The 72,089-nt window shown below is 46.3% G+C and overlaps 1 long non-coding RNA gene across 1 annotated transcript; it reads left to right on the top strand.

Annotated features, from left to right (window-relative positions):
• The first annotated feature begins 25,523 nt into the window (after window positions 1-25,523).
• Window positions 25,524-61,409, top strand: LOC134970076 (uncharacterized). Its single transcript, XR_010189644.1, has 3 exons — window positions 25,524-25,639; window positions 57,662-57,720; window positions 61,330-61,409. It is a non-coding gene; the product is annotated as an uncharacterized LOC134970076 (long non-coding RNA).
• Window positions 61,410-72,089: the final 10,680 nt, after the last annotated feature.

Here is a 72,089-nt window from a genome sequence, read left to right as displayed (position 1 = left end):
TTAGCAGCACAAGGCCAACCTGTATCTTTGGTCTGAGGACAGACGACTGTGACGGCTCCCCTCAGAGTTACCTGTATCGTTCATAGTATCATGAATGAATGACTACACACCATGTGAAAGTCTTTATTATTAACATATGTGAATTTACTGTAAACTGCAAAATTGTGACTTCTCTTCATTGCAAAACTTTGCATTTTCTTGAAATGTGAAATCCATGATGTCTCAATAAAAATTGTTTTGAAAAAAAAAAGACAGTGTGGGCTGGCTCCTCCCTCTATACCCCTCCTACCAAACTCCGTTTAGAAACTGTATCAAGGAGGAGCCGGTCACAGTTAGGCTAGTTCTCCAGAGTTTCTCTAGTAAAAGTTATTTTTACAGTTTATTATTTTACAGGGAGGCTGCTGGCAACAGCCTCCCTGCTTCGAGGGACTAAAGGGGGAGTAGTGTCCACCCTCCGGGGTCTGAGCCACTATCTCCACTGACAGGACACTGAGCTTCTGAGGGTGCAGATCGTTAGCCGCCCCAGGCAACCACTCGCTCCAGCAGCATGCCAACACCCCCTTACAGAGCCAGAAGAATTTGGTGGCGAGTGAATCACCTCCCCCCCCACCCCCCCCGGCAAGCGGGGAGCCGATGTAAAGATGGCTTCAACAGGGTAGGGGGCGCAGTACTAACTGCGCTTCGGGGCTCAGTGGTACATTGTGCGGCACTGTGAGGGGCGCCCTGAGCCAGCGCCTACACCCTAAACTGGTCAGCAAGCCTGTCAGGATCCTCGGATTGCTGCCAGCACAAATCTTCAGGCCAGTATAATATAATGAAGAGCGGGAAGCAGCACCATGTTCGGGGGCAGAGCTTCTCCTCAGAGCGGACCCAGCAGCGCTCAGCGCCATTTTCCTGCCTGCAGTTCCTGTACAGCAGACGCAGACAGGGAGAGCTGTCCCTCCAAGCAACTCCAGCTATCCTGTGCGGTACCAGGGGGTTGTAGAAGGGGGGAGGGTGCTGTGTAAAGTCTGCGTAGTCTATTAAGGTACACAGACAGTTTATTTAGTTCTACCTCAAAAAGTAAAAAGTGCTTTGTGTGGGTTGGCTCCAAACTCTGTGTCTCTCTGTGGCATACTTGGGGGGAAACTGTGTCTGACATTTCCCTGTGTGGGTGTGTGCGTGTGGGTGGGGTGTTTAATAACTCCCATAGCCATGTCTAGAGATTCTGTGTCATATGCTGCAGACAATGTTTCCTCTCAGGAGGAATCCATTCCATGTACACAAGATTGTAATGCTTTGTCTCAGATCCCTATTGTTGAACCTGAGTAGTTAACCTTTATCAAAGGAATGATCTCTCAGATCTCTACTAGGGTAGCTGATACTGAGACTGAAACTCAGGTGTTGAAGAAGTCTATGGCAGTTTGGTCAGGTTCTGTCCCTATTCCTGCAAAATCCCCTAGCATGTTCCCACAGAAACGTGCACTTGCCCAAATTATGTAAGATGACACAGATATCGATTCTGATACTGCAGACGGTGATGGGAAGGTGCTGAGGGGGGCGGCATCCCTTGCTAAGGTGGGTGCAGCTCATGATTGAGGCCATTAGAGATGTGTTAAACATTAATGACTCCACACCTAGGCAGGTTGAGGAGGCTTACTTCACTAACAATAAGAAAGCCTCGCTAACCTACCCTGCATCTAAAGAATTAAACGCTATATTTGAAAAATTCTGGGAAAACCCGGAGAAAAAATTCCAGATCCCAAAAAGGGTTCTGGTTGCTTTTCCCTTCCCTGAGGAAGATAGGAGAAAAAGGGGCAAGCTCATCCATTGTGGACACATCTGTCACCAGACTGTTTAAAAAGGTGGTTTTACCAGTCCCCGGATCTACTGCATTAAAAGAACCGGCTGATCGTAAAATTGACGCTACACTCAAATCCATTTACATTTCTTTAGGAGTGGCGTTAAGGCCCACTATTCCCTGTGCATGGATTTCTAAAGCCATAGTAAAGTGGTCAGGCACATTACTAGAGGATTTTGATACAATGGATAGAAGTGACATTGAATTGAATTGTTTTTACATAACATACAGGATTCTGTGGGGTTCATGGTGGAATCCATGAAGGACCTGGGTACGCTGACTGCACGGATATCTTCCATGTCGATCTCAGCCCACAGGGGACTCTGGCTACGCCAATGGTCTGCAGACGCGGAATCCAGGAGAAGTGTGGAGAACCTACAATACACAGGTCAGGCTCTCTTTGGGGAAGTGTTGGATGCATGGATTTCCACGGCAACCGCAGGTGAGTCACTTTTCCTTCCCTCTGCTACACCTTCTATGAAGAAACCATTTTCTTCAGCTGTGCCGCAGTCCTTTCGGACCGCTAAGACAAAAAAGTCCAAGCCTCCTACCACTTTATTTAGAGGTGGTCGGGCAAAATCCAAAAAGCCTGCATCCGCAGTCTCCCATGACCAGAGACCTGCTTCTGGTTCCTCAAAATCCTCAGCATGATGGTGGACATCAATGCCTGGAGGACGGACTGGTGGGTACAAGACTCAGACGTTTCAGACACGTCGGGGTGTCGTCCAGCCTGGATCCCTGGGTACAGGTTATTTTGTCCCAGGGGTACAGACTGGAGTTTCAAGAACTCCCGCCTCACCGATTCTTCAAATCAGGCTTGCCAGCTTTGCTGACAGACAGGGCTATCCTACAGGAAGCCATCCTAAAATTGGAAAAGTCACAGGTCATTGTCCCAGTTCCACCTCACATGCAAAACAAGGGTTATTATTCAAACTTTTTTGTGGTCCAGAAACCGGATGGCTCGGTCAGACCAATTTTGAACTTGAAATCGTTGAACCCTTACCTGAGGTTGTTCAAATTCGAAATGGAGTCTCTCAGAGCAGTGAGTTCAGGCCTGGAGGAGGGAGAGTTTCTGATATCGCTGGATATCAAGGATGCGTACCTCCACATTCCGATTTGACCACCTCACCAGGATTATCTCAGATTTGTATAGCAAATTGTTCAAGAATATCAATGAGTGCGCTAGCAGCTGGAAATTAGGTGACCCTGCAAGAGGTACTTCCCACCTCCACCACACAATATGCAAAAAGAAAAATACAGGATACCACTTCACCAGCGCTCTGGATTAGCTAAGAGCCCCAATTTTTCATAGGGCTAATGTGTCCATCCTTCTGTTGTTATTCAGATGGGTATTCTATGTAACAGAGATACCTCAATCCAGAACCGGAGGACAAAGAAAGAAAGAAAGTGCAATAGTGTAATACTTTTTTAAAAGGGTTACACATTTAATACACATTTTCCTGGAACACTGGGCGGACTTCTCAGTCAGGCGCCATCTCTTTTGTCGTGACGGATTGCACCTGACTGAGGAGGGGGCAGCGGTGCTGGGGGGAAGGATGGTTAGAAGGTTGGAGGAGATTTTAAACTAGGAACCTGGGGGGAGGGTTTAGCTAGAAACTACGGGTCATGCAGTGAGAATAGTGGGGATAGCGGTAGTAAACGAAATGGGGGAGAAGTTGGGGGGAGGGTAAGAGCAGGCAGTAAGGTTACTAACATGGGTACTAAAAGGGATTTTACCAAAGCACTAACCAATGACGATTACAGGTCATCCTTGCCACATAAGGTGAAAGATGTCCCTAACGCAAGGGAAAATACTTATCTTAGTTGTATGTATGTAAACGCCAGAAGCATTACTGGTAAAAAGGGTGAACTAGAAATACTTGCAGCAAGCAAACAGAATGATATTATAGGCATTACTGAAACTTGGTGGGATGAATCTCATGATTGGACAGTCAATCTAGAGGGCTATACACTGTTTAGGAGAGACAGACTAAATAAAAACGGTGGAGGGGTGTGTCTGTACGTAAAGCCGTTTTTAAAACCTAATATATGGGAAGATATTAAGGAGGGGACTGTAGACACCGTTGGGACATTATGAGTAGAAATTGCATGCGGGGAAAAAGGAACAAAAAAGTTAGTATTGGGTGTATGCTATAGGCCGCCTGGTATCAACGCATCTGATGATGAATTGTTACTAAAGCAAATTGAAAAAGCAGCAGGAGTAGGAGACATAGTAGTGATGGGAGATTTTAACTATCCAGAGATAAACTGGAAAAACGATTCATGTGATACTGCTAGGGGCAGTATGTTTTTAAACACACTAAATGATAACTACCTAGTCCAACTAATTGAGGAACCAACTAGGTACAATGCAATCTTAGACCTGGTATTAACAAACAATCAGGATTTGGTATCGGGTATTATAGTAGGGGAACCCATAGGAAACAGCGTCCACAATATGGTCACATTCAATATCAGTTTCTACAAACAGCCCTATACTGGCTCAACTAGGACTTTAAACTTTAGCAAAGCAAATTTTGAAAAGGTGAGGGTATTTTTCAGGGATATTGAATGGGAAGGTTTGTTTTTAGGAAAAAATACTACGGAGAAATGGGAGGTACTAAAATTCCTGCTAGCTAAAAATACACTCAAATATATTCCTATGAGTAGCAAAAAAGGGAATAAAAATCATAAACCGATGTGGCTTAACAAAAAGATTAAAGAACTTATGGGCAAGAAAAGGCGAGCATTTAAAAAATACAAATCTGACGGGGAAGCAGAGTCATTTCAGCACTATAAGGAATGTAACAAAAATTGCAAAAAGGAAATAAGAGCGGCTAAAGTAGAGACTGAAAAACTAGTAGCAAAGGAAAGCAAAGCGAATCCCAAAAAATTCTTTAAATATATTAATAGCAAGAGATTAAAAAAGGAGAGTATAGGCCCTTTGAAAGACAAGTTGGGAGTCTTAAGCAAAAATGATAATGACATAGCGGACACACTAAATGAGTTTTTTTCAACAGTATTCACTAGAGAGGACCCAATTCAGGGACTGACACACAATCTCAATAATGACAATATCACACTGATAGGTACTTATTTAAGCGAGGAAGTAGTCTGTGACCGATTAAAACATTTAAAGATTAATAAATCACCAGGGCCCGATGGTATTCATCCAAGGGTTCTAATGGAGCTTCACTCTGAACTGGCAAAACCACTATCTTTGATCTTTGAGGATTCAGTTATATCAGGTATGGTTCCCAAAGACTGGCGTATAGCGGAAGTAGTGCCTATATTCAAAAAGGGAAGTAAAGCTGAACCAGGTAATTATAGACCAGTTAGTCTTACATCTATAGTGGGGAAAGTATTGGAAGGTATTCTAAGAGATAGTATTCAGAAGTTCCTTGAAACCAATAAGGTCATTAAAAGGAATCAACATGGGTTTATGAAGGACAGATCCTGTCAAACCAACTTACTTGGCTTTTATGAAACAGTAAGCGCAAACCTAGATCAGGGTAAAGACGTGGATGTAATCTTTTTAGACTTTGCCAAAGCGTTCGATACTGTACCACACATGAGACTTATATACAAGCTACAAGAATCAGGGCTAGGAAGCACAATATGCACTTGGGTCAAAAACTGATTAGATAATAGGAAGCAGCACGTTGTGGTTAATGGATCTTTTTCAACTTGGACTGAAGTGCTAAGTGGTGTGCCGCAAGGCTCAGTATTAGGACCGCTATTGTTCAATATTTTCATTAACGACCTAACAGAAGGTCTAGAGAGCATGGTGTCAATTTTTGCAGATGATACCTGATGGTGTAAAGGTTTTTCTTTACTTTGTTATATAAGCAAATATATATTGATTCAAGCTTTTTCACATTTAACAAAGATATTTACTGCTCCTCACAAATTTAGGTTTGTGTTTCCTTAGAAGCTTCACAGATATATTATAAGCAACATTGTATTTCATAGCATGAATTGTTCATTGTTATAACGCCAGATGTATTCCAAGGCCAGTCAAGCATATCGCCAAAAGTTCCGAACATTGGGGAGGATTTTGACCTGTCCTGACCTCCAGAAGGGATGTTCCGGGAAAGCTGATAATCGCAAAGCAATAAATATATTTTAATTGCAATTTATAATATTGTTTGACAGATGACGTGTTTCAGTTTTCAAGACATACATGGTGTATGCTGATTGGCTAATTGTATTGGCACACATGAATCCTTTGTTCTTTTGCTATAAAAATAAAGCCATGATGGCCCCCTAACAGATCAACTATGAACTGCTTAGGTTACACAATGATCCGGTGTCACCTATTCATTCACTGATCTCCAACCGGTTGCTAAGGGAAACAGCATTCTGACTGATGACTGAAGAGAGTTCATAATCAGACCTGAATAGGTTAACATACGCTATCATACCAAATTGTGTAAGGCTATAAATACAGAGGAGGATGCCGAGTCTCTTCAGAACGACTTAGTTAAATTAGAAGCATGGGCAGCCAAATGGAGAATGCGCTTCAACACAGACAAGTGTAAGGTAATGCACTGTGGTAACAAGAACAAAAATTACACCTACCTACTAAATGGGGTAAAATTAGGGGATTCTGTACTGGAAAAGGACTTAGGTGTCCTCATAGATAGCAAGCTAAGCAGTAGTACCCAAAGTAGGACTGCAGCAAAGAAGGCTAATAAGATATTAGCATGCATAAAACGGGGTATTAATGCTAGGGACAAGAGTATTATACTCCCGTTATATAAATCACTAGTGAGGCCACACCTTGAATACTGTGTACAGTTCTGGGCACCGTACTACAAAAAGGATATCCTGGAGCTTGAAAAGGTACAGAGGAGGGCGACCAAACTAATTAAGGGCATGGAGACGATGGAATACAAGGAAAGGCTTGAAAGACTAGGCATGTTTACATTAGAAAAGCGGAGACTAAGAGGGGATATGATCCACATCTACAAATATATAAGGGGACAATACACAGAGCTTGCGCGGGACCTGTTTTTGATTAGATCAACACAGGGGACTCGTGAACACTTGCTCAGGTTAGAGGAGAGGAGATTCCGCACAATACGGCGTAAAGGCTTTTTCACGGTAAGGACAATACGTGTTTGGAATTCCCTGCCCGAGGGAGTTGTAATGGCGGAATCTGTCAACACCTTTAAGAATGGGTTAGATAAATTCCTATTGGATAAGGATATCCAGGGGTATGGTGCATAGTCATGCATTATAGTTACTATAAATAGGGATAAAATGCAATGGCTGACAGTCAGAAATTTTAGTCAAATCATCATGCATAGGACACCACAAATAGGTTGAACTTGATGGACAATTGTCTTTTTTCAACCTCAGATACTATGTTACTATGTTACTATGTTACTATTAAAACATTGAAAAGCATAGAGACATCCAACAAATAGCTGTTCGGTGAGTATAGTGTCGGTACACCATTACCGGCTGTGAATGAGAACCGATGTGTGTCAGTTCTTAAACGCATGTAAGTGGAAGAGTCCTCCCGGCTGCAGCTGCGGGTCCCCCGTCTCACTCCAATCTGCTCTCTTACTGCCAGGCAAGTGGGGCCTCACCGTCGGGATCCGGTCTGAAGATCGACAGTGCCTAGGTCGACAATGTTTAGGTCGACCACTATAGGTCGACAGTCACTAGGTCGACATGGATGGACGGTCGACAGGGTTTCTAGGTCGACATGTGCTAGGTCGACAGGTCTAAAGGTCGACATGAGTTTTTTTTTTTTTCATACTTAACGATCCATGTGGACTACGATTGGAACGGTAAAGTGTGCCGAGCGAAGCGGCAGCGGAGCGAAGGCACCATGCCCGAAGCATGGTGAGCGAAGCGAGCCATGCGAGGGGACGCGGTGCGCTAATTTGGGATCCCGGTCACTTTACGAAGAAAACGACACAAAAAACACCAAAAAACCTCATGTCGACCTTTAGACCTGTCGACCTAGCACATGTCGACCTAGAAACCCCGTCGACCTTCCATCCATGTCGACCTAGTGACTGTCGACCTATAGTGGTCAACCTAAACATTGTCGACCTAGGCACTGTCGATAAAACGAACCACACCCCTCACCGTCACGCACCAGACAACAGCTTTTGTCTGTGTTAAAGAACTGACTGCACATCGGTCAGAGCGCTGGTGAAGTGGTATCCTGTATTTAGCTCAGATTTGCACTGTTAGACAGTTATTATCAATTCCAGGCACTGCCATTCTGCCTCTCCACAGCACCAAGGGTGTTCACCAAGGTGATTTCAGAGATGATGGTTCTCCTTCACAGGCAGGGGGTGAACATACTCCCATATCCGGACGATCTGCTGCTAAAGGCATCATTCAGGGAGAAGTTGTTGCAGTCCATTGTTTTCACGACTCATTTGCTCAGGGAGCCGACCAGGAGGTTGTCTTCTGGGAATGATCCTCGACACGGAAGTGCAGAGGGTGTTTCTCCTGGAGGAGAAAGCATTGGTGATACAAACAATGCTCCGGAAATTTCCTTAAGCCAGCCCGGATTTTGGTTCAACAGTGCATTCACTTTCTGGGGAAGATGGTGGCCTCTTACGAGGCTCTACAGTACGGAAGGTTTCATGCTCGACCCTTCCAACTGGATCTCCTGGACAAGTGGTCGGGATCTGATCTACACATGCACCAGAGAATACGTCTGTCGCCAAAGGCCAGGATTTCACTCCTCTGGTGGCTGCAATTACCTCACCTTCTGGGCGGTCACAGGTTCGGGATTCTGGACTGGATCCTTCTAACCACGGATGCAAGTCTCTGGGGCTGGGGCGCAGTCACTCGGGGACAAACCTTCAAATGACAGTGGTCAAGCCTGGAATCCAGCCTTCCAATAAACATTTTGGAACTAAGAGCAGTCTACAACAGTCTTCTCCAAGCGGCCCATCTTTTACGAGATCGAGCCATTCAAGTGCAGTAGGACAATGTAAAGACAGTGGCTTACATAAAACGACAGGGTGGAACGAAGAGCAGCAATGTCAGAGGTAACAAGAATCATCCTCTGGGAAGAAAAACACGCGGTGGCATTGTCAGCAATCTTCATTCCGGGAGTAGACAACTGGGAAGTGGACTTCCTCAGCAGACACGATCTCCATCCAGGGGAGTGGAGACTCCATCCGGAGGTGTTAGCAGAGGTAACAGATCTTTGGGGTGTACCTGAAATAGACATGATGGCCTCTCGTCTCAACAAGATGCTTCGGCGGTATTGTTCCAGGTAGAGGGACCCTCAAGCCGTGGCAGTGGACGCCCTAGTGACTCCGTGGGTGTTCCAGTCAGTGTACGTGTTTCCTCCACTTCCACTCATTCCAAGAGTTCTAAAACCCATAAAGAGAACAAGTGTTCAGGCAATCCTCATTGCTCCAGACTGGCCAAGGATGGCTTGGTATGCAGATCTTCTGGATCTACTGCTAGAAGAGCCGAGGCCTCTTCCTCAGGAACTGCTACAGCAGGGACCGTTCGCTTATCAAGACTTACCATGGCTATGTTTGACGGCATGGAGGTTGAACGCCAAATATTAGCTCGGAAGGGCATTCTGAACAAGGTTGTTCCTACCCTGATACAGGCTAGGAAAGGAGTAACGTCTAAACATTACCATTGTATTTGGAAAAAATATGTATCTTGATGTGAGTCCAAGAAGTTTCCTACAGTGGAGTTTCAACTGGGACGGTTTCTCCTCTTCCTGCAAGCAGGTGTGGATACGGGCCTGAGGTTGGGATCTGTAAAGGTCCAGATTTCGGCCCTATCCATTATCTTCCAGAAACAGTTGGCTTCCCTCCCTGAGGCTCAGACTTTTCTGAAAGAGGTTCTGCACATCCAGGCTCCCTTTGTGCCGCCTATGGCGCCCTGGGATCTTAACGTGGTGGTACAGTTCCTTCAATCGGATTGGTTAGAGCCTCTACTGGAGGTTGAGGTCAAATTTCTCACGTGGAAGGCTCTCACTTTGTTGGCCTTAGCTTCTGCTAGACGTGTGTCAGAGTTGGGGGCTTTGTCTTGTAAGAGCTCCTACTTGATCTATCAGCAGCTCCTTCCGAAGGTTGTGTCGGTATTTCATATCAACCAACCTATTGTGGTGCCAGTTGCTACTGAGTCCTCAATTTCATCAAAGTCCTTGAATGTTGAATCAGTTCTGCAGGAGTCTCCGCGCTCTCCCTCCCATTCTGGGAGCTTTGGTACATCCCCATGGTACTAATGTGGAGCCCCAGCATCCTCTGGGATGTAAGAGAAAATAGGATTTAAATTATCTACCGGTAAATACTTTTCTCGTAGTCCGTAGAGGATGCTGGGCGCCCGCCCAGCGCTTCATGATTCTGCAGTGGTTACTTAGATCAGTACTTGTTAGTTTTTGGTTAAATACTGTTTTGTTACTTGGTTAAGTAATATGGGTGGTCATTCCGAGTTGATCACTCGTTTTATTTTCCGCAACAGAGCGATTAGTCGTTAATGCGCATGCGCAATGTCCGCAGTACGACTGCGCCAAGTAAATTTGCTATTAAGTTGGGTATTTTACTCACGGCATTACGAGGTTTTTTCTTAGTTCTGGTGATCGTAAAGTGATTGACAGGAAGTGGGTGTTTCTGGGCGGAAACTGGCCGTTTTATGGGTGTGTGCAAAAAACGCTGCCGTTTCTGGGAAAAACGCGGGAGTGGCTGCAGAAACGGGGGAGTGTCTGGGTGAACGCTGGGTGTGTTTGTGACGTCAAACCAGGAACGAAACTGACTGAACTGATCGTAGTGGCAGAGTAAGTCTCGAGCTACTCAGAAGCTGCTAAGAACTGTCTATTCGCAAATCTGCTAATCTTTCGTTCGCAAATCTACTATGCTAAGATTCACTCCCAGTAGGCGGTGGCTTAGCATGTGCAAAGCTGCTAAAAGCAGTTTGCGAGCGAACAACTCGGAATGACCACCATTGTTCAGCCATTGCTGATGTTTGGGTGTAAGCTGGTGTGAATCTTGCCACTATCTGTGTAAAATCCTTCTCTCGAAGTTGTCCGTCTCCTCGGGCACAGTTTCTAGACTGAGTCTGGTAGGAGGGGCATAGAGGGAGGAACCAGCCCACACTATTAAACTCTCAAAGTGCCAGTGGCTCCTAGTGGAGCCGTCTATACCCCATGGTACTAATGTGGACCCCAGCATCCTCTACGGACTACAAGAAAAGGATTTACCGGTAGGTAATTCAAATCCTATTTTTCTCATTCAACTGTTGGAATTCGTTCTAACTAAAAACTATTTTACTTGCAATGAATCCCACTTCCTCTAGTTTAGGGAGACATCTTGTGCCCCAATCTATGCTAACCTCTACCTGGGGTGGTGGGTAAAAGCAGGTGATCTTCTATGAGTCACTCGAGATATATGCGGGCAATATTTTATTATTTGTCCGATACATGAGAAGAACAATTGGACGATTTAACAAGATTATTTTTCATTCTCAACATGAATGATTATAATCTGAGACTCACACATGAGACCAGAGGATGATAAATTTCCTCGATCTGACAATATGCATCGATGATGCAGGGAACATTACCACATATATCTTCAGGAAACTCACAGCGACTAACAGCATACTTCATTCGATCAGCTCACATTTTCCTGCAACCATTAAAGCCGTACCAAAAGGTGAACTTCTGTGTAAGAAAGGGGGTTATGGTCATTAGGTCGACAGCACTTAGGTTGATAGTCATTAGGTCGACCACTATTGGTCGACATGCATTAGGTCGACATGGTCAATAGGTCGACATTGTCAATAGGTCGACATGGAAAAAGGTCGACATGAGTTTTTCAAATTTTTTTTTTTACTTTTGCTTACTTTACGATCCATGTGGACTACAATTTTGAACTGTAATTTGTGCCAAGCGCAGTGAAACACCTTGCCCGAAGCATAGCGAGCAAAGCAAGCCATGCAAGGGGACACGGTGCACTAATTGGGGTTCCCCGTCACTGTACGGAGAAAATGACACCAATAACTCATGTCTCCCCTACTGCATGTCGTCCAGTAGCATGTCGTGCAATAGTGGTTGACCTAATGACTGTCGACCTAAGTGTGGCCGACGCCGACCTAAAGACACATACCCACGAAAAGAAAGTGCTTGGATCCAGAAATGTTCAACATCAGTCAGTGAGAACTCAAAAAGATGTTACAGCAACAAATTAATCAGGAAAACAGTACGGGAAGTAGATACTGTAAATATCCTAGGGATTCTCTCCTTCAACCTAAATTGAAACAAAATAAAGAACCAATTTGATTTATCTGTACCTTTAATGATACTCATTGGAGGAGTATTAACAGTATTCTCCAGAAACACTGGTAAGTCTTACAAACGGACCAAGATCTGAATATGATCTTACTCCCGAATGTCCAAACAAGCTGGAGATGATCCTGGAAACATCAGGGAACAACTTGTACCTAGCCATGTCTCCAAGGTACAGAAGGCTAAATCTAGCAGAAAGGGTTTTACATGTTGTGGACAATGCAAGGCATGTAAATATATGGTCTCTAAAAAATGGTTTTGTGATAGATACAATAAGAAATGGACCATATCGACTCCCATAACTTGTACTACAGTAGGTACGGTTTACCACATGGAATGCCCATGTCATAAAGTATATATTGCCAAGACATCCGGACCCTTAAAGGTGCAGATATTAGAACATGTGGGTAGCATTCGGAATGCCAGCAAAGATCAGGCAAAATTCAAGACCTTGATGTCAGTAGTGGGGCACTTCCAACGACTTCACAGTAGTGATCCTAACGGTCTCCAAGCTTTTGGTATGAGACATCCAACTAGGAATCCAAGGAGGAGACCTGGATTGAGAACTACTGAAACTGGAAACCAAAATGATTTTCCTGTTAAATAGTCAACACCTGGGAGGTGTGAATGAGGTGAATAGCTACACCCCATTCTTCTTTTTTTATTCATATAAATAGTGTAACTATCATGTGAAAGGATCATGATCAGTGATCCAGATATACATTCTGCTAAACCACCCATCATAGGAGACATGTTTAAATATAAAGTACAGTATTTCTGAGTTTCTTGTTTTTACATATTCATTTATGGAAAATACCACAAAATCCTTTACTCTGTATTATTCATGGAAATTGCTTGAACAAATAAACACAATAAACTAGAAACATATATACAATATAACACTATATCTAATCCACAATCTATTGAGGGAATCACCAACTCAAGAAACTGTATACGATAATATAAGTACTACATCCAAACCACTATAGGCGATATTACAAGTGGAATTACAAGTGCCGGCTCTTTCTCTTCTTTTTCTCTTCTTATTTTTGACTTGAGAGATAATCACATAATTATCTTATGGATCTTTGGGTCACCATACACTTTTTCCCTCTTACATATTTACATACCTCCCAACATGACCCTCTCCAGGAGGGACAGAATGCTCTGCTCCTGGACTTGCCTCTTAATTTATAATTACCTTCACCTGTGCTGAAACACCTTTCTTATCCATGAACCTGTTCAAAACAGGTGCCGGCAATGATAAATGAAGAGAAAAGTCCAGAAGCAGATCATTTTGTCCCTCCTGGAGAGGGTCATGTTGGAAGGTATGTATTTATTCTTCTTAAAATATGGACAATATCACCTAGAGCATAGGTTCTCAAACTCGATCCTCAGGACCCCACACAGTACATGTTTTGCAGGTAACCCAGCAGATGCACAGGTGTATTAATTACTCACTGACACATTTTAAAAGGTCCACAGGTGGAGCTAATTATGTTACTTGCGATTACGTGAGGAGACCTGCAAAACATGCACTGTGTGGGGTCATGAGGACCGAGTTTGAGAACCTGTGACCTAGAGCATAGGTTCTCAAACTCGGTCCTCAGGACCCCACACAGTGCATGTTTTGCAGGTAACCCAGCAGGTGCACAGGTGAATTAATTACTCACTGACACATTTTTAAAGGTCCACAGGTGGAGGTAATTATTTCACTTGTCATTCTGTGAGGAGACCTGCAAAACTTGCACTGTGTGGGGTCCTGAGGACCGAGTGTGAGAACCTGTGACCTAGAGCATAGGTTCTCAAACTCGGTCCTCAGGACCCCACACAGGGCATGTTTTGCAGGTCTCCTCACAGAACCACAAGTGAAATAATGAGCTGCACCTGTGGGCCTTTTAAAATGTGTCTGAGCAATTAATACACATGTGCACCTGCTGGGTTACCTGCAAAATATGCACTGTGTGGGGTCCTGAGGACCGAGTTTGAGAACCTGTGACCTAGAGAATATGAGAAGATTTCAGTGGATTACTCAAAAGAGGTTACCCACTGGAGTTCACTTCATCACTATTTATAGTAATTATTTGTGGCCATTTATTCACTCTGATAATATACGTATAGAATCTCCACTATCTTTCTTTTTTCTTGTCTTATCTTTGACATCACGGTTGACACTGGTGTTTCAATTAATTATTCTTCACTTCCCCTCCTTCCGATATTTATTGTTTGGGATTACCTTTTAGGAGGCTTCATTACAGCACTATATTCTCACTTTATTTTCCTTTCACCTTCTCAACATCAATTCTACTTATTTTTCTGTTTTACTGTCCAACACAGGAGTGGTTATGATGGTCCTGTGATAATACAATCCATACCAGGTAGCTATATTTTTAACCCAATAATTTTTAGGTATAAAAAACACTTTTTCACTTCACTCTACCTTCGCCGTGAAGGGGCCCACAGCTGTCATAATACAATGAGTCACACTGACCTTATTGTATGCTGCCGCCAGCACTGCGCCCACCATTCAGAGTCTGCAGCCGGTCGGCATGCGGGTACTAGCAGGAGGGGGGAGGAAGGTCCGCTCTCTCCGCTGAGGCTGCCTGTCTCGCTCCTTCATGGTGTGCACTGAATGATGGGAGGAAGGAGGAGGAGGGACGGGAGCTGTGGACTGTCCAAGTGTGGAGTCAGGATGTTTTGGAGCAGTGAAGTAGGCTGAGAAGAGCCAGCCATGCCATCAGCCGTACAAAGTTTGTTGGGGGGTGGATGCTAGCGTTTATGTTTGCATGCACTGTGTGTATCTATGAGTGTGCATAGATCTATATATATATATGTATGTTCCCTATGTGTGTTTGTAGATTTATGTGCGAGAATGCACAGTGTATGTATATGTGTGCAAATAATATTTCTGCTGCGGGGTACACTGGGGGTGTAGAGAAGGATCTTGATCTGAGGCACCAACACTCTCAAAGCTTTGACTGTTCCCAAGATGCACAGCACCACCTCCTCTGTAACCCCGCCTTCGTGCACAGGAGCTCAGTTTGTAAGTTGGTGCCATGCAGTAAGCAGGCAATCAACAGGGGGCTGCTATTGCAGCCCATATTATAGCTTAATCAGGACAGGATTCAATGCTTCCTATCTCGTCCGCAAGTGTCGATACATTCGGCAATTGCTAGGTCTCATGGTGTCGGCTTTCGACATGGTGGAGTACGCTCAATTCCATTCTCGCCTTCTGCAGAAGTTAATTCTGACCAAGTGGGACGATCTCACATGATCTCCTTGTCTCCAGAGTTCCGCCTGTCACTGAGCTGGTGGCTTCAGGACCAACGATTGAGCAGGGGCCGTCCCTTCTGGATATCCAACTGGGTCCTGCTGACGACGAATGCCAGTCTGAGAGGTTGGGGCGCATACCTCGCAGAAAGAGATTTAACAACGGTCAGTTCTTACCATAATTCTCGTTATATATATATATATATATATATATATATATATATATAATATACAGTTTTATAGTGGAAATCTGGAAATAGTGTCTTCACAATGTTTCGGGGTCGTAAAACCCAACTCACTATATATATATATATATATATATATATGTCTACCACACTTAGGTCGACAATGTCTAGGTCAACAACTTGGTCGACAGTAAGTAGGTCGACAGGTTTTATAGGTCGACATAGACTCTAGGTCGACATGACAGAAGGTCGACATGAGGCTTGCACAATTTTTTTAATTTTTCAACTTTTTCATACTTTACGGTCCACGTGGAGTACAGTTCGGAATGATGACCTGTGCCAAGTGGTAGTAGAGCGAGGGGAAACAGTGCACTAATTGGGATTCCTGGTCACTCTACAGAGAAAACGACACAATTTCTTTTTTTTAAAACCTCATGTTGACATTCTGTCATGTCGACCTATAGACCCTGTCGACAAATAGTGGCCAACCCTATGATTCACACACACACACACACACACACACACACACACACACACACACACACACACACACACACACACACTGTTTTTTTAATTATTATTATTATTTTCATTCCTCCCCCCCCCAAGTTTAGGCACTCCAAAAGAACAATAGAAACTGCAGCCGCTGCCCTCACTATTAACAGTGTAGGGGAAGGGATGTGCGGCACTCTGGGCTTAAAGGATTATGACATCAGACTAGAGTGAGTTGACGTTTCAGTATTCGTATACTGTCATCAGGTTAATGACAGTATACAAATACTGAAACGTTAACTCACTCAAGTCTGATGTTGTGATTGTTCAAGTACTGAGTATATATATATATATATATATATATATAAAATGTATATGGGAGGTAGTTGGTAACCCTTTTGTTCAGGATGGCGGTGTACAGAACACTGGTGCCGGAATCCCCGCACCTGTCAGAATCCCGATGCTGGAGTCCCGACAGCCAACATCCCAAACATAAGTATCAGGAGGAGGTTAGGATTAGACTGTGGAAGGAGGGGATTAGGCTGTGGGGAAGGGTTAGGGTGAGGCTGCGGGAGGGGAGGGTTAGGCTGCGAGAGTGGAGGGTTAGGCTGCGAGAGTGGAGGGTTAAGGTTAGGCTGCAGGAGGGGAGGGTTAGGTTAGAGGGGAGGGGGGTTATGCTGTGGGAGGGTTAATGCTGGCTGTAGTATGTGGTGCCCTTCTCTCTTCTTCACTTCTCTTGGCACTTCCTCTCTAAAACATTCCTGGTCTTACCACCAAAACCGGGGATCTAACAGGAAGAGCCGCCCTCCACATGTTGCAGCTATGACGTGGGCACAGGTAAGTAAATACCCTTAAGAACCTCAACCCATTTACATTTTACACTTTTCCAGTGCCAACTGTCAAAGTGGTAAAATATCGTTATTCTCATTGCCTTGTACTAACCCCATGCACATGCCCGCTGCTCGTGCATTCAGTCTGCTGTACGTGCACATGTCCGCAAGTTGCGTATGCTCGCTCCAGCGAGTACGCGCGGTATATGCGTATTTACGGTAGAGTTTGTGTGCATCTGGCGGGCGACTCGATCGCTACATATTTAATCTTTATAGTGTGTTTTATAGGTAATAGTCCCCATAATAATATCTGTAAGTATGTTTAGTGTAACTGGTTCATGGACAGAGAAATTCCTCTTTGCATGATACGAAGGGTCAGACAGGGTCTGAGCGGTGGTGTTTAGTACCTAACTGAAGAGTATTTTATTAGAAACAATCCGGTGCTGGTTAGGTAGAGATTAATCGCTCCTGCGTATAGTTATGTCTATGAGTAGTTTATGGACATTTACTGTATTTGCGGTTCATTATCCATGCGGCGGGAATCCTGAGGATACCTCCCATCTGAGCAGTTTGAAATAGTCACAGCCCACCTGTTCAAACCAACCTATGACCTTTTGTTATAATGCGAAGACAGGTTCCTGTGTCCAATGAAAAATGAGATTGTAGGACCATTGTATTGTTACTGTATGTTGTGTATATAAGGCAGCCAGCCTGGGCCAGCTCACTCACTTCTCTCCACAAGGTTTTAATAATTGATTAACTGAGAGCTGGTTTCCGGGACTGCGCTAGCGATCATTCCCACGTGTGTAAGTTTCTCTGGGACCATCTTATCCTCCTTCTGTGTTTTTGCCATTTTCTCTCTCTCTCACTGTTATTGTTTATGATTATGCCGCTATTGTATATTCATGTCTAGTTATTCTGTTTAGGTATTAATGTTAGTTTTGTAGTGTATAAGCTGTTAACTGTACTTTTCCTTTTTACATACTAAGTATCGTCAGTAAAGGTGTTGGATCCTTAGCAAGGAGTGTGTGTTTCATTAGTTAGTACAGAGGGTATTCTGAGCGTCTTAATCGCTCCAACAGCTTTTATATTACTAAGGTCAATAAGCGTTACATCATTACAGTGTTACAGTACTAAGGTTTACAGTGTAAGCATATTCTGTGTTTAAAGTTTATAAGGGTTACTGTCTGTGTGTGCGCTCGCTGTGTGTATTACGTACACCCAGCGCAGCGTGTGTACGTAACTTGCGTACCACGTGCGAGGTCTTCATACGCAAATAGCGTACGAAGTGCGTAGCACGTGCACGTGGTTTAGCGGCCATTACGGCTACACGGTATTAGTAAATAGCTTATATAATAAGATAAATAATTAGCTTTATCACATCCAACTCATTCCCTATGTATATAGCACACACTCCACACAGGTATCAGTGTTATTCATGTACAATGCTAAATAGTTTTCAATCAAATCAGAATTATCCTGATTTGATTGAAGACTATGTTGAATTGTACATGAATAATACTAATACCTTGTGTGCTGCTAGGTCTTGCCCTCTTCCCTGCAAGATAACAGCCTTTTTGGGTGTATGCTTTTGATGCGCAAAAAGACCTTGGTTCGGGGTTCAAGTTTGGGGGCCCACAACTCACTAGTTTCGCCACTGAGTGAGTGCATGATTACTCTATTATGAGATATAGAATGTACCTCCTATTTTTATATATGGAGCTCCAATCACGTGATCGGACTCCTGTTTACATTCCAAACTAAAGGTGATGTGGTAGACGGGAGACTATGGGGTAAATTTACTAAGATTCGTAATTTCCGAAAAAAGGTCAAAGTTCAATCACGAATGACATCGACAGTGTAAAACTGCAACTTTTTGAATTGATTACGATGGATTTACTAAGCTGTCGTATTCGGGTTTTTCTTTTCTTCCGATGTCGATGTCATTCGTGTTTTTTTACCTAATTTTATGGCAGTGATTAGCAAAACACTGCCGTTTTTTTTTTACAATCAATCTCGGCCGGATCTGTGTGATCCGTGCTGGGGTTCTTATTTTTTATTTATTTAATTAAACAATGTAAAATTTAAAAAAAAAAATGCGTGGGGTCCCCCCTCCTAAGCATAACCAGCCTCGGGCTCTTTGAGCCGATCCTGGTTGCAAAAATATGGGGAAAAAAATGACAGGGGTTCCCCCATATTTAAGCAACCAGCATCGGGCTCTGCGCCTGGTCCTGGTCCCAAAAATACGGGGGACAAAAAGAGTAGGGGTCCCCCGTATTTTTAAAACCAGCACCGGGCTCCACTAGCTGGACAGATAATGCCACAGCCGGGGGTCACTTTTATACAGCGCCCTGCGGCCGTGGCATCAAAAATCCAACTAGTCACCCCTGGCCGGGGTACCCTGGGGGAGTGGGGACCCCTTCAATCAAGGGGTCCCCCCCCCAGCCACCCAAGGGCCAGGGGTGAAGCCCGAGGCTGTCCCCCCCCATCCAATGGGCTGCGGATGGGAGGGCTGATAGCCTTTGTTGTAAAATAAAAGATATTGTTTTTAGTAGCAGTACTACAAGTCCCAGCAAGCCTCCCCCGCATGCTGGTACTTGGAGAACCACAAGTACCAGCATGCGGCGGAAAAACGGGCCCGCTGGTACCTGTAGTACTACCACTAAAAAAATACCCAAAAAAAGACAAGACACACACACCGTGAAAGTATAATTTTATTACATACATACACACATACATACATACTTACCTATGGCCCCACGCAGGTCGGTCCTCTTGTCCAGTAGAATCCAAGGGTACCTGTTGAATAAATTATACTCACGAGATCCAGGGGTCCAGGCTCCTCGGCAAATCCAGGGTTAATCCACGTACTTGTTAAAAATAAAAAAACGGTATCCCGACCACGAACTGAAAGGGGACCCATGTTTGCACATGGGTCACCTTCCCACGAATGCCAGAAACCCACTTTGACTTCTGTCTAAGTGGGTTTCTTCAGCCAATCAGGGAGTGCCACGTTGTAGCACTCTCCTGATCAGCTGTGTGCTCTTGTCCTCACTGACAGGCAGCACACGGCAGTGTTACAATGTAGCGCCTATGCGCTACATTGTAACCAATGCTGGGAACTTTCTGCCCTGCGGTTGACCTAAAGTGACGTCACCGCTGAGCAGAAAGTTCCCAGCATTGGTTACAATGTAGCGCATAGGCGCTACATTGTAACACTGCCGTGTGCTGCCTGTCAGTGAGGACAAGAGCACACAGCTGATCAGGAGAGTGCTACAACGTGGCACTCCCTGATTGGCTGAAGAAACCCACTTAGACAGAAGTCAAAGTGGGTTTCTGGCATTCGTGGGAAGGTGACCCATGTGCAAACATGGGTCCCCTTTCAGTTCGTGGTCGGGATACCGTTTTTTTATTTTTAACAAGTACGTGGATTAATTCTGGATTTGCCGAGGAGCCTGGACCCCTGGATCTCGTGAGTATAATTTATTCAACAGGTACCCTTGGATTCTACTGGACAAGAGGACCGACCTGCGTGGGGCCATAGGTAAGTATGTATGTATGTGTGTATGTATGTAATAAAATTATACTTTCACGTTGTGTGTGTCTTGTCTTTTTTTGGGTATTTTTTTAGTGGTAGTACTACAGGTACCAGCGGGCCCGTTTTTCCGCCGCATGCTGGTACTTGTGGTTCTCCAAGTACCAGCATGCGGGGGAGGCTTGCTGGGACTTGTAGTACTGCTACTAAAAACAATATCTTTTATTTTACAACAAAGGCTATCAGCCCTCCCATCCGCAGCCCATTGGATGGGGGGGGACAGCCTCGGGCTTCACCCCTTGCCCTTGGGTGGCTGGGGGGGGGGGGACCCCTTGATTGAAGGGGTCCCCACTCCCCCAGGGTACCCCGGCCAGGGGTGACTAGTTGGATTTTTGATGCCACGGCCGCAGGGCGCTGTATAAAAGTGACCCCCGGCTGTGGCATTATCTGTCCAGCTAGTGGAGCCCGGTGCTGGTTTTAAAAATACGGGGGACCCCTACTCTTTTTGTCCCCCGTATTTTTGGGACCAGGACCAGGCGCAGAGCCCGATGCTGGTTGCTTAAATATGGGGGAACCCCTGTCATTTTTTTCCCATATTTCTGCAACCAGGATCGGCTCAAAGAGCCCGAGGCTGGTTATGCTTAGGAGGGGGGACCCCACGCAATTTTTTTAGCAAAAATAAGCACTTTCACACCCCTTCCCACTGATATACATGCACGGATCTCATGGATCCCTGCATGCATCTCAAATCACGGATAAAAAAAGCAGGTCTGTTTTTTTTTAGGACTTTTTTACGAGTTGTAATTTTTCACGGCAGTGTTTTGTGTTTTTTTGCTTTGCACTTCTTAGTAAATGACCGAGATTCATACTTAAACAGCCGCGTTTTGACCGATGGTGTATTCATTCGTAATTTTTTACCTAAACTAGCAAAAAATTACGAATGCCCTCATCACTGCCGTGATTAGTGTTTAGTAAATGACCGAGATTTACCGAGATGACACTTTGATGAAAAAACGGCATCTCGGTCAAAATCGGGAGCTTAGTAAATATACCCCATTTTGTTTGATGCACAAAGTTATAAAAAATATTGTCTAAAATGACCTTCAGGCTGTGTGTATAAGGTGTATATGAAACATAAATGCATTCTGTGCTTAGATTTAGGTAACATCAGCATGATATCTCATTATGGTATGCAATTATTCCAAAATACGGAAAAATCCCATATCCAAAATCCGTCTGGTCCCAAGCATTTTGGATAAGGGATACTCAACCTGTATAGTGAAAATTGTAAGGAAAGTTAGTGCATATTACACTGTGTGAACACAGCTTGCGATGCTGATGCGCGGTCCCACGCGAGCGCCATCGCAAGAAAAGATATACTGCACAGGCAGTCCAACATTGACTATATCGGCAGGGCTGGGCTCCGGCACCATTGAATAGCCAGTGTTGGGCAAACAGCGCATTGCGCCGTGTGTACACAGCTCAAGAAGGTGCCATCATTGGCTGATTTGCCTCCCATGGGATTTATTAACAAATACACACTGGTAGGATTATTCCCACGGCAGGTTCAGAATCTGTAGAACCAACTTACATACAAATACATAGTAACATAGTATCTAAGGTTGAAAAAAAGACAATTTGTCCACCGAATTCAACCTATTGGTGGTCTCCTATGCAGTTTTTAGGACTAATTTTGCCTCATGCTGATGTCAGCCTTTTTGTTTTAATGACAGCCGTTTTGTTTTAATAACTATAGTGCGTGACTAAGCACTATAACCCTGAATATCCTTATCCATTAGGAATTTATCTAACCCATTCTTAAAGGTGTTGACTGAGTCTGCCGTTACTACTTCCTCAGGCAGGGAATTCCAAACACGTATTGTCCTTACTGTGAAAAAACCCTTTCGCCGCATTGTGCAGAATCTCCTCTCCTCTAACCTAAGCGAGTGCCCACGTGTCCTCTGAGCTGATCTTATCAAAAACAGGTCCCGTGCATGCTCTGTATATTGTCCCCTTATATATTTGTAGATGTTGATCATGTCCCCTCTTAGTCTCCTCTTTTCCAGTGTAAACATGCCTAGCCGTGCAAGCATTTCCTCTTATTCCAGATTCTCCATTCCCTTAATTAGTATGGTCACCCGCCTCTGAACCTTTTCAAGCTCCAGGATATCCTTTTTGAAGTATGGTGCCCAAAATTGTACACAGTATTCTCGATGTGGCCTCACTAGTGATTGATATAATGGTAGTATAACACTATCGTCCCTTGCATCAATTCCCCGTTTTATGCATGCTAATATCTTATTAGCATTCTTTGCTGCAATCCTACTTTGGGTACTGCTACTTTGAACACCCAAGTCTTTTTTCAGTACAGAATACCCTAATATTACCCCATTTAGTATGTAGGTGTTGTTTTTGTTCTTGCTACCACAATGCATTACCTTACACTTGTGGGTATTGAATCTCATTCTCCATTTAGTTGCCCATGCGTCTAGTTTCACTAAGTTGTTCTGAAGAGACTCAGCATCCCCCTCCGTATTTATAACCTTACACAATTTTGTATTGTCTGCAAAGATTGACACCATGCTCTCTAGACCTACTGTTAGGTCATTAATTAAACATTTTAAATAATAGTAGTCCAAGTACAGACCCTTGTGGCACACCACTTAGCACTTCAGTCCAATTTGAAAATGATCCAGTAACCACAACACGTTGCTCCCTATTATCCAATCAATTTCCGACCCAAGTGCATATTGTGCTCCCTAGCCCTATTTCCTGTAGCTTATAGATAAGTCACATGTGCGGTACTGTGTCGAAAGCTTTGGCAAAGTCTATAAAGATTATATCCGCCTCCTTACCCTGATCAAGGTTCACACAATCACTGGTTGTATTTTCATTTAACAACCAGAACATATACTGTAGACTAGGAAACTACAAAGACAGTCATTTAAAAGTCAATATCAGGCCTTTCAGCTTTCAATATATCTTTAATTTATTATACTGTACTATACAATTATTGTGGATTACATAGATTTCCTATATAGATCAATCTGGTCACAATATATCACTACGGGGGATATCCAATAATCCCCGGTAAAACATCTTTTTCCAGTGTTTCACAGATTATTTGTTTTCAGGCTATACAGATTGATCGCTTGTAAAAAAAAATTACCAGGGCTAATTGGATATCCCCCTAAGTACTATATGGGACTGAATTAGTGGATTTTGCCTTTTAATTAACACTTTTCTTCTAACTTTCTCACATATATATGTCAATCATGTCTGATTTTTAACCTCTATATTTCACTGTTCCTTTGCCCATAAATTGGGATACCTTTATAGAAAGAAGCAATAAAAGCAAAGTTTCACTAAAATAAATGACTCATTGTGCGCCCATTACAAATAACCTTATGTTCCTTTCCCTCATATCATAGTTCAACTTGGTTGAATCAGGGATACAACCCCATAATCTAATTGTGTGATTTAAAAAAAAAAACAACATGTTTTTTTTCCATTGTGATAAATAATCATTAATCTTCGTAGTGTGCAGATATAACTTTCTCCTTTTTCATCAACAGATTGGCCAGATAGATTTCTAGCTGTTTTGGAGCAGTTTGTCCATTTTTAGCAGCTGCAGACTGACAGTGGTTTTCCAACCACCCTCTACATTACTGAACAGTAAATCCGGCCCTTTAGTAAGCGCCTCCTTATGTTTCCTTTATACAACAGACAGTGTAAGCACAGAGTACTAGATATACCATCACTGATACACATAGTGACCCGCGGCATTGCTGGGCCCCATGGTAAAATTGTAGGACAATTTGGGCACTGCAGTGAATGTACTGGACCTATGTATGTTTAGAAGATGTCCAAGTTCATCTCTTTCATCACCAAAGCAAAGGGCCTTGTAATGGTGACCCAGCATTGCCTCATGGCCTCCTCACATCTGGACCCCATAGCTGCCATCCCCTCTGAGTATACCCACTAATGCGAGAAAGTGCCCATGTGTCAGTGACCAAAAAGAGGAAAACTGCATGTCTACAATCGTGGATTTTTGTTAAATAATTTGATCTGTGACCGGTTCATAAGATACATTTTAGATATGTAATTATAAATGTTACTATTACTTCCGTTATGTAATACAGCCTTTAGCTTTAGTGGCCCTTTAAGTCTAGTTATCACTATGGCAACAGCACTAGAACCATTATTGCTCATCCTGATGTCATAGCAATGCCAGTTGTTCTTTCTCAGACTAGCTGTGAGCTCTGTGCCTGACAGTTGTCTCACCTACCTGAGCATCGAAACGTTGCGGAATTAGACTACATTTACTTCATTTTACTCTTTTTTATATATTTACTACTACATTTACTTTATTTATTCTTTTGTATATAGTATTTTTTTTTGTATTCATATTTAAGCCTTTATAAACTTCACCTCACCTTTGGTGAGTGTGAGCAAGCTGCGGAGCAATGGACTCTGGGTAAGTCACTTCAAATAGTAGCTTATAGGATACTGGGGAAGGGATAAAACATTGCGATGCTGACTGTGTAGCGGAGTCACATATTATGGAGAGAAAAGATATCAGTAACTTGGGGACTATTTCTGCTGGTCAGTACTGCTGTAGAGATCTGTAACTAACATTGTTACTGATAGTTATAGATCTTATAGAGCCACTATTCTGATATTCTCTATGAAGAAATACAGTAATAAAAAGCATGTATCCCATCAGGGAGCCAGTATGACCTCACAACGCTTCCACATGTAACATGAGCTTTCATATAGTGGGAGAAAGTACTTACACAAGATGGAAAGGATGACGTGGCCACATTTATGGAGGAAACACCTGATCTGTGGATGGCTGCAGAGCTTCTTATCATCTGAAAAACTAAAGGATATTTAGAATGAAAGTTACATATTACTGTTTTCCCCGTGTGCAATGTCAGCCAGACCTGCCATCCAGCAAACCTAGCTGCGTCCCCACTTTACAGCGGCAATGTATATATGTGTCTGTGGATGCTGAATCATCTTTCACATGAAAATAAATATTACCATATATAATAGAGAATAATTTATCACACAGGCAAACTGCCCAGCCGCCCCCAGCCAAGAAAAGAAAACTAAGAATCTGTGAATATCCAAGCCACCATTTCAAGGCTCCTCGCCCAGGACATTGGAAAAAAGAAGCCTTTTACAGATTGCTGGGTAAGGCTTATTGGCCCTCATTCCGAGTTGATCGTTCGCTAGCTGCTTTTAGCAGCATTGCACACGCTAGGCCGCCGCCCTCTGGGAGTGTATCTTAGCTTAGCAGAATTGCTGACGAAAGATTAGCAGTTCTGCTATTAAATATTTCCCTGCAGTTTCTGAGTAGCTCCAGACCTACTCCTAGATTGCGATCACCTCAGTCCGTTTAGTTCCTGGTTTGACGTCACAAACACGCCCTGCATTCGGCCAGCCACTCCCCCGTTTCTCCAGCCACTCCTGTGTTTTAGCCTGACACGCCTACGTTTTTTAGCACACTCCCGGAAAACGCTCAATTTCCGCCCAGAAATACCCACTTCCTGTCAATCACTCACCGATCAGCAGAGCGACTGAAAAGAGTCGCTCGGACCTGTGTAAAATTGCATAGTTTTGTGTAAAAATACTTAGCGCGTGCACGCAGTGGCCCATACGCATGCACAAATTCGCCCATTTTTTGCCTGATCGCTATTCTGCTAAAAACGGCAGCGAGCGAACAACTCGGAAGGACCACCATTGTCTGATCCTTTACTAACATTTGGCTATGGGTGATGTAGTGGGGTCCAGTAGGACCCGGCAGTATTAAGCTCCCTCCTAGCAGCTCCAGAATGAGTCTAAGTATCGCTACTTGGGAATCCCAACAGGTGCAGTGAGCACCTGCTGTGATTAGGGTAAGACCGCTGGGGTCTAGATCCAAACCTCCTAAAACTGACACTGGCTAGGAAGGGGCACTAGACCTCGGGGACACAGCTCTGGAAGTGAGTCTGGGTGTGAAATCTAGGATAACAGACAGCAGTACAGAGAGGGCTGACATCACTGCTTTCTGGTGTACAGGATGTGAATGCAATATTTACCCAACAACACTGACAGTTTCTAAGAGTTTAAAAATAGGATTTTGGTACCTACCGGTAAATCCTTTTCTCGTAGTCCATAGAGGATGCTGGGGTCCACATTAGTACCATGGGGTATATACGGGTCCACCAGGAGCCATTAGCACTTTAAGAGTTTGAGAGTGGACGGGGCGTGGCCTGGCTAGCAGTGAGGACAGAAGCACCTCTCATGAGCTCCTGCTACCTAAGGGCTCAAATTCCAAATTTACCCCCATAAAAGTACCCTGCTCCCACCTCCACATACCTTATTGCCTCTGCCCTCAGTAGCCCCCAACAGGGAAGCGAGCTGCGGAGTCGGGAGGCGGCCTTGGCTGTCTCTGCGGACTGCGGCCTTCCCCTCCGGGTGAAGCCGGGGCCTCGATTTTGGCGCCTAACGGGGCCGGGCTCCGGAGCCCTCAGCGGGAGCCGAGAAACCTCCTCCAGCCCTCCTAGATGTACTGCGCTGGGCTGTGGTGACCTCGTCTACCCCCCGTGGTCCTGCACAGCGGAGTTGTGTGGCCGACGAACCGGGCCTGCGTCCTCCGGCTACCTCCGGCCGCCGAGGCCTACTACGCGACCTGCAGCCGGGGCCTGGAGTTTGGGGATACCCCGGCCGGGAGCTCCGGGACCGGAGCGCGGCCGCACCGGAACCCCCAGGACATCGGACCTTCCCCCCCTGGCTTGGCTGAGCACCCCCTGGCACCTGGAGAGAGCCTCAGCACCTCCACCAGCCCCACAGGAGATTTCTGAGGAGGGTGGACTGCCCTGTGTGAGCTGCGGCGGCCATCTTGGATTCCCGGGCCATAAGCTGGAGAGAGCTGTGCACACCTAAGGGAAGCCCTGAAAAGCTGTAAAACACATTCAGCGGGCTGATCTACCTTCAATGCCTGGTCCACTTGGAGGGTGGTGAGTACCTGCTGTTGCCACAGCAATCATCCCCGATCTGCACCCCTGCCCCATAGAATCCTGTGACACGAACCCGGAACCTCCATTTTGCTTTCTGGCATTTAGCCAGGGTGAAGATAAATTGCATTATACCACACACCTCTCACCCGTGCAGGCCCACAGATTCTGCCCGCACTACCGCCCGCAGTGGCAACAACCATGAAAGAGCTTTAATATCCACGGGGTAAGCCGGGGCCACGGGATGAAGGGTTAAGCCGCAACCTACCTCGACACCGGAGCTGACGCCTGGGAAAGCCCAGCCCCCGACGTCATGACACTCGGATCTAAATGTTCCCGACCCACTCTTAAGATGAGTTAACGCAGGATAATAAAGTGCCATAACTAAGTAATACAAATCTATCTATAACGTTCAGGCACACTATCCCCAACTCAAAGGTTAGGACACCTGAAGAAGACAAATCTATCCCCCTCGGGTGAGCTACTTGATCTACAATAACAGAAATCAGGAACACAAAATAATTTTGAACACCGACCAACTCCTACGAACCTGACAAGACACCCTCCTCCGCCCCCCGACCCTCCTGGGGCTTCCACCATTCACCCCACCAGCTGCAAAGGAGACCGGTGCAAACCTAAAACGGAAAGCAATCCGACCTCCCCGGACTAATATACGGACCCTGAACTGTGTCCCCCCGTTAACAATTTTTTCATTCCCTTTTTTCTTTTTTTCTCACCTCCACCTTCACCCCCCCCCCCTTTTTTTTGGTACATACATGCCACTATGTCTAAAAATAAAAAAGCAACACAAGTCCCGACTAACTTCTTTGGCTCAAAACCTAAGGGCCCACAGAACCCCAACATGTCCGCAGGCTCCCCCCCCTCTCCGTGCTCATCGGAAACAGGTATCGACCCTCAGATACAGGCGGTCATGTCGAGCCTACTGGAGGGGGTACAATCTGCGTTCAAACAGGAACTCTCGAACGCCATAGCCGACTTTAAATCAGACCTTACAGCCCTTGGCAATCGAACGGACACATTGGAAACCAAGACAGACGATCTCTGTCGCTCCCAACACCGACTTGACAGTGAGCTCACTAGATTGCACGAAGAAATGGAGACCCTCAAAGAGCGACAAGAGGACCAAGAAAATCGCTCGCGTAGAAACAACCTACGCATACGCGGCATCCCGGAATCGGTCCTCGGAACATCGCTGCCGGCATTTCTGAGAGATTTCTTCACGCACATAACACCAGACCTCACAGAAGAAGAATGCCTCTGCGACAGGGCACACAGAGCACTCCGTCCAAAACCGTCTCCTGCCCAACCACCCAGGGATGTTATTATCCGTTTCCATTATTTCCGTTCGAAAGAGAAAATCTTGTCCTCCGTTCGAGACTCACCGGAGACTCTGTTTAAGGGTATGCAACTACAGATTTATCAGGACCTAGCCCCCTCCACGATCCAGAAACGGCGGGACCTCCAGCCGGTCACCCGGATCCTGCGTCAGCATCAGATCAGATACAGATGGGGATTCCCCTTTCAACTCCATGTCTCGGTCAACAACCTTGTCCACTCAGTCAAGACCCTAAACCAGGGACAGGAACTACTGGCAAAGTTAGATCTCCTCCCAGCATCACCCGTAGCAGAGTCGGCGACTTCCTCATCGAAAACACCGCACCCTCCGCCACCCCTTCCCGACTGGACAAGGGTGACCCGACAGCGTAACACGGACAAAGACCCTCCCTGACTTGGGGATCCCCCCACTGTGGATCATACACGTCATGCTGGCGCAACACTCGCGCGCATTGAACTGAGCCAAAGTCGTGGATGATCCGACCTCCATCCTTCTGCCAGTATCGTAATTATTTTCTGTTATTGCTGTTATAACTAAGCCATACTTGCTTGCACCCCTGTGGTTTATCCTCCCCCCCCCCTACCCCTGTTTATATCCTTTTTTTTTTTTTGTGTGAGTCCCTCCCTCCCTCCTTTCTCCCCCTTCCCCAATCCCCTCCTTCTCCCTCCTTCCCCCTCCCCATTTCGAATTTACGTTTAAATTTCTTGTTGTCTGGACACAGTTCTCACTGTCCTATACTGTAATATGTCCGATATAGTTAAAAAGGCTGACCCCGACCCTTGTGGCCCGGGCACCCTAGGCCCTCTCACATGGTACCCTGGTTACCCCCCCATAATCCCTCACTGATGCTTACAATGTTATTGATGCAATGCTTTCTCCCTGGCGGTCCCCGAATGGGACCCACAACTTTAGGGATGTTTCCCCGTTTGGGGTGTTTCTTTCTCTTCTCTATTTTCCTCTTTCTTTCCCTCTTCTGGCGACCTCTGCCTGACCTCCCCGTTCCTTTTCTTGCTAGGCCCGGAGGGGTGGCCCTCTCCTGGCGCGAGCGGTACGCTACTGGACCTTTAGGGCAATATGTCATACTCCCCCATGCAAACAGCCATGTCCCTTAAAATATTCTCGGCCAATTTAAATGGCCTAAACTCCCCTAGGAAACGCACTGTGTTCCTGAGCGCCTGCAGACGTGAGAAAATCGACATAGCATTTCTCCAGGAAACACATCTCACCGGTCCCCATACCCAGCTTAAGGGCAAATGGTTCTCCCAGTCCTACTTTGCTTCGGCAGACTGTAAAAAACGGGGTGTGGCCATATTAGTTCGCCGTAACATCCCGTTTATCCACTCTGGGACAGTGACAGACCCAGAAGGTCGCTTCCTTATGGTAATGGGCACCCTCCGCTCAACGGCTCTCACACTGGTCTCCACCTATGCCCCCAACCAAGACCAGTCTCTGTTTTTCGACTCTCTTTCTAAACGCTTATCACGGGAAGCACAAGGAAGCATTATTATGGGTGGCGACTTCAACACCATAATCGACCCCTTACTAGACAGATCTGCCCCCCCCCCCGCATGCTTCTATATCAACCCTCCCTCGGGCCTCCCGCACACTTACCGCCATCATGAAACATCACGGCCTCTGTGACACTTGGCGTTCTCAACACCCTCACATCAAAGATTTCACACATTTTTCAGCCCCACACCAACACTACTCCAGGATCGATATGATCCACATCTCCTCTGCTCTCATGCCACTGATCTCGGACACGGGCATTACACCTCTGTCATGGACGGACCACGCTGGGGTCTATCTCCTCATAGATATATACCGCGTGCCGCGTAAGAGATACAAATGGCGTCTGGACGACTCGCTTTTACAACACCCCTCAGCATTAGAGGAAACCAGACTAGCAATCACACACTACTTCACTGAAAACACATCTCCCGATATCTCGCTCAATGTTCTCTGGGAAGCCCACAAAGCTACGATTCGCGGAGCCTTATTAGCAAAATCGTCAGCTCTTAAGAAAAAAGCCGCGCAAGAGATATCCTCCCTTGAAACAGAAATAGCCACCCTTCTATCCAAACATAAAGCATCCCCCAATCCCTCCCTGCTCACTCAGATAGATTCCCTCCGGGGACAACTTAATACCCTCCTCTCCAACCGCGCGGCATTGATCCTCCGGAAGCTGCAACAACGCTTCTATGATAAAATGGATAAAATAGATTCCCTACTGGCCAACAAACTACGCCGCAAGCAAGCGTTGGGTGCAATAGATAAATTGTATTCGTCACGAAGGGGAACCTATACATATGACCCTGAAGTGATGGCCGAAGAATTCCGTTTGTTTTATAGCTCCCTTTATAACCTACCCGACCCACCCCAGCAGTCTCCAGAAGAGACGGGGGGAGTGCGCTCATACTTGTCTGATACTCCAATCCCAACCCTGTCGGATTCTCAGTCGGAAGCCCTTAATTGTCGAATCACGGAGGAGGAGACATTAGCCGCCATACGATCAATGCGCTCGTCGGCCGCCCCAGGCCCGGATGGTTTCACAGCCCAATATTATAAACTCTTCGCGAAGGAGCTGACCCCACACCTAACCTCCCTATTTAACGGTGTTTTTAAGGGAGCCCCCTTCCTGCCAGAGTCCACCCGAGCCGATATAGTGGTAATCCCAAAGCCCGACAAAGACCCGACTAGCTGCCTGAACTACAGACCGATTTCACTATTGAATGTCGACCTGAAGATATACGCGAAAATATTAGCTAATCGCCTGGGGCCTTTGATGCCCGGTCTGGTCCACCCGGACCAGGTCGGCTTCATCCCTGGACGCCAGGCACCTGATAACACCAGAAGGGCCATAGACCTAATATATTCGATCCAAAAAAGGAAATCTCCCTCCCTCATCCTGGCCCTCGATGCGGAAAAGGCCTTCGACCGTATATCGTGGTCTTTTGCCTTTGCAGTCCTTGGCAAACTGGGATTCTCCGGAGAATTTTTGGAAGGGATCAAAGCACTTTACCGCTCCCCATCGGCCCAAGTTATGGTTAATGGTGTCTCCTCCTCCAGTTTTGAGATTGCCAACGGCACCAGACAGGGTTGCCCCCTTTCCCCGTTAATTTTCGCACTAGTCATGGAGCCCCTAGCAGCAAGAATTCGCAACAACAATTCTATTCGTGGAATATCCACAGGCCTATCCGAACATAAGATAGCGTTATATGCCGACGATGTCCTGATCTCCCTCACAGACCCAGCCCAATCCCTCCCCGCCCTCTTATCCGAGATCACCTCATACTCCCAGTTCTCTGGATATAAAATAAACGTTAATAAAACAGAGGTCCTAAACTTTTATATCCCAGCAGATCTCAAACAGGACCTCCAGAACATCCTTCCATGTAACTGGTACACAAAGAAAATCAAATACCTCGGTGTGTACCTGACCCACCATCACCACCAACTTTTCCAAGCAAATTATCCCCGTCTATTGCAGGCAATCAAGGAAGATTTGGTGGAATGGTCCAGCTATTTTATATCATGGATAGGCAGAATTAACTCCGTCAAGATGAGCGTACTCCCCCGGCTTTTGTATTTATTTCAGACCCTCCCAATTTACGTCCCTACCTACGTGTTCAAGACCCTGCAACGCCAATCCTCCCTTTTTATCTGGAACCATAAGCGCCCCCCGCGTTAGACTTAAATTGCTTCAACGCCCCTCCAGAGGCGGAGGCCTGGGTATCCCGGACTTTAAGAAATATTTCTATGCTGCACAACTTGCTCAGTGCGCACAATGGTGCAACGAGGGAGGGTCACGAAAGGTCTGGGTGGGAATCGAAGCAGAGGAAACGGGCCTAGCTACATTATCCTCCCTACTTTGGCTTCACCGAAACCAGCGTCCACGCGCGGCCCTCTCGCACCCTGTAGTAAGCCGTTCATTAGCGACATGGGATCTAACAAATAGACGGTTCAATTTAGCCCCATACCCATCTCCGCTAATTCCATTATTTCACAACCCAGCCTTTCCTCCGGGCATGGGTAAAGCCTCGCATACATGTTGGCGCTCGAGTGGTATATTATACGTTAACGATATTACCTCCAATGCCACTTTCCCACAATTCGCGGATATCCGTGAAGGAACAGCAATCCCCTCTTCGGATTTCTTCCGCTACCTACAAATCAGACACTTCCACTCCACCACTACCACCACCCTCCTCCACAGACACTTATCTCCCTTCGAATACATTTGCTGGAAACGCACCAACACCAAGGGCCTCATATCAGATATTCACATCTTACTTGACGACTACCCCAACACATCCCAAGCCCCCCACGAAGCGGCATGGGAAAAGGAACTGGGAGTAACTATAGACAATGAAGACTGGGTAGATATTTGGGACAATGCTGCCTCCAGCTTTATCTGTGTGAAAATTAAAGAAAACACATATAAACTACTCTACCGCTGGTACTATGTCCCAGCCCGCCTACACACTATGTTCCCCAACACCCCAGATGGTTGCTGGAGGGGGTGCATGGACAGTGGCTCTTTCTTACACATATGGTGGACCTGCCCCAAAATTCACAAAATATGGGGTGAACTCATTATATTGCTTTCGCGCTTATTTGATATCTCTATCCCCCCAGACCCCCAATACTTCTTGCTCCCCATGTCCCTCCCAATCCTCAATAGACACCAAAACAAACTATTTCGACATGTAGTTTCGGCAATGACATGCCAAATTGCTACAGACTGGAAGAGCCTGACCCCTTCACCAATGCCGGTGATAATCTCCCGAATATGGTATGTCCACAAAATGGAATATATGACCGCAGTCATACGTAACACCTCGAAACAATTTGACAAAGTATGGTCCCCGTGGCTAAACCTACAGCAAGCCTCCTCCCCATTTGTGGCCTGACGCGTACCTCGCGGTTCGACCCGCCTCCTGCCCTGGAGGGCCCCCCCTCCCCCCCTCTCTACTCCCCCTCCTTCTCTCTCCGACTGGAGGCTCTCAGCCTCACCTGCTTTTCTATCCCCTTTTTTACTCGATTTCTGAGTACTCTTTTCTTCTCATTGACTCCGCTGACTCTCTATGACGGAAGGCCAATCCGTCGCCGAGAGTGCCCCACCGCATACATCTTAACTTTACTCTCTTAAAATAAGGGGAAAACAAAAACAAAAAAGGATCAATTATTCTGTTGTTGTAACAATTCAATGTAACTATATTTGTTCTTTAAACACCCAAATTGTCCGGGTGCTCTGTTACCAATGTAATCTTATTTTGATCCACCCAATAAATCGTGTTTAAAAAAAAAAAAAAGAGTTTGAGAGTGTGGACTGGCTCCTCCCTCTATGCCCCTCCTACCAGACTAAGTCACAGAAACTGTGCCCAAGGAGACGGACATCTTCGAGAGAAGGATTATACACAGATAGTCGTGAGAATCGTACCAGCTCACACATACAAGGCACGTCAAGCCAACGAAGCTTGAACACTCAACAACCGCTGAAATATTACTTACCAAGTAACAATTCAGTACTCAACTAAATGAAGTTGTACTGAGTCAAATAACATTTGCAGGAAAACGAAGCGCTGGGCGGGCGCCCAGCATCCTCTACGGACTCCGAGAAAAGGAATTACTGGTAGGTACCAAAATCTTATTTTCTCTGACGTCCTAGAGGATGCTGGGGTCCACATTAGTACCATAGGGATGTACCAAAGCTCCCAGAACGCGAGGGAGAGCGCGGAGGCTCCTGCAAAACTGATTGACTGAACTTCAGATCATCAGAGGCCAAAGTATCGAACTTGTAAAACTTTGCAAACGTGTTCGACCCAGACCAAGTTGCAGCTCGGCAAAGTTGCACTGCCGAGACACCCCGAGCAGCCGCCCAGGAAGACCCCACCTTACGAATACAGTGGGCCCTAACAGATCTTGGACAAGGCAGTCCTGCCGTAGAAAAAGCATGCTGGATAGTGAACCTAATACAGCAAGAAATAGTCTGCTTAGAAGCAACACACCCAATTTTCTTGGGATCATATAGGACAAACAGAGAGTCCGACTTTCTGTGATGAGAAGTTCTCTTCACATATATCTTCCGAGCCCTTACAACATCCAAGTACTTTGATGTAATTGAGGAGTCAGTAGCCACTGGCACCACAATAGGTTGGTTGATATGAAATGCCGACACAACCTTCGGAAGAAACTGCTGACGTGTCCGGAGCTTAGCTCTATCTTCATGGAAGATCAAGTGAGGGCTTTTACAGGACAAAGGCCCCAGCTCTGACACACGTCTAGCAGAAGCTAAGGTCAACAACGTGACCGCCTTCCATGTAAGACATGAGCCGCACGGACCCTAGCAACGGGGACGCCACTGGCGGACCGTGTTCCCCGTTGCTAGGCTTTAAGAGTTAATGTATTCTCCTGCTCTCTGGCCATGCAGCAAGGCAGCTGCACGGCATTTATTCTAATCAGCCTTTTGGCAGCTGATTGGAGGACTCCTTGTTAAATACACTCCCAGGGCTTCTCACAGACACCGGTAATAGCTTCCTGCATGCTGTTTCTGTTTGCTGAGAGTCTGTTCCAGTCTTGCTGTATCCGGTCATTCCAGTATTCGGAAGTCCTGAACTTGGAAGTTTGTCATCTTATTCCTGGAGTCCTGACTAATCACCATATAACATCCAGTGGTGTTCGTGAGTCGCGGCCTTGCCGTGTGTTGCGGCTTGTCCGCTTTATTATTTATTATTTGTGTTTTGGAGCATTTTGCGGAGGGTTCCGCTTCCACAGGTCCACTCTGGTATCCGGCGGTGCTGGGTAGGAGTATTGGACAAGTGGATTTTGGTTGTCCTTTTCCCTGGCGGGTTTCCGCACATACTTCTGTTTTTGTTAGTTAGCTTGTTGCCCCTGGCCTGTTGTCAGTCAGAGGTCCTCTTGTTATCATCCTGCCTCGGATTTCCCTTTGTCTCTCACTAAGACCGGGGGGCACCGGAGTTGGGCAGACATAATCCGCCCTTCAAACGTGGCTGCCAGGGGCTCAAGAAACCATAGTCTCGCAAGGGATTTCTGACAGCACGGGTGAGACAACAGAGTTAGGGCGCCAGGGGCTATTGTTCTTTCCTGTTCCCTTCCCCAGCATTCCGTTCCAGTGCTCCGGTCCTTGCCATAAGATCTCCTCTGACCAGGAGTGCTGGAATCCCACTGGGATTTCCGATAGCACGGGTGAGACAATAGAGTTAGGGCGCCAGGGGCAACTAGTCTTCCCTGCTCCCGTTACCTGCATTCCATTCCAGCGCTCTGGTCCTTGTCATAAAATCTCCTCCGGTCAGGAGTGCTGGAATCATAACATTATTACCGGCCATACCAAAACTTGAAATTAAACGGAGTTTAATTTTTTCTTATTCAGTTTTTGTAAGAAATTGTCGGCCTCATGAATCCAACAGGGTTAGGACCAAATCCTGGTCAGCTCTTAGTCAGTCAGATTCAAGAACTTACTCAGATGGTTCAGGATCTTTCCCTTCGGGTGAAGTCGCAGGAAGATCTTTTACGAACTTCCCCGAGGGTAGTTCCTGAACCAAAAATGCATTTGCCTGACCGTTTTTCTGGGGATAGAAAAGAGTTTTTTAATTTTAAAGAATCCTGTAAACTTTATTTTCGTTTAAGACCGATCTCCTCGGGTACTGAATCTCAGCGGGTCGGGATTATTATTTCTTTGCTCCAGGGGGATCCCCAGACTTGGGCATTTGGTTTAAAAGCAGATAATCCGGTGTTGTTGTCAGTAGACGCTTTTTTTGGGTCTTTAGGACTGTTATATGACGACCCTGATAGAGAGGCATCCGCTGAAGGTCAGTTGCGTGCTCTCAGACAGGGTAGGAATCCCGCAGAGGTTTATTGTACGGAGTTTCGCCGGTGGTCGAACGACTGTGGCTGGAATGACCCAGCCCTGCGCAGTCAGTTTCGCCTCGGCTTATCAGAATCTATTAAAGACAGTCTCCTCCAGTATCCCGCTCCTGAGACTCTCGATAAACTCATGGAGCTTTCTATTAAGATTGATCGTCGTCTCAGAGAGCGGAAGGCTGAAAAAGGAGCATCGGTCAGGTCATCTCCGTGTGTATATTCCATCCCTGAGGACATAGAGGAGCCCATGCAGATGGGTCTCTCCCGGTTGTCTCCTGAAGAGAGAGCCAGAAGGCAAAACTCTGGTCTTTGTTTGTACTGTGGGGGTAAGGGACATTTTGCTCGTAATTGTCCGAATAAGTCGGGAAATGCCTTGACCAGGTGAATTGTGAGGGGGTTCACCTAGGTCTGCAGCTTATCTCCTCGCATAACTCCCTTTTAGTCCCAGCTAAGGTTTCCTTTGGCAGCCTCAGTTCCTCGGTGTCGGCTTTTGTCGACAGTGGAGCCGCAGGAAACTTTATGGATTTAACTTGGGCCAAGGCCTTAGGCATTCCTCAGTTATCTTTGGGTAGGAGTGTCACCATGCATGGTTTAGATGGGAGTCCACTGTCCAATGGGGTTATTTCCCTCTGTACACCCCCTGTACTACTTACGGTAGGAGCTCTTCATTCTGAAAAGATCGAGTTCTTCCTTACCCATTGCCCAGCAGTTCCAGTGGTTCTGGGTCACCCTTGGCTGGCCTTTCACAATCCCACCATTGATTGGCGGTCAGGGGAGATTTCTCAATGGGGTGTCTTCTGTGATAAGGAATGTATTTCGTTTCCAGTCAGAATAGCTGCTGCAATTCCTGAACTCATTCCCGTGGAGTACCAGGAGTTTGCTGATGTGTTCTCCAAGGGCAATGCAGACATTCTGCCTCCCCATCGGCCTTATGATTGCGCCATTGAGCTAATTCCTGGTGCCGCATTGCCAAAGGGAAGGTTATATGCTTTATCCGGGCCAGAAACTGCGGCCATGAATGACTATGTTAAAGAGAGCCTAGGGAAAGGATTTATTAGGTCATCTAAATCTCCTTTAAGTGCAGGCTTCTTCTTTGTGGAGAAAAAGGATGGCTCGCTCAGACCTTGCATTGACTATAGAGCCTTAAATAAAATCTCAGTTAAAAATACTTATCCTCTGCCGCTGATTTCTGTCCTCTTTGATCAGCTGCGTTCGGCTGTGATTTTCTCCAAAATCGATCTAAGAGGAGCGTATAACCTCATCCGAATCAGGTCCGGAGATGAGTGGAAGACAGCCTTCAGTACTCAGTCGGGTCACTACGAGTACCTAGTGATGCCGTTCGGCTTGTCTAACGCTCCAGCAGTTTTCCAGGACCTCATTAACGATGTGCTCCGTGACTTCCTAGGGAAATTCGTGGTCGTTTACTTAGACGACATCCTGATTTATTCTGACTCTATTGAACAACATGTTACCCAGGTGCGTCAGGTTCTTCAAAAGTTACGTGAGAATCATCTATATGCCAAACTGGAGAAATGCGAGTTTCATGTCACGGAGGTATCTTTTTTAGGACACATTATTTCCCCTAGGGGATTTTTCATGGAACCAAAGAAGCTTCAGGCCATCCTTAGTTGGGCGCAACCCACCAATTTAAAAGCAATTCAGCGCTTTTTAGGGTTTGCGAATTATTACAGGAGGTTCATTCATTCCTTCTCCGACCTGGTTGCTCCCATTGTGGCCCTGACAAAGAAAGGAGCGGATCCTACCAACTGGTCGCGTGAAGCGGAGTTGTCCTTTCGGGCCTTGAAACAAGCTTTTGTCTCGGCTCCAGTCCTTAGACATCCCAATCCAGGATTGCCCTTCGTTGTGGAGGTTGATGCCTCGGAGGTTGGAGTAGGGGCTATACTATCTCAAAAGGATCCAGAGTCTCAGGAACTACATCCTTGTGCCTTTATGTCTAGGAAATTCTCCTCCTCTGAATCCAACTATGACGTTGGTAACCGGGAACTACTGGCAATAAAATGGGCTTTCGAGGAGTGGAGGCATTGGCTGGAGGGAGCAACACATACCATTTCAGTATTGACTGACCATAAGAATCTGCAATACATCGAATCAGCTAAGCGGCTGAATGCCCGGCAGGCTCGTTGGGCTTTGTTCTTTACTCGTTTCAAGTTTATTATAACTTTCAGGCCAGGTTCCAAGAATACCAAGGCAGATGCTCTGTCACGCAGTTTTCTTCCGGTTCATGATAACAGTCCTGTTACTCCCATACTTCCATCTTCAGTCATTTGGGCAGGCCTCACACAAGATTTATTTACCCAGTTAAAACAGCTTCAACACCAAGCTCCTGGAAATTCTCCTGCTGGTCGTCTTTACGTCCCTGAGTTCCTGAGAGCTAATGTTTTGACTGAGTTCCATGATAACAAAGTTTCCGGGCATCCAGGGATCTCTAAGACATTGGAGTTAGTCTCCCGCTCAGTATGGTGGCCTGGTCTTTCTAAAGACGTTAAGGAGTTTGTTTCTTCATGTCAGGTTTGTGCACAGCATAAGGTTCCCCGTTCCTTGCCTATCGGGCAACTTATGCCCTTGAATGTCCCTCTCAGGCCATGGTCTCATATTTCCATGGATTTTGTGGTGGACCTTCCCCTTTCAGCTGGATGCAGAGTCATTTGGGTGGTAGTAGACCGTTTTAGCAAGATGGCTCATTTCATTGCCCTTCCCCGACTGCCATCTGCCCAAGGATTGGCAGTGTTGTTTCTCCGCCATGTTTTCAGACTTCATGGGTTGCCCACTGATATTGTTTCTGATCGGGTCCACAATTCGTTGCACAATTCTGGAAGTGTTTTTGTGCCTCATTAAAGATGAGATTGTCATTAACATCTGGTTACCACCCACAGTCCAACGGGCAAACCGAGCGAGTTAACCAATCATTGAAACAGTATTTGCGTTTGTACTCAGCCAAACTCCAGAATGATTGGTCCGAGTTTCTTCCATTGGCGGAGTTTGCTTACAATAATTCTTGTCATTCCTCCACCAACGTGTCTCCATTCTTTTCAGTTTTTGGTTTTCACCCCAGAGCTAATTCTTTTTTTCAACATTCCTCAGTTTCCTCGCTAACCTTAACCTCCCATCTCAGAGCCATTTGGAAAAAAGTGCACCTTGCTCTCAGAAAAGCGGCCTTTCGTGAGAAAAAAATTTCTGACCGGCTCCGACGTCCTTGCAATTTTAAGGTGGGAGATAGGGTATGGTTGTCGACTCGTAACATTAGACTTCGACAATCTTCAGCTAGGTTGGGACCCAAATTATTGGACCATTTCATATCATTAAAAAAGTTAACCCAGTTGCTTTCCGGTTACGTTTACCAAAATCTCTTCGGATTAGTAATACGTTTCATTGCTCCCTGTTGAAGCCATACATTTCTTCCAATAAATTTCCTCGGAAGATCTCTCAGGGAAGATCTCCAGTGGATGTACAGGGACAACAGGAGTTCCTGGTGGAGAAGGTTCTCGATTCCAAGTTGTCCAGGGGCCGGCTTTATTTTCTGGTTCACTGGAGAGGTTATGGTCCAGAGGAAAGGTCCTGGGTCCTGGATAAGGATCTTCATGCCCCAAGGCTCAAGAGGGCATTTTTTCGGGAGTTTCCTTGGAAGCCTGGCTTTAGGGGTTCCTTGACCCCTCCTCAAGGGGGGGGTACTGTTAGGCGCCGGGGTCCACTCGTCGGTGCGGCCCGGCGCCTAGCAACCAGGGACGCCGTACGCGGACAGCCGCCGGCTCCCTGGCAACGCTGGACGCCGGGCACGCTGAGCCGCACGGACCCTAGCAACGGGGACGCCACTGGCGGACCGTGTTCCCCGTTGCTAGGCTTTAAGAGTTAATGTATTCTCCTGCTCTCTGGCCATGCAGCAAGGCAGCTGCACGGCATTTATTCTAATCAGCCTTTTGGCAGCTGATTGGAGGACTCCTTGTTAAATACACTCCCAGGGCTTCTCACAGACGCCGGTAATAGCTTCCTGCATGCTGTTTCTGTTTGCTGAGAGTCTGTTCCAGTCTTGCTGTATCCGGTCATTCCAGTATTCGGAAGTCCTGAACTCGGAAGTTTGTCATCTTATTCCTGGAGTCCTGACTAATCACCATATAACATCCAGTGGTGTTCGTGAGTCGCGGCCTTGCCGTGTGTTGCGGCTTGTCCGCTTTATTATTTATTATTTGTGTTTTGGAGCATTTTGCGGAGGGTTCCGCTTACACAGGTCCACTCTGGTATCCGGCGGTGCTGGGTAGGAGTATTGGACAAGTGGATTTTGGTTGTCCTTTTCCCTGGCGGGTTTCCGCACATACTTCTGTTTTTGTTAGTTAGCTTGTTGCCCCTGGCCTGTTGTCAGTCAGAGGTCCTCTTGTTATCATCCTGCCTCGGATTTCCCTTTGTCTCTCACTAAGACCGGGGGGCACCGGAGTTGGGCAGACATAATCCGCCCTTCAAACGTGGCTGCCAGGGGCTCAAGAAACCATAGTCTCGCAGGGGATTTCCGATAGCACGGGTGAGACAATAGAGTTAGGGCACCAGGGGCAACTAGTCTTCCCTGCTCCCGTTACCTGCATTCCATTCCAGCGCTCTGGTCCTTGTCATAAAATCTCCTCCGGTCAGGAGTGCTGGAATCATAACATTTAGGTTCAGAATGGGCCTGACCGAACCATCCGGTTTCGGTACTACTAAAAAGTTCGAATAGTAACCTTTGTTCTGCATGTGAGGTGGTACTGGCACAATGACCTGTGCCTCCACCAGTTTCTGGACAGCATCTTGTAGTACAGTGCTGTCTGCCAACAGAGTTGGTAAGCCGGATTTGAAAAATCGATGAGGAGGGAGACTTTGAAATTCCAGCCTATATTCCTAGGATACTGTAAGGATAATATCTCTGAACCACCTCGATGTGATGACCTCTTAGGTACCCGTGAGAGCAGCTCTTAACACAAAGAGTAAACACGCAGCTGTTGGTTAAGAATCACTCTGCTTTATTAGGGGCAGAACAGCTTGTTAAAAAGGACAGGATATATGGGTGTATACAATACGTGCAAGAACATAATGGGTTAAGGAAGTTAACTTACGACACTACATGCAGGATATCATACAGCGGAAACATGGAATGCACGAGGGCACCACGAGCTCTATGTCCTTATAAGGACTTCCGTACACGGACAGGGGTACGTGCTGAAACTAAAGAGCAGTCAGTACATAGTTTCAGTGTGTGACGTGGGAGTAGCTTCATAAGGTTATGGGGACCTTGAGACGTCTTTGTCTCTGTAGCAATAGCAGTGAGTAGAGAACACAGACCCTTTAACCCTTCAATCCCCTCTTAGAATCATACATTTAAATGATATGATTCTTCTCACTAAACTCCTTATTCCTATATTTGGCAAGGTACTGCTTGTAGTCTTCAGGGGAATTTACGTGTGCAGGGGCAATGGATTCATACATAAGGGTATTCTCAATACCTTTGGTAGCAAGCTTTCTGCAACATGGTATGATGCAAAACACAATAACACATATAAAAATGAGAATAATCAATATAAAGATTCCCAATTGTACAAGTGCTTGTTTCCAGTTCTCAAACCATCCAAAGTATTGGCTCCAGGGGTTATCAATGCCGGAATTCTTTTTCAGCTCAATGGATAAATCCTCTAACCTTTTAATAGCTAAGGTGACCTTACCATTGGGACCTGTGTTATCTGGTATGTAGGTACAACATCCTTCTACCCTTTTTATATACACGCATGTTCCACCCTTTTCTGCTAATATCATATCTAGGGCCATACGGTTTTGGAATGTCATCTGGGTAGTGGATTCCAACTGTTCAGCTACTCCTCCCAAGGCATCTCTGGTGTCGTTAATGAATCTCTGCTGATTATAATATATATAGTTAATCCAAGCAACATTCTTATTAACAGTTATTATAGGGATTAAAGATTCAAAACCTGCAGCAACTTCATCTCTAGCTTTAAATTCATCAGGAACTCCTCTAGGGATTCCTATAGCATCAATATATACATGAGGGTCAAAGCTACCTTCTGGGCTTTCTCTTTTTCTTCTTTTGGAAACTACAGTAGAGAAGGTGGTTGCTCATCTTCTGAGAGAATATGGAGAGGCATGATTACTTTAGCCAATGCACACTCTCCTTGCCATGAGGTGTCTAACTTTGTTCTTAACTTCATGTCTCCACAGACATAGTAGATATCTCCTAGGGATTTAGTTTGGTTAACTAGGACAGTAGTCCTTCTCTCTGCACAATATCCTGGGGGGAAAGTTTTCAAATTTCTACCCGAGGTGTCATTGGATACATAACAAGTGTAATTACCAGGGTATATAGTTATGGTGTTACCTGGGTTGGGATTCTTAGACAGTATGGGGTATTCCTTTTTCCACATTTCACATTTACTACTGTTGGTTTCTGTGCCATTGTAAAGGCTGAAGAAACAACCTTCTTGTGATACTGGGATATTTAAAGGCACAGTACCTAAATGCGGTCTGGATTTACCACAGACATAACAGTTACTTTTATTATGCTTGTTTGCATTATATTTCATCCATTCTAACCAAAAATTTACATCAGAAAATCCTGTTTCTATAGCTAAGGTGTCTTCAAATGAGGGATTGTCTATTGCTATTATTTCATTAAATGTGGTTATGTGAGGCCTTAGGGGGTTACTTTGGGTACTAGCTTTAGGCTGATAGTCTGAATTATTAAACATGTCTTTTAGGTGGAATTGTCTTCGAGGTGACAATAATTCCCCATATTTTCCCAGAACATAGGTGTCAGCGTCAGTGGGTTGGGGATGCCGTATACTTATTATAAAGTGGCTATTACATTTACTTTTTTTATAAAGAGTGAGTCGAGAAAGCAATGATTCCCCGTTTTTATCACATTTGAGAGTTGCCTCATGGGGCTGGTATCCCCAATTAATTCCTGAATTCCACCCCACCGCTCCCCAGTAGTCACACTCCTTTCCCCAATTAGGGCTAGTGACACAGATATAGGCCTGATTGGAGGATATTGGTGTTCCATATTGATCACATCCCTAGGATCGACGCTTTGAGACACAGGGGACGATGGTACAATAGTCTATTATGTAGGTGGCTACCTCGGTATTAGAGGAATTATACCAAAAGGTATATGTGCCTGCTTCCTCAGTTATGGCCACCTCAGCCTCGCAGGGCAACGGAAGGATAAGAATTACAGTTAGAATAGTACATTTCCACCATAGTTCAAAAATTGATGGCTCTTTCTTGTGGATCCCCTCTTTGTTCATGCTGGAGGTCAGGGCTGTCTGCCCCCGTTAGTACCTCTTCCTGCTGGAGGTCAGGGCTGTCCGCCCCCGTTAGTACCTCTTCCTGAGTCTCTTCTCTATCAGGGATGGCACTTGGGACTTTCTTCACTCGGGATGCATGTATCCATGTGGGCCCCTCTTCGGTAAGGACAGCCGTCCTGGTCACTGCCACGACTTCCGTCTCTGGACCATAGGTGAAATCTCCTGGGCCTTTATTCCTGGGGAGCACCTTCACAACGACTTTGTCTCCGACCTGGAAAGGATGTGTCGGTTCCTGTGGATTAAAAGGATTTTTACATACAACATTGTGCTCAATTTCATCTAATTTGGTGATGAGAGACCTTACATATTCCTCCTTTATTTGTTCTAGGTCTCCTTCCTGTACTACTAGTGGTTTCTTAGCCCAGGGTGTGGGAAAGGGCCTTCCCATAAGTATTTCAAAGGGTGAGTAACCTAGGGTCTTTTGTGGGGTCATTCTGATTTCTGCTAGGATAATAGGAAGGACTTGCTTCCACTTGTGAAAGGTACCTCCTGTGGCCTTCCTTAATTTGTCCTTTATGGTCCTATTCATCCTTTCTACGACCCCTGAACTTTGCGGGTGATACGGAATATGAAATTTCCATTCTATCTGTAGGGCTTTTACCAAGGCCTGTGTGATCTTTGCTGTAAAGGCTGCGCCTTTATCACTATTTATCTGTAACGGGCATCCCCACCTAGGGATGACTTCATGAGTTAGAGTTCTTGCTACAGTTTTGGCATCTTCTGCTTTTGTTGGGAATACCTCTGGCCATCGTGAGAACATGTCCACTATAACCAAGGCGTATTCCTGTTTTCCTTTACCTGGTATATGTGTAAAGTCAATTTGCAAGTGTGTAAAGGGTGTGGTGGGGTACTCAAGATGCTGATGTTTGGCCTTGTTAGGGTTGTTAGGGTTATTGCGTAGACAGGTAATACATCTACTGACATACTGTTATGATTCCCGTACTCCAGACCAGAGGAGATCTTATGGCAGAGGTCTGAGTACTGGAAAGATATGCTGGTTACGGGAGCAGGAAAGCCTAGTAACCCCTGGCGCCCTAACTCCGTTGTCTCGCCCGTGTTATCAGAAATCCCCTGCGAGACTATGGTTGCTTGAGCCCATGGCAGCCGCGTTCGAAGGGCGGATTATGTCTGCCCAACCCCGATGCCCCCTCAGGTCTTAATGGGAGACAAAGGGAAATCCGAGACAGGGTGATAACAAGGGGCCCTCTGACTAAGCAACCAGGCCAGGGGCTACAAGCTATCTAACTTAAACCAAAAGTATGTGCGGACAAACCGCCAGGGAAAAGGACAACCAAAGATCCACTGATCCGTTACTCCTATCCAGCACCGCTGGATACCAGAGTGGATTTGTGGGAGCGGAATCCTCCGCAAAAGCTCCGGAACACAATGAAACTAAATAATAAACAGTAAGCGGTCAAGCCGCAACACACGGCTACGCCGCGACTCACGAACACCACAGGATGTTAAAGGTGCTCGGTCGGACTCCAGGAATAGATGACAAATTCCGAGTACTGGATCACTGAGGACAGGAACAACCGGATTGAGCAGGACTGGAAACTCTCTGTAACTGACACAGCAAACAGGAAGCTATTACCGGCGTCTGTGAGAAGTCCTGAGAGTGCTTTTATTTGGGAACCCTCCAATCAGGATCCAGACAGGGTAATAAACATCATGCCGTGCAGCGCCAGGATACAAATGAACTGATTTATTAGACCTAGCAACGGGGAACGCGGTCCGACAGTGGCGTCCCCGTTGCTATGGTCAGAGCGGCTCCGTGCGCCCGGCGTCTAGCGTTGCTAGGGAGCCGGCGGCTGTCTGCCTGCGGCGTCCCTAGTTGCTAGGTGCCGGGCCGCACTGACGGGCGGACCCTCGGCGCCTAACAGTACCCCCCCCTTGAGGAGGGGTCAAGGAACCCCTAAGGCCAGGTTTCTGAGGAAATTCTCGAAAAAATGCCTTTTTAAGCCTTGGGGCATGGAGATCCTCATCCAGGACCCAAGACCTTTCTTCTGGACCATAACCTCTCCAATGTACCAAAAAATAAAGCCTTCCCCGGGACAACCTGGAATCGAGAACCTTCTCCACCAAGAACTCCTGCTGACCCTGTACATCTATTGGTGATTTCCCCTGAGAGATTTTGCGAGGAAATCTACTGGACGAAACATATGGTTTCAACAAGGAGCAATGGAAGGTATTTCCGATCCGTAAAGTTTTTGGTAAACGTAACCGGAAAGCAACTGGATTGACTTTCTTTATAATATGAAATGGTCCAATAAATTTAGGGCCCAATCTGGCTGAGGTTTGTCGAAGTTTAATGTTGCGAGTCGACAACCATACCCTATCTCCTACTTTAAAAGTGCACGGCCGCCGGAGCCTGTCAGAAAAAATTTTCTCCCGAAATGCCGCTTTTCTGAGAGCAAGGTGCACTTTTCTCCAAATGAGTCTGAGATGAGAGGTCAAGGTCAGCGAGGAGACAGAGGAATGTTGAAAAAAGGAATTAGCTCTGGGGTGAAAACCAAAAACTGTAAAAAATGGAGACACATTGGTGGAGGAATGACAGGCATTGTTGTAAGCAAACTCCGCCAACGGAAGAAACTCAGACCAGTCATTTTGGAGTTTGGCCGAGTACAAACGCAAATATTGTTTTAATGATTGATTAACTCGCTCAGTCTGCCCGTTGGATTGGGGATGGTAGCCAGACGTTAAAGATAATTTCATCTTTAATGAGGCACAAAAAGACTTCCAAAATTGTGCAATGAATTGTGGACCCCGATCAGAAACAATATCAGTGGGTAACCCATGGAGTCTGAAAACATGGCGGAGGAACAAGACTGCCAATCCCTGGGCAGATGGCAATCGGGGAAGAGCAATGAAATGGGCCATTTTGCTAAAACGGTCCACTACCACCCATATGACTCGGCATCCGGCTGACAGAGGGAGGTCCACCACAAAATCCATGGAAATATGAGACCATGGCCTAAGAGGAACATTCAAGGGCATAAGTTGACCGATAGGCAAGGAACGGGGAACTTTATGCTGTGCACAGACCTGACAAGAAAAAACAAACTCCTTAATGTCTTTGGAAAGACCAGGCCACCATACTGAGCGGGAAACTAATTCCAAAGTCTTAGCGATCCCCGGATGCCCGGCAACCTTGCTATCATGAAACTCCGTCAAAACAGTTGCTCTCAAAAACTCAGGGACATAAAGACGACCAGCAGGAGTATTTCCAGGAGCTTGATGTTGAAGCTGCTTTAACTGGGTAAATAAATCTTGTGTGAGGCCTGCCCGAATGACTGAAGACGGAAGTATGGGAGTAACAGGACTGTTATCTTGAACTGGAAGAAAACTGCGTGACAGGGCATCTGCCTTGGTATTCTTGGAACCTGGCCTGAAGGTGATAATGAACTTGAAACGAGTAAAAAATAAAGCCCAACGAGCTTGCCGGGCATTCAGCCGTTTAGCTGATTCAATGTATTGAAGATTTTTGTGATCAGTCAAGACAGAAATGGTATGAGTGGCTCCTTCAAGCCAATGCCTCCACTCCTCGAAAGCCCATTTAATAGCCAGTAATTCCCGGTTACCAACATCGTAGTTGGATTCAGCAGATGAGAATTTCCTGGACATAAAGGCACAAGGATGTAGTTCAAGAGAATCCGGATCCTTCTGAGATAGGATAGCCCCTACTCCAACCTCCGAGGCATCAACCTCAACAATGAAAGGCAATTCTGGGTTGGGATGTCTGAGGACTGGGGCTGAGACAAAGGCTTGTTTCAAGGCCTGAAAAGATAACTCAGCTTCACGTGACCAGTTGGTTGGATCCGCTCCCTTCTTAGTCAGTGCCACAATGGGAGCAACTAGGTCGGAGAAAGAGTGAATAAATCTTCTATAGTAATTCGCAAACCCTAAAAAGCGCTGAATTGCTTTTAAGTTGGTGGGTTACGCCCAACTAAGGATGGCTTGGAGCTTCTTTGGTTCCATACAGAATCCCCGAGGGGAAATGATGTACCCTAAAAAGGATACCTCCGTGACATGAAATTCACACTTCTCCAGCTTGGCATATAGGTGATTTTCACGTAATTTTTTTAGAACCTGACGCACCTGGGTAACATGTTGTTCTATAGAGTCAGAATATATCAAGATATCGTCTAAGTAGACTACAACGAATCTTCCCAGAAATTCACGGAGCACATCGTTAATGAGATCCTGGAAAACTGCCGGAGCGTTAGACAGGCCGAATGGCATAACCAGATACTCATAGTGACCCGACTGAGTACTGAATGCCGTTTTCCACTCATCCCCTGACTTGATTCGGATGAGGTTATATGCTCCTCTCAGGTCAATCTTAGAAAAAATCACAGCCGAACGTAGCTGATCAAAGAGGACAGAAATCAGCGGCAAAGGGTAAGTATTTTTTACTGAGATCTTATTCAAGGCTCTAAAGTCAATGCAAGGTCTGAGTGAACCATCCTTCTTCTCCACGAAGAAGAAGCCAGCACTTAAAGGGGATTTAGATGGCCTGATAAATCCTTTCCCTAAGCTCTCTTTAACATACTCATTCATGGCCACAGTTTCTGGTCCGGACAATGCATATAACCTTCCCTTTTGCAATGTGGCACCAGGAATTAGCTCAATAGCACAATCATAAGGCCGATGGGGAGGCAAAATGTCCGCATTGCCCTTGGAAAATACATCAACAAAATCCTGATATTCCACAGGAATGGGTGCGGGAATGACAGCAGCTATTCTGATGGGAAACGTAATACATTCCTTACTACAGATGGTACCCCATTGTGAGATCTCCCCCGACTGCCAATCAATGATGGGATTATGAAAGGCCAGCCAAGGGTGACCCAGAACCACTGGAACTGCTGGGCAATGGGTAAGGAAAAACTCAATCTTTTCAGAATGCAGAGCTCCTACCGAAAGTAGAACAGGAGGTGTACAGAGAGAAATAACCCCATTGGACAAGGGACTCCCATCTAAACCATGCATGGTGATACACCTACCCAAGGCTAACTGAGGTATACCTAATGCCTTGGCCCATGTTAAGTCCATAAAGTTCCCTGCAGCTCCACTGTCCACAAAAGCCGAGACCGAGGAACAGAGGCTGCCAAAGGAAACTTTAGCTGGGACTAACAGTGAATTATTTGAGGAGATAAGCTGCAGACCAAAGTGAACCCCCTCACAAATCACTTGGTCGAGGCGTTTCCCGACTTGTTCGGACAATTACGGGCAAAATGTCCCTTACCTCCACAGTATAAACAAAGACCAGAATTTTGCCTTCTGGTTCTTTCTTCAGGAGACAGTTTGGGGAGGCCTATCTGCATGGGCTCCTCTATGTCCACAGGAATGGAAAAAACACAAGGAGTAGACCCGACAGATGCTCCTTTTTCAGCCCTCCGCTCTCTGAGACGACGATCAATCTTAATAGAGAGCTCCATGAGTTTATCGAGAGTCTCAGGAGCGGGATACTGAAGAAGACTGTCTTTTATAGACTCGGATAAGCCGAGGCGAAACTGACTGCGCAGGGCTGGGTCATTCCATCCACAGTCGTTCGACCAACGGCGAAACTCCGTACAATAAATCTCTGCGGGATTCCTACCCTGTCTGAGAGCACGCAACTGACTCTCGGCGGATGCCTCTCTATCAGGGTCGTCATACAATAGCCCTAAAGACCCCAGAAAGGCGTCTACAGACAATAATGCCGGATCGTCTGTTCTTAAACCAAAAGCCCAGGTCTGGGGATCCCCCTGAAGTAAAGAAATAATAATTCCAACCCGCTGAGATTCCGTACCTGAGGAGACTGGTCTTAAACGAAAATAAAGTTTACAAGACTCTTTAAAATTAAAAAACTGCTTTCTATCCCCAGAAAAACGGTCAGGCAAATGCATTTTTGGTTCAGGAATGACCCTCGGGGAAGTCCGTAACAGATCTTCCTGTGACCTCACCCGAAGGGACAGATCCTGAACCATCTGAGTAAGTTCCTGAATCTGGCTAACTAGAAGCTGGCCAGGATTTGGCCCAACACCGGTGGGATTCATGAGGCCGACAAATCTTCCAACTGAATAAGGGAAAAAATTAAATCCTGTTTAATTTTAAATTTTAGTCTGGCCGGTAATAATGTTATGATTCCCGTACTCCAGACCAGAGGAGATCTTATGGCAGAGGTCTGAGTACTGGAAAGATATGCTGGTTACGGGAGCAGGAAAGCCTAGTAACCCCTGGCGCCCTAACTCCGTTGTCTCGCCCGTGTTATCAGAAATCCCCTGCGAGACTATGGTTGCTTGAGCCCATGGCAGCCGCGTTCGAAGGGCGGATTATGTCTGCCCAACCCCGATGCCCCCTCAGGTCTTAATGGGAGACAAAGGGAAATCCGAGACAGGGTGATAACAAGGGGCCCTCTGACTAAGCAACCAGGCCAGGGGCTACAAGCTATCTAACTTAAACCAAAAGTATGTGCGGACAAACCGCCAGGGAAAAGGACAACCAAAGATCCACTGATCCGTTACTCCTATCCAGCACCGCTGGATACCAGAGTGGATTTGTGGGAGCGGAATCCTCCGCAAAAGCTCCGGAACACAATGAAACTAAATAATAAACAGTAAGCGGTCAAGCCGCAACACACGGCTACGCCGCGACTCACGAACACCACAGGATGTTAAAGGTGCTCGGTCGGACTCCAGGAATAGATGACAAATTCCGAGTACTGGATCACTGAGGACAGGAACAACCGGATTGAGCAGGACTGGAAACTCTCTGTAACTGACACAGCAAACAGGAAGCTATTACCGGCGTCTGTGAGAAGTCCTGAGAGTGCTTTTATTTGGGAACCCTCCAATCAGGATCCAGACAGGGTAATAAACATCATGCCGTGCAGCTGCATGCTGCACGGCCAGGATACAAATGAACTGATTTATTAGACCTAGCAACGGGGAACGCGGTCCGACAGTGGCGTCCCCGTTGCTATGGTCAGAGCGGCTCCTTGCGCCCGGCGTCTAGCGTTGCTAGGGAGCCGGCGGCTGTCTGCCTGCGGCGTCCCTAGTTGCTAGGCGCCGGGCCGCACTGACGGGCGGACCCTCGGCGCCTAACACATACTGATCTACCAATGTTTTAACATCTGTGATATAAAAGTCTTTGCTTAAAAGTATAGCTGTGGTGCTTTTGCTATGGTGTCCTACCCCATGGTAGTGAGCAATGAACAAAGGGGCACTTGATTGTGGTATGCATGGTCTCCCCTCTTTGCAGATCAATCCTGTTTTAGGATTTTTCTGCAATATAGGGAATACCCAGTCATCTAAATCTTTTGGGGATGCTGAGGCCTGTAATTCAGTTATCAGATATTGATCGTCAATCACAGGAGGTGTCATGACGGTCATATGTAACTGGTTAATGGCTTGCAGTGCTGCTTCTTTGGCAGCCTTGTCAGCAAGGGCGTTACCTTTAGATATGTCATCCTTGCCACCCGTGTGAGCTCTGCAATGCAATATTGCAACATCGGAGGGCAGTGTGATGGCATGGAGTAAATCTGTGATGAGTTGTGCGTGGGAAATTCCTTTCCCGTCGGCTCCCACAAACCCTCGGCGGGCCCATATCATACCATGATCATGCACCACGCCATGGGCGTATTTGGAATCTGTGTAAATTGTAACAGGTTTGTCTTGGTACATTTGGCAAGCTCTTGTAAGGGCTATGAGCTCTGCTGCTTGTGCTGACTGGTATGGGATAGGTTTGGCTTCTAGGATGTCATTTGGGGGGCGTACAACAGCGTAGCCCGCCTGGTATGTAGAGTCATTGGGTCTGCTACATGAGCCGTCCACAAAAACATGGTCAGAACCTGGTATTGGTACAGGGGACATATCCAGTCTTGGGGAGGTCTCTGACTCTATTGATGTAGAACAGTCATGGTCATCAGGTATGTCATCTTGGGGACCCTTTAGTCCTAGAAGTGCATTAAGAATGGGTGCGGGGCCTGAGGATGCGTTTGCATACTTAATGGTGAGTGAGGGGCTTCCTAGTAGCAGGACCTCATATCCACTAAGACGCTGGGCTGACATGTGCTGTGTATGTAACCCTTTAAGTATGGCCATCACATCATGGGTTGTGTGAAGGACAGTGGGGTGTCCCAGGATGAGTGTAGTTGCCATCTCAGCCACCATTGCACAGGCCGCCAGTGCCCGAAGACAGGCAGGCATACCTTGGACCGACACAGGCATTACTTTAGAAAAGAATGCCACGGGGCGCAGTTTACCTCCATGTTCTTGGGTTAGTACCCCCGCCATGGTTTTACAGTTGTCCCTTGCATATAAATGAAATGGTTGTACATAGTTTGGGAGGCCCAATGCCGGACTTTTCATCAACATACATTTTAAGCTTTCATATGCATTTAACATTTCTTGTGACCATTGTATCTCTCTAGGTTTGTCATTGAGTGTGGCTTGTCTCAAAATATTATCATAGTAGGAACAGTCAGATATCCACTGTCTGCAATAGTTTATCATTCCCAGAAAAGATAGCATTTCTTTCTGAGTGGTTGGGCGGACCAGACCCAATACAGACTGAATGCGCTGTGGACTGACTTTCCTTTCCCCCTTTGTGAGGACAAAACCTAGGTAATCAACATGCTTTTTACACCATTGCATTTTTGTCTTTGACACTTTGTGTCCACATTTACAGAGCCAGTTTAACAGTGATAAACCATCCTCTCGGCATGCCTCCTCTTTTGAACTACAGATAAGCAGATCATCTGCATACTGTAGCAGGACGGAACCATAGGGGGGGTGCCAGGGTTTTAAAGTGGCTTGGAGCACGATGCTGTACACGACAGGGGAATCAATACAACCCTGCGGTAATCGACACCATGTTAGCTGCTGGCCCTCAAAAGAAAATGCAAATAACAGTTGTGTCTGAGGGTCCACTGGTATGCTGAAAAATGCATTTTTCAAATCAATTACTGAGAAGTAAGCAGCATCTACAGGGATGGCTGAGATGAGTGAGTTCACATCGGGTACAATGGGTGCAATGGGGACAATCAGTTGGTTTATTGCCCTGAGGTCCTGTACAAATCTAATAGTACCATCTGCCTTGGGTACTGGATTAACTGGTGTGCAGTATGGGGACACAACGGGTTTGAGGATGCCTTGTCCTAAAAATCGCTGCACCATAGGTCTAAGACCCTCTATTTTCTCTCTGGACAAAGGGTATTGTTTGTGATAGATTGGCTGTGCATCGGGCTTAAGTGTGGCTTTGTACGGTGTGCAGGATATTAAGCCTGTGTCATAGGGCCCGTCTGACCATATCTGCGGGTCCACAGTGTCTAATTCAGGGTACAGGTTAGAGGTTTCCCACATGGGTAAGTGTGGCGATGTGATGTCTATGCCGCTACCTGATTCAGATGGGCTGATTGTGATTTCTAATGCATTGAGAAGGTCCCTTCCCAATAGGTTGATTGGACAGTCAGGTATTACAGTGAATATGTGTCTCCCCATGTAGTGGCCTTTCGGGGTCTCTATGGGGAGGGCAATCGTGATGTAAGCTCTTGTGGGTATCCCATTGATTCCCATAGAAGGAGCAGTCCTTTCCAGGGGACCATTGTAGAGGTCCCTACACAGAACGCTGGTAGTAGCGCCGCTGTCCACCAGGAACGGGATGGGTCTTCCATCCACAATCAAGGTGGCAAGCGGCGGCTGTCTCCAGTGCTCCGTGACCTGGGTAAAGGCTGGGATACCCTCCTCCGGGCCCCATCAACGGGTTTGTCCCTGCCAGTCAATCTGGAATCGGGGAGCGTCTCTGGGCTGGTTGGTCTGCATGGGGGCCGGGGTCTGTCGGGGCTTGCTTGAGGGATATGGACAATCTCTAGCCCAGTGATTATCCCTTCCACAATTATAGCAGCATATTTGTCTTCTGGCTGGGGGTCCCACAGGGGCCCTCTGAGGTAGGCTGTCCCGTGGGGGACGGAAAGGTCGGTTCTGTCTCCTACGGTGATTCTGAAAATTGTGTGAGGGTGTGGTGGCAGTATTTTTCCTCATTTCAAAACAGCCTGCTGCCTCTTTTTCATATAAATGTTTTTCAAAATCTTTAAAATTATCAGAGGTCCAACTGGAAACACTCTGTTTTACAGTTAATGTCACGGATGGCAACAAGTTGTTTATAAATGTAGAAATGAGTAAGTTGTCGGTATTAACTAGGGTGAGACCTGCCTCCTCTGACCAACACTTTTTAAATCTCTTCCAGAATTCAGTCACATTCTCACTAGGTTTCTGTTTGCAAGCTACTGCTACTGGGAGAGACGAGCGGGTTTTAAACACTGCGTCCATATGTTCACTCAGTTCATCCCACATTTTCTTTATGCCGTCCTGTGTATTGAGAGGGTAATTAGTGGCAGTCTGATTAGCCGTTGCTATAGGGGCACTAATTGTGGGCACCTTACTCCAATCCCACCCGTTATAATGATCTATGACCCCGTCTATGATAAGTCTCATGTCTTCCTGTGTGAAACTACGTCCCTTACAAGCCTTTTTTAAGTAAGCGATGCAGCCCTTGGGTGCTACCGTAGGTTTGGGACAGTTCTTAATAATTCTGTCTAAATCTTCAACCTCAATAGGTTTTTTTAATAGTTGATCACCCACTGTCATGAAAGGCATGTGTGTCTCCGTCCCCTGTGCACCGCCGTCCGCCCCTGAAATGAGTCTACCTGACCGGGTATGTCCAGGACTAGTGATTTCATTAGTGACAATTGTGGAGTCCGCTGACTGACGAGTGGTTGCAGAGGCGGAGCGAGGGGGTGAGAGTGAGATGGAGATGGATGATGACTGAGGTGGCGGGGGTGTAAGGGCAGATGGCGGGGCTGGAATAACTGCAGAGGACAGGGCTAAGATGTCCTCGTCTGTTAAAGATGGGTAAAGGCGGTTGTAGGGTGGGGGACAGATGTTGTTAGTTAACTTTTGAAATCTGTCTTTTTCTTTTGCATGAAGTTGGGACTGAGTGTTGGATCTGTTCTTAGTCCTGACCTTTCTTGGTTTATCCTGCCAACGAGGGGCTATGGTAAGCCACTGCTCTCCCCCCGCCCGCATATATGTCATATCCCATTGAGGATCGTGGTCATACCACGGCCAAGCTTCCTTGTCCTCAAGACATAAGCCCTTCACCATATCCATATAAAATGGCAAGTTTGACCCGTCTCTGGGAAAGGGATCGGGACTTTTCATGGCTTCTGTCCAGCCAGCTAGGTTGTCTAGCCAGGGATTAACAAGGTAGTAGTTTGTAGGGGAGACACGAGCAACATATTCCTTGCAGGTCTCTCCCGGGAGGGGAGGGGGGTATTCAGTCTCTTTACTCTGGTCTGATCCCATATTACCAACAAGTAACTAACGTATTTTAAGGTGAAGCAACAACAATCCTATCATAAAAACATAGACTGTTCCGAACACACTGTCATATAATGCGCGTACACTTACCACCCGCGCAATATATTTCTAAAAGAATTCACAAATAACAGGGAAGGGGAACAATAGTCTATGTATGCATTCAGCTGATCTGATCATAGATCATTGGTAACATGTGGGAGTGCATATTCCCTACACAAACTACCGGGAACAGAAAACAACAACAGTACAACAATATTTGTCACAAATCAACTTTTAAATGTACTTAAAATCACTGTAAACAACAATGTCCTCTGACACTCAGCGTCCGTGCACTTACCACCCGTTCACTGAGTGTCCTTAATAGAAAAATTACAATATGAGTACTTATAAGACAGACATACAAATATTTAGGTGATCAAATCGAGGAGGCGTTGTTACGTGGACCCCTGGTCCTTCTATGGTATCCCTGATACCTGTTTATGGCGCCTTAAATACGTGGACCCCTGGTCCTTCTATGGTATCCCTGATACCTGTTTATGACGCCTTAAAAAAAAAATCCTTTACATAAAACTACGTAACATTAAGTCCCGGACTTAAATATTACCTTGTCACGTGTTCCCGGAACACGGAGTGAGTTCAGATCCAGTAGATGGTCGCAATCCCTTAGCGGACAAGACAGACAACAAAATTCTCTATCTTACCGATCAGGGGACGATCGGCTGGATTCCGGACTGAGCCCCCAGATTGTAAGGATAATATCTCTGAACCACCTCGATGTGATGACCTCTTAGGTACCCGTGAGAGCAGCTCTTAACACAAAGAGTAAACACGCAGCTGTTGGTTAAGAATCACTCTGCTTTATTAGGGGCAGAACAGCTTGTTAAAAAGGACAGGATATATGGGTGTATACAATACGTGCAAGAACATAATAGGTTAAGGAAGTTAACTTACGACACTACATGCAGGATATCATACAGCGGAAACATGGAATGCACGAGGGCACCACGAGCTCTATGTCCTTATAAGGACTTCCGTACACGGACAGGGGTACGTGCTGAAACTAAAGAGCAGTCAGTACATAGTTTCAGTGTGTGACGTGGGAGTAGCTTCATAAGGTTATGGGGACCTTGAGACGTCTTTGTCTCTGTAGCAATAGCAGTGAGTAGAGAACACAGACCCTTTAACCCTTCAGATACAACATCTATCACCCAGGGATCCAGGCCGGACGAAACCCAGACCTGACTGAAGCCCCACCTCCAGGCCGCACAGTCCACCGCCATGCGGAGGACTTTGGCTTATCTGAAACAGGCTTTTGTTCCTGGGAACCTGCAACTGTTTCTTGGACTTAACTCGACCTCCCCTAAAGAAGGTATTGGACGGTCTGGCCTTTCTAGGCTTGTTAGGCAGAAAGGACTGCGTTGCAGATGAAGAGAAGGATTTCTTCGGAGCAGGTGTTGCTGAGGGAAGAAACAAAGACTTACCCGCTGTAGCCATGTTTATCCACGCGTCTAGAGCTTCCCCAAAGAGAGCCTGACCTGTATAGGGTAGGGACTCCACACTTTTTCTGGATTCCGCGTCGGTCGACCACTGGCGCAGCCACAGTCCCTGACGAGCTGAAACAGACATGGAAGATATTTCCGCAGCCATGGAACCCAGGTCTTTCATGGATTCTACCATAAAACCTGTTGAATCATGTATATAATGCAACATCATCCCTATCCATCGTATCCAAATCCTCAAGTAAGGTAGCCGACCATTTTTACTATTGCCTTTGCAATCCATGCGGTAGCAATAGTGGGACGTAATATGTGTTATCAATTTTTCTATAAGCCGGCTCCTTTAAGGCGGTAGTTCCTGGAACAGGCAAAACCACCTTCTTTGAGAATCTGGACACAGATGCGTCAACAATCGGCGGGTTTTCCCATTTGTTCTAAAAATAAACTTTTCTAGAAATGCTCTGTAGAGCTCCACTAGCTGTGACCGGCTCCTCCGGGCACATTTTCTAAACTGAGTCTCGTAGGAGGGGCATAGAGGGAGGAGCCAGCCCACACTCTCAAACTCTTAAAGTGCCAATGGCTCCTGGTGGACCCGTCTATACCCCATGGTACTAATGTGGACCTCAGCATCCTCTAGGACGTAAGAGAAAATTAGAGTTAAATTCCCAATGATCGCTATGGGCAACACCAGCATTTCTTCGATTACCTCTCATTTCCCATTATACCATGTAATCCTTGAAAATGTTATACTTGTCTTTGCAGAAAAATGTAACATCAAAGGTTTTCTGAATACTGATAGGAGCCTGAGAATGTCGGACAAGGTATTTCTGTAACTTCACCATTAGTATTTTCTTGGACTTGTACTCAGTAGTGTGTAATATAAAGTAACCAGTCCGATATCACCTATGACCGGTATAGTGCTAACTGAAAGAGAGATAGGTAAAATGTCTATTGTATTTGGATTGGGTTCGAAAACTTATTTATACTTTTCCAAACGTTGTGTTTTCTGTTGCTCATTATCAAAGCAGCCCAGTCACTTTCACTACTGTGCTTCTTAATACACTGTACACCACGGACTGTGTCGCCTGGCAAGAGGCTGCTTTGTGCCTATCTGCCATGTGCATATTTATCAAGGCGGTTTTTCATAAACCACTTTCTGGATAATTTTAGGTATCGCTTCTATGTAATAAAAGCCTAATAAAGGAGATGCAAAAGGCTAACGATCGATGATGATCGATGTCCCTATTATTATCAATGGGGACGGTGATCTGTCCCCTGTATACCACTCTGAAAAGCCTTACATTTCTGCGTTTGGCCCTGCTTGTTTACAGCATCCTCAGATGACATTAACCCCTTGATGCTTATGGTGGTATTTTCGCAGGAGAGGGATTATATGATCCCTCTCATCAGCCTCTGGCCAGCTCCTGATGCTAACGCTGTGCAGATGCGCAGTGTCAAATTCCCTGGAGGAGTCTTTCACAAATGTGTAATGTGCTGGGGATGTAGCTCGCAAGAACAGCAGTTAAAGCCACTGATGTCCCTGCAAGTTATCCTTAGTACACAGCGGGGATATTTTCATTCAAAATAAAAATATCCCTCACAATACGGACTATTATTAAGGGCAATGATTATTAATACATCCTCTTAATATAACAGAAGCAAGTGATTATATAAACAAATACAGATTCTGGTGCACAAGTATACAACAACAAAAAGCACATAAAATAAAGGCAAAGAAGACAAGTAATGTTCTACCTGCACTTGTAGCCTTCACAACTTGCTGCAGCTGCCAGCTGGTGTTCTAGGTTCCATTGGTGCTTGTCTTAATCTTGGAAAGTTTAGGACCTGTCTGGAAAAGAGATAGGGAATAAATGCCTGCATTCAATAGTAATACATAATTTAAATCCCTCCCCCTAAATTTGCAACTGCTAGCCAACAAAGTATTAGAATGCATATATCTCTCTCACTGATCCATCAATTTCTCTCAGTGTGGCAGATGTATTGAGCCTGGGGAAGGCATAAAGAAGTTATAAATGCAAGGTGATAATGCACCAGCCAGTCAGTTCCTAGCTGCCAATTTACATATTGGAGCTGATTGGCTGGTACGTTATCACCATGCACTTATCACCACTTTATCACTTCTTTATGCCTTCTCCAGTTTTAATACATCTGCCCCACTATCCCTCCATGGGTCTCTCACTGAACATATTTTACTGTCTCCTCCATAGCAATCTCAAAATCCCCTCCTTCCATATCTCTCTGATTAACCCCTCCATTGCCATCTTGCCATTACATAGCTTTCTGATTTCCTCTCCATAGCTGTCTCATTGCTCACTCACTCCATATTTCATGGATTGCTTCCTCTGGATATCTCACAGACCCCACTGCCCTCTGTAAGCACACTGACCTCCATCCCAGATAACTCACTGCCCCCCTCCTTCAGCACAAGACACTGACCAAGTTACTGCCCACCTCCCAGCACTCACTGACCCTTACCGCACCACTTACTGCTCCCTTCACAGCACCCCTCTCAGCATAGCACAACATACCTCTCCCCTCAGAGCACAACACTCCCGTTCCCTCACCTCATACCTATTAGCATAGCACAGCACAACACCCCTCCCTACAAAGCATAAAATACCTCTATTCGCACAGCACCCCTTTCTCCTCACAACATTCCACTCAACATAGCACATCACCCCGGCCCTCAGCAGGTCACAGCACCCCTCTCCCCTCACAACACCCCCCTCCCCTCACAACATAGAACAGCACCCCTCTCCCCTCACATCACAGCATATCTCTCATCTCACAGCACAATACCCCCTTCCCTCACAACATGCCTCTCAGCATACCCCTCTCCCCTCACAGCACAACATACCTTTCAGCACAGCACGGCACGCCTCTACCCTACAGCACAACACCCCCTCCCCTCACAACATACCTCTCAGCACAACACTCTTTTCCACTCACAGCATAACATATCTCCTCACAGCAAAGCACCCCTCTCCCCTCAGAGCATAGCACAGCACTACTTTCTCCTCACAGCATTAAATATCTCACTTTTCACAGCACAACCCCCATCTCCTTCTCCCCCCAAGCCCTGCTCACAGTGGCAAACGCAGGATTTCTAGAGGGGGGTCTTCAAATGCAGTCCACAGTGTACCACTCTGCAGAAGTCTGGGGGAGTGGCAGAAGCACCTAGTAATTACATTGATGTAAACATTGGTCTTTTTATACACTGTATACTGTATGGAATACAGCATTAATATTTAACGCTATAGATGGTAAATAGTATAGGCTGTATCAAACATATTTAAATAATCTAAGTAAGTGGTCAGGAAAAGGTTAAACATACCATAATAAATAAATAAATAAATAAATAAATAAATAAATATACAAACTTAAAAGAACCAGTACTGGACTTTCTAAGCACACATTCTTCCAGCTCATGGTAAGGCTCCTGTCTCTTCTTCCTGGCAGCTACTCTCTGGTCCAGTGCACTAATTGACTACTCAGATCTACACACACACACAGTAAACTTGGTAGAATAAGCTGCTACCACTGGGCATGTGCAGCAGCTCTGCTCTGTCCCTTAAACTGCATGATGTGGCAGCAGCTCTTGTAATCATATTATATACCATTGGTATTGTTGTCATAATTTGGGCCACTTGCCAAGAGGAGGGGGGTTTCTGGGCAACTGGAAACCCCCCTGCGTTTGCCTATGCCTCACAATATACCTCTCAGCATAGCACAGCCCCACTCTTCCCACACAGTACCCCACTTCCTCATACCATAACATACCTCTCCACTCACAGCATAACACCCCTTACCTTCACAACACAGATTTCCATCATAGCATTGCAATTCTTTCAGCACAGCAACCCTCTACCCAAATATATGGCACAGCATCCCTATCTCATCCCTGCCACCTCCAGCAAACTTACCTGCCAGGAAAGTTGATGTTGGGCATCGCAGACCTGCCAGCAGCCCCTCGACCAGTTTTACCTCCCAGTCTGTATGATAGCAATGTGACATCATACCATGATATCACCCTTACATGCCACCGAGAGGCAGAGCAGTGTCAAGCCTCCTATGAACAGTGGCACAGTGGAGGACTGAGTGACAGTGACTCACTATCACTGACTGTGGCGGTGGCACATGTCGGGCTGCAGCACGGCGGCAACCGCAGTTTGGTGCTCTGTGAAGCCGAGTACCTGGCATATTGGTCAGGCTAGCCCTGTATACACACGATGTGCCCAGACCACACTTAGACCCTCAAAATCTTTGCATCCAAGTCCCACAGCTGTGCCCCCAATATTTTGACTTATTCCACAGGGACTGGGAATGAACAAGGGTAAAAAATAGGACTTCTGGGCTATGTATACCTGTATTTCCCCATTCTGACGCTGTAACTCGCATTTCTATACTAGTACTTACTGGCTATGGTCTACATCTACTTTGAAAGAGCCAACCTAGCACCAAGCGAATACGACTGTGTCAATTTCTTCTGTGCTCTGTAAGTATTTCCACTTGTTAATTAGTCAGATACGGCTGGATTATAAAATACATAATGTTCCAGATAATTTACCAGGCAAGTCAGGGGTTATTTACTTACCTGCAGACATATTATACATTCCAGATATATTTCTCTCTATCACCTTCCTCCTAGAAAATACTATATACTTCTGGGGGAAGCACAACAGCTCCATTAGTTTTTAAAAGATACATATGGAGAAAAATATTTGCTCCTTTAATTAATTATATATTCAGGCTGTTCTTTCTGTTATTGACATATTGAGTTGGCGTTAACAGAACAGGCATTGTGTTGCATAGATGATAAATTAGACAAGTGGCAGAGGTGGTTATTGGTGGAACAGTCAGCTCCACACTGTGGGCCTAATTCAAGGTTGATCGCAAAAGCCAAATCTTTCTCTAATGGACAAAACCATGTGCAGTGCAGGTGGGGAGATATAACATGTGCAGGGAGAGTTAGATTTGGGTGGGGTGTGTATAAACTGAAATCTAAATTGCAGTGTAAAATAAAGCAGCCAGTATTTACCCTGCACAGAAACAACATACCCCACCCAAATGTAACTCTTTCTGCACATGTTATATCTGCCCCTCCTCCCGTAGTCCACATGGTTTTGCGCACTAGAGGAAGATTTTACTTTTGCAATCAACCATGAATTAGGCCCTGTGTGCAGTAAAAAAGCCAGCCTCTACGTCATTTTCTCCATCAAAGGGCTGTACTCTGTGATAAATACACCCACTGTCACTATCACACCACAATCTATTATATTGTCTTGTACTTGACAAAATGAGACACATAGTAGGTCAAATTAATAGAAACTAAAACATGGTTTGCATATATGATGGCTATGGTGGTCATTCTGAGTTGTTCACTGTACAGCAAATGTCAGGGTCCGGAGTCTTACCGGTACGCTGGGGCCGCGGGGCTGGCTTCCTTGGTGATGTGCGGGCAGTGATGGAGGTGGGCTGCTGAGCCGGATCCATGGGCAGCAGTAGCGGCGGTGAGGGGGTCCGTTGCTAGGAGACATGGGGCAGTGAGCAATGTGGCTTTGCAAAAAGGTCTGTATTACTGGGCACTGCCATGTTGGAGACCAAGTTTTAAAGCATAGTTCCTGTTTCCTGTTTCTTCTAGCCAATCCAGGGGAAGCTCTCCCTATAAAAGGGGGCTGGTTTAGGACAGGGACGCCAGTGCTTCAAGTTACAACCCTGTTGTAGGTGCTTTAGCCTGTGCTCCCAGGATTCCTGCTGTATTCTGGTTCCTCCTGATCCTGCTTGGTCGATTCTCTGTTGCTGCTGCAGCCCTGCCGTTTCTAGCCTGCTACTGCCTGCGAAAGCGCTCCTGGAAAACCCGGTCCAGTAAGACTCTTTGGGCATAGTCGGCCCCGGGTCTTCTGCCTCATCTTTCAAGCCACACTCCACAGATCTCCTTCACCAGCCACGCCTTTGTACCACTGACCACAGCCTGCAGATTATTATCTTCAGCTTCGTTTTCCAAACCACAGTCCACAGTCCTTGTCTCCAGCCACGTCTTCAACCACCATCCACAGTTCCACAGTCTATCATCTACAGTCTCGTCTTTCAAATCACAGTCCACAGTTCTTCGCCTCCAGCCACGTCTTTAACCACTATCCACAGTTCCGCAGTTCATTAATCACAACCTCGTCTTTCAAGCCACAACCTGCAGTTCTTTATCCGCAGTTACGTTCCTTAACCATCGTGCTTCAGCCTCAGTTCTCTACCTCAGCCCTGTACATAATAAATACTTCCTATTGACTCTCAAACCCCACCCACGTTCTTCATTGCTCCTTGTCCCATGCGAAGGAACTATATCCAACCCCCTCATCTTTTTCATCCACAGCCTGCAACCTCCTCGGGCAAATCTCAGCTGCTGGATCCTCAAACTTTGCTAGACGTGACAGTAAGCACTGGCCCAATGGATTCGACGGGTAATCAGGCCTCAGGAGGGGATTCAACTGCAGATATTTGGTCTCGCTTAAGTAAGCAGGAGGCCACACAATCACAAATCGTGCAGTTCATGCAGAGTATGTCCAAGCGTCTCAATTCTCTCTGTGTTGCCATGACGGCCCCTCAAGTATCTACAGCTGCTCCCACATTAGCACCTCCGGTCCAGCTTTCTCCTGTACTAGTACCACTTCCACAGTAGCATTTGCCATCTCCCAGTAAATTCGATGGGAACCCAAAAAAATGCAGCAGGTTTCTTAACCAGTGCGAAATCCAGTTCGAACTACAGTCGGCCAACTTCCCATCAGCACGAACCAAAGTAGTCTATATAATTTCTTTACTTACTGGGCAAGCGTTGGAATGGGCTTCACCTTTGTGGGAGAGGATGGATCCCATCTTATCTAACTATCCAGAATTCGTGGCCACCTTTTGAAGAATCTTCGACGAACCAGGCAGGACTTCTGCCGCCTCATTGGAGATCCTGCGCCTGCGTCAGGGCACGCGTACGGTCAGTCAGTACGTGATCCAGTTTCGCACCCTTTTTCCTCAGAACTGAACTGGAACGAGGAGGCTCTCATTGCAGCTTTCTGGAGCGGTCTCTCCGAAAAGATCTAAGATGACCTCGCAACTCAGGATGTACCTGATAAGTTGGATAAACTAATTTCTTTATGCAATAAGTTAGACCTGAGGTACAGAGAACACTGTATGGAGAGGTTGCGGTCAGATCGCCCTAAGCCTAGAGTTGTTCTTCCACCAACACCATCATCACCAACTGCGGAGGAACCCATGCAGATTAATCGCTCTCGCCTCTCCAATGAAGAACATCAGAGACGGCGACAAGAGAACCTCTGCTTGTATTGTAGTGCATCTGATCACTTTGTTAAAACTTGCAATCTACGTCTGGGAAACGCCGCTCCTAGTTTGTGCTGGAGAGGTCAAGCTAGGAGAAGTCTCAGAATAACATACCAAGAAAGAGTCTGTCTTGTTAACCCAATTGGAGCTCTCTTCTTCTTCTCTTCTCATCCCTGCACTACTCGACTCCGGAGCCGTCGAAAGATTCATTACGTCAACTGTGGTCAGACGATCTGGAATACAAACGGTTCCTTTGGATCATACTTTCTCTAACGTCCTAGTGGATGCTGGGGACTCCGTAAGGACCATGGGGAATAGACGGGCTCCACAGGAGACTGGGCACTCCAAGAAAGAATTAGGACTACTGGTGTGCACTGGCTCCTCCCTCTATGCCACTCCTCCAGACCTCAGTTAGAATCTGTGCCCGGACGGAGCTGGGTGCATTTTAGTGAGCTCTCCTGAGCTTACTAATAAGAAAGTATTTTGTTAGGTTTTTTTATTTACAGAGAGCTTCTGCTGGCAACAAACTCTTTGCTAAGTTGGACTGAGGGGAGAGAAGCAAACCTACTAACTGCGGCTAGGCTGCGCTTCTTAGGCTACCGGACACCATTAGCTCCAGAGGGATCGAACACAGGAACTTAACCTTGGTCGTCCGTTCCCGGAGCCGCGCCGCCGTCCTCCTCGCAGAGCCAGAAGACAGAAGCCGGCAGGTGAAGCAAGAAGACGTCAAAATCGGCGGCAGAAGACTCCTGTCTTCATATGAGGTAGCGCACAGCACTGCAGCTGTGCGTCATTGCTCCCACACTAACCCACACACTCCGGTCACTGTGGGGTGCAGGGCGCAGGGGGGGGGGGCGCCCTGGGTAGCAATTGAGTACCTCCTGGCAAAATAGGGCATATATACAGCTGGGCACTGTAATATGCATGAGCCCCCGCCATTATTTCTACACTAAATCGCGGGACAGAAGCCCGCCGCTGAGGGGGCGGGGCTTCTTCCTCAGCACTCACCAGCGCCATTTTCTCTCCACAGCTCAGCTGAGAGGAAGCTCCCCAGGCTCTCCCCTGCAGAAGCACGATAGAAGGGGGTGAAAAGAGAGGGGGGGCACATAAATTTGGCGTAAAAACAATATATCCAGCAGCTACTGGGTTAACACTACGTTACTGTATGATTCCTGGGTTATATAGCGCTGGGGTGTGTGCTGGCATACTCTCTCTCTGTCTCTCCAAAGGGCCTTGTGAGGGAACTGTCTTCAAATAGAGCATCCCCTGTGTGCGTGGTGTGTCGGTACGTGTGTGTCGACATGTCTGAGGTAAAAGGCTCCCCTAAGGAGGAGATGGAGCTAATATGTGTGTGAGAGGGTGTCTCCATCGACAACGCCGACACCTGTTTGGATATGTGTAATTGCTAAGGTGAATTTATGGCACAAAAGATTAGAGAACAGACAGGAAATCTAGCCATGTCTGTCCCTCTGTCGCAGAGACCTTCAGAGTCTCTCAATGCTCACTATCCAAAAATAATAAACACTGATATCGACACGGAGGTTGACTCCAGTGTCGACTATGATAATGCAAAGTTACAGCCAAAATGGCAGGAAAGTATTCAATATATGATTATTGTAATAAAAGATGATTTGCATATCACTGATGACTCATCTGTCCCTGACACAAGGGTACACATGTTTAAGGGGAAGAAAGCTGAGGTAAATTTCCCTCCTCTCATGAGGAAAAAGAGCGGGAATCTCTAGACAAGAGACTGCACTTTCCAACAAAGAATTCTCAGGCAGTATCCTTTCCCCACTAGGGCCAGGATACGATGGGAATCTTCCCCATGGGTGTCACAAAAGGTAGCGCTGTCGTAACAGCTATTCTCAGGGATCCTGCAGATAGCGTGCACATTCTGGTACACTACTCAGACCGTCGATGGCGTCGGCATGGGTTTATAGCGCTGTGGCAGCGTGGACAGTTACCTTATCAACAGAGATTGAGACCCTAGTATGTAGATATATATATGTATATATAGAGATATATATATATTAAAGATGCTGTCTTGAGATATATATATATATATATATATATATAAAAAACATGCCCAAAGAGACATGAGTATACTGGCTCCTAGAGACAAAGCTATGTCGATTTCTGCTTGACCTGTCCTGTAGAATATGCAATGGACAGATGATGCCGACTTAAAGAGGCATATGTAAGGCTGAGGATTGTGTGGAGAAGGGTTCTCGGACCTGGTCTCCACAGCTATAGGGGTATATGCAATTGCGGTCGAATTCCCGAAATTGTCGAAAAACTGGACTTTTTCGCCCAAAAAAAATAATTCGACAATGCAATTCAGTACTTTTCTTCTAAAAAACGGACTTTCCAAATTCGACTTTTTGAAATTTGACATTTGCGAAATTCGACATTTCTGCAATGGTACAAATGCGGCAATTCGCCAAAAGTATATTCAATTGAAGTTTGGAAATTCGACAACAGTGCTTTTAGACAGTAAATTCGTCATTTTCAATCCCCCACACTTTGGTGGCGGAATCTAATAAAAAAAATTTAAAACATGTTTTTTTTGGTGTATTTTTTATTGGTAATAGCATATCTATTTATATTAGAAGGGATTAGGTACTTGGTTTGTCTTTTTTGGAGGCACAAGTATTATTAATATATTTTTAAAAATATTATTTTTTTTAATTTCTTTTTTTACATGGAATGGTAAAAACCCCAAAAAAAATTGCGTGGGGTCCCCCCTCCTAAGCATAACCAGCCTCGGGCTCTTCGAGCCGGTCCTGGTTCTAAAAATCCGGGGGGAAAACGGACAGGGGATCCCCCGTATTTTTAAAACCAGCACCGGGCTCTGCGCCTGGTGCTGGTGCAAAAAATACGGGGGACAAAAAGAGTAGGGGTCCCCCGTATTTTTTACACCAGCATCGGGCTCCACTAGCTGGACAGATAATGCCACAGCCGGGGGTCACTTTTATACAGCGCCCTGCGGCCGTGGCATTAAATATCCAACTAGTCGCCCCTGGCCGGGGTACCCTGCGGGGGAGGCTTGCTGGGACTTGTAGTTCTTCTGGAAAAAACAATATTCTTTCAATTTTCTCAAGGCCATCAGCCCCCCATCCGCAGCCCTTGGATGGGGGGGACAGCCTCGGGCTTCACCCCTGGCCCTTGGGTGGCTAGGGGGGACCCCTTGATTGAAGGGGTCCCCACTCCCCCAGGGTACCCCGGCCAGGGGTGACTAGTTGGATATTTAATGCCACAGCCGCAGGGCGCTGTATAAAAGTAAACCCCGGCTGTGGCATTATCTGTCCAGCTAGTGGAGCTCGATGCTGGTGTAAAAAATACGGGGGACCCCTACTCTTTTTGTCCCCCGTATTTTTTGCATCAGCACCAGGCGCAGAGCCCAGTGCTGGTTTTAAAAATACGGGGGATCCCCTGTCATTTTCCCCCCCCCCCCCGGATTTTTAGAACCAGGACCGGCTCGAAGAGCCCGAGGTTGGTTATGCTTTGGAGGGGGGACCCCACGCAATTTTTTCGGGTTTTTTCCTGTTTTTCTAAAAATCAGAACAAAATCCGTCAAATCGGACGTTTTTCTACAGCGGGACTGTCGAATCCGTTTTTTATTGAATATGGTGAAATTCAGCACCCACTTGCTGGAATTCGATGGTCGAATTGTATCTAATTAAAAAACGGGCGAAAAATTGCAGCGATTCGCAGCTAATTGCATATACCCCATTGCGGGTAATTCTGATATTTTGCCGTATATTCCTTCACAGCCTAGGAAAGCACGACATTATCAAATGCAGCCTTTCGAACAAAGAAACAAGAAATTCTGAGGTGCGTCCTTTCTTGCCAGAGGCGGGGGCAGAGGAAGGAAGCTGCACAACACAGCTAGGTCCCAGGAACAGAAGTCCTCCCCGGCCTCTACAAAAATCCACCGCATGTCGCTGGGGCTCCACAGGCGGAGCTAGGCCCGGTGGGGGCACGCCTGCGTAAGTACAGCCACAAGTGGGTTCACTCCCTGTTAGATCCCTGGGCAATAGATATTGTGTCGCAGGGATGCAAGCTGGACTTTGAGGAGATGCCCCCTCACCGACGGCCCTGCCAGCTTACCCCTTAGAGAGGGAATTAGTGTTACAGGCAATTCACAAATTTTATCTCCAGCAGGTGGTGCTGCAGGTTACCCTCCTTCAACAGGGAAGGGGTTACTATTTCACAATGTTTGTGGTACCGAAACCGGACAGTTCGGTCAGACCCATTTTGAATTTAAAATCCCTGAACATTTACCTGAAAAGGTTCAAGTTCAAGATGGAATCGCTCAGAGCGGTCATTGCAAGCCTGGAAGAGGGGGATTTTATGGTGTCTCTGGACATCAAGGATGCTTACCTGCATGTCCCCATTTATCCACCTCATCAGGAGTACCTCAGATTTGTGGTACAGGATTGTCATTACCAATTCCAGACGTTGCCATTTGGTCTCTCCACGGCACCTAGAATATTTACCAAGGTAATGGCGGAAATGATGGTGCTCCTGCGAAAGCAGGGAGTCACAATTATCCCATACTTGGACGATCTCCTCATAAAGGCGAGGTCCAGAGAGCAGTTGCTGATCAGCGTAGCACGCTCTCGGGAAGTGTTACAACAGCACGGCTGGATTCTGAATATTCCAAAGTCGCAGCTGATTCCTACGACGCGTCTGCCCTTTCGGGGCATGATTCTGGACACAGACCAGAAGGAGATTTTTCTCCCGACAGAGAAGGCTCAGGAACTCATGACACTGGTCAGAGACCTCTCAAACCAAAACGGGTGTCGGTGCATCACTGCACGCGAGTACTGGGAAAAGAGGGTGGCATCTTACGAGGCCATTCCCTTCGGCAGGTTCCATGCGAGAACCTTTCAATGGGATCTGTTGGACAAGTGGTCCGGATCACATCTACAGATGCATCGGCTGATCACCCTATCCCCCAGGGCCAGGGTGTCTCTTCTGTGGTGGCTGCAGAGTGCTCACCTTCTCGAGGGCCGAAGATTCGGCATTCAGGACTGGGTCCTGGTGACCACGGATGCAAGCCTCCGAGGGTGGGGGGCAGTCACACAGGGAAGAAATTTCCAGGGTCTGTGGTCAAGTCAGGAGACTTGCCTCCTCATCAATATCCTAGGACTAAGGGCCATAGACAACGCCCTAATTCAAGCGGAGACCCTGCTTCGCGACAAATCGGTGCTGATTCAATCAGACAACATCACCGCAGTGGCTCATGTAAACCGCCAAGTCGGCACAGGGAGCAGGGTGGTGATGGCGGAAGCCACCAGAATTCTTCGCTGGGCAAAAAATCACGTGAGAGCACTGTCAGCAGTGTTAATTCCGGGAGTGGACAACTGGGAAGCAGACTTCCTCAGCAGGCACGACCTCCACCCGGGAGAGTGGGGACTTCATCAAGAAGTCTTAACACAGTTTACAAATTGATGGGAACTGCCACAGGCGGACACGATGGCATCCCTCCTAAACAAAAAGCTACAAATATTGCGCCAGGTCAAGAGACCCTCAGACGATAGCTGTGGATGCTCTAGTGACACCGTGGGTGTTTCAGTCGATTTATGTGTTTCCTCCTCTTCCTCTCATACCCAGGGTGCTGAGAATCGTAAGAAAAAGAGGAGTGGGAACAATACTCATTGTTCCAGATTGGCCAAGAAGGACTTGGTATCCGGAACTGCAAGAAATGCTCACAGAGGACCCATGGCCTCTGCCTCTCGGACAGGATCTGTTGCAACAGGGGCCCTGTCTGTTCCAAGACTTACCGCGGCTGCGTTTGACGGCATGGCGGTTGAACGCCGGATCCTTGCGGAGAAAGGCATTCCGGATGTAGTTATGCCTACGCTGATACAGGCTAGGAAAGACGTGACAGCAAAACATTATCACCGTATATGGCGAAAATATGTTGCTGGGTGTGAGGCCAGGATGGCCCCTACAGAGGAATTGCAGCTGGGCCGTTTCCTTCGCTTCCTACAGTCGGGAGTGACTATGGGCTTAAAATTAGGGTCCATCAAGGTCCAGATTTCGGCCCTATCCATTTTCTTTCAAAGGGAACTGGCTTCTCTTCCTGAAGTTCAGACCTTTGTAAAGGGAGTGCTGCATATTCAGCCCCCCTTTTGTGCCACCAGTGGCACCTTGGGATCTTAACGTGGTGTTGAGTTTCCTGAAACTCACTGGTTTGAGCCACTTAAGACCGTGGAGTTAAAATATCTCATGTGGAAAGTGGTCTTGCTATTGGCCTTAGCTTCGGCTAGGCGTGTGTCAGAATTGGCGGCTTTGTCATGTAAAAGCCCCTATCTGGTTTTCCATATGGACAGCGCAGAATTGCAGACTCATACGCAATTTCTGCCAAAGGTGGTGTCATCTTTTCATTTGAACCAACCTATTGTGGTGCCTGCGGCTACTCGTGACTTGGAGGATTCCAAGTTACTAGATGTAGTCAGGGCTTTGAAGGTTTATGTAGCCAGAACGGCTGGAGTCAGGGAAACTGACTCGCTGTTTATTCTGTATGCATCCAACAAGCTCCTGCTTCAAAGCAAACTATTGCTCGCTGGATCTGTAACACGATTCAGCTAGAGATGAGCGGGTTCGGTTTCTCTGAATCCGAACCCGCCAGAACTTCATGGTTTTTTTCACGGGTCCGAGCAGACTCGGATCTTCCCGCCTTGCTCGGTTAACCCGAGCGCGCCCGAACGTCATCATGACGCTGTCGGATTCTCGCGAGGCTCAGATTCTATCGCGAGACTCGGATTCTATATAAGGAGCCGCGCGTCGCCGCCATTTTCACACGTGCATTGAGATTGATAGGGAGAGGACGTGGCTGGCGTCCTCTCCATTTAGATTATAAGAGACTGAGAGAGATTTACTGGAGCTGACTAGGAGGAGTACTGTTAATGTAGAAGTGTAGAGACTGAGTGGAGAGAGTTTACTAGTGAGGACAGTGCAGTTTACTTTATAATCCGTTCTCTGCCTGAAAAAAGCGATACACAGCACACAGTGACTCAGTCACATACCATATCTGTGTGCACTGCTCAGGCTCAGGCCAGTGTGCTGCATCATCTATTATCTATATATAATATTATATATATCTGTCTGACTGCTCAGCTCACACAGCTTATAATTGTGGGGGAGACTGGGGAGCACTACTGCAGTGCCAGTTATAGGTTATAGCAGGAGCCAGGAGTACATAATATATTATATAGTGAGTGACCACCAGACACACAGTGCAGTTTATTTAATATATCCGTTCTCTGCCTGAAAAAAGCGATACACACAGTGACTCAGTCAGTCACATACCATATCTGTGTGCACTGCTCAGGCTCAGGCCAGTGTGCTGCATCATCTATTATCTATATATAATATTATATATATCTGTCTGACTGCTCAGCTCACACAGCTTATAATTGTGGGGGAGACTGGGGAGCACTACTGCAGTGCCAGTTATAGGTTATAGCAGGAGCCAGGAGTACATAATATATTATATAGTGAGTGACCACCAGACACACAGTGCAGTTTATTTAATATATCCGTTCTCTGCCTGAAAAAAGCGATACACACAGTGACTCAGTCAGTCACATACCATATCTGTGTGCACTGCTCAGGCTCAGGCCAGTGTGCTGCATCATCTATTATCTATATATAATATTATATATATCTGTCTGACTGCTCAGCTCACACAGCTTATAATTGTGGGGGAGACTGGGGAGCACTACTGCAGTGCCAGTTATAGGTTATAGCAGGAGCCAGGAGTACATAATATATTATATAGTGAGTGACCACCAGACACACAGTGCAGTTTATTTAATATATCCGTTCTCTG

This window comes from Pseudophryne corroboree, chromosome 11 (assembly GCF_028390025.1).
Source record: "Pseudophryne corroboree isolate aPseCor3 chromosome 11, aPseCor3.hap2, whole genome shotgun sequence".
Lineage (NCBI taxonomy): Eukaryota > Metazoa > Chordata > Amphibia > Anura > Myobatrachidae > Pseudophryne > Pseudophryne corroboree.
The sequence above is the reverse complement of the archived record's forward strand: the minus strand, read 5'-3'. Positions and strand labels throughout refer to the sequence as shown.